This window comes from Oryza glaberrima, chromosome 6 (genome assembly GCF_000147395.1).
Source record: "Oryza glaberrima chromosome 6, OglaRS2, whole genome shotgun sequence".
Classification (NCBI taxonomy): Eukaryota; Viridiplantae; Streptophyta; class Magnoliopsida; order Poales; family Poaceae; genus Oryza; species Oryza glaberrima.
Window position 1 is genome coordinate 20390355 of NC_068331.1, and position 71585 is coordinate 20461939.

Genomic DNA, 71585 nt, shown 5'->3' on the forward strand with positions numbered 1-71585 from the left:
GAGCCCTCCGCTGCCTCCCCTCCTTGAGCCCGCGCTGTCGCCGGATCCGGCCACCCCGCCCGCCGCCGACAATGGATCTGGCCACCCCGCCCACCGCCGACCCCACCCGCCGCTGACGCCTCCTCTCCTGCCGCCGCCGCCTCACCTCCCACCGGATCTAGTAGAGAGGAGGGCGCGGTCGCCGCTGCCGCCTCTACCGGCCAGCCGCCGGCAGCAGGAGAGAAGGGAGGGAGAGAGAGAAGAGAACGAGAGAGAAGGGAGGGAGAGAGGAGAGCGAGAGAGACAGAGAGGAGAGAGCGAGAAGGGAACCTTATCTCCTCACGTCGCCTCATCAAGGTGGGGCCCGCTGGCTCCGCTCCAGCTCAGCTTGATTTCTATGGTTGTCGGCCTATAATATTTTATAGGTGTCGGTTTTTAATTAACCAACACATAATATATTATAAGTGCCAGTTTTTTAAAAAAACCGACATAAAATATAATAGGCGCCGGTTTTTATTTAGAATCGACACCTATAATTACTTAAAGGTGCCGGTTTTTTGCGATTTTAACCTGCGGAGGTGGGAAAAGGCCTATAGGTGCCGATTTTAGCACTACCGGCACCTATAGTGACGACACCTATTTGATGTTTTGTAGTAGTATTTGTCAGTGCAGTGGTTCGTTTGCGAGGTAGTAATGACACTACTAAAAAATCATTTTCCCATGCTATCAAAATGTATTTTCACGAGCGGGTGGGCGAACTGCTTCTGATTTAGGGCTTGTAAAAATCTATGATTTGACCTTTCGTGAAAGTCAGTTTTTTTAATTTTGTAGTTGAAAAAGAAAAAAAGTTTCGTATTTTAGGAGGTATCTTTATACTCGAAATATGCGTACGTTTGGTATCATCTCACATATTAAGCAGTTTGTGACTATAGAATTGACGCTATTCTGACTTCAATTAAAATTAAAAATATAATTCTAATTTACTTAGTCTAGTTCATATTGTGAAGAACTAGAATTAATTTACTTGGATTAACGTGGTCAACACATGTGCGTCAAGCCCATCCCTATAGATCAACATCAATAAAGATAATGATTTCCTTTCAAAAAAGATGATTTCAACTGGAAACAAAAGTGAGAGGCCCTAATAATGATGTAATAAATTCCTTATTTTTCCAATCACTAGACAATATTTAGACATGATAACCGGGGAGAAACAAAAGTACATGCATGCATGATACATATATGGTAGAGGGGTCTGATCATATATATATATGCAGCATTCTATGGAAAGTTCTTGCTATGAATTATTATTTTTTTGACCTTGATCTTGCTATGAATTATTAGGAATTATAAATGCAAAAAAAAAAATGGACATTCTTGTTCTGATGTGTTGCTTAGCTAGCTGACCATAGTAGAGCAGTCAAGTAGCAGCTACAGGGCACATCATTGTTCATAAACATATGTATGATCAGAGTCTGATTCAAAAAAAAAAAACAGAGAAGAAAATCTAGCTTAATTATATCACTTTCAGATGTAGCTAGCCAACACAATATTGAGCATATTTTTAGACATTTAAATCCATGCTTTGATGAAGGAGCTACGACAGTCAATATAGTAATTGTTAAAAAATCTGCTCATGATGAGCAGGCACCAACAAGTCTATAATAGCACACAAAACATTAGGAAGCGATGCACACTAGAAATGTCTAGACCCTACAATTATTGAAGCCTAATTATGAATCTTCATTCGTAGTTGGTGAACATCCGCATAAACGTTGTTTCCAGGTTACGGCGTACAGTCTACATAAGTTTGTTGTCCTCGTCGCACCTTTGTTGTTGTGCTCAAATATTAAGCGTAAAGCTAGGTGTATTGGGTTATCATGCAAATTAATTGCCACTGAAACCAATACTGTAACAGCATGTGGACATGATACTGCACTTAATTTGTGCTTGGCTTAAAACTTAAATTAATTATCTCAGCAGTACCCTAGCAGCTTAACTAATTTACTCAATCACTTGCTAATAATCACACTGCGTGTTAGGGAGGGAAACGGTTGAGACTGAGATATCTCAAGTTACAGATCAATAGGAGGAGCATCGATCATGTACGTATATCTGAACAATTAATCTTCTTTTCGGGTGCATGCGCGTGATCTATTTGTGCAGGAATATACCAAGAATTAATCGATCCACCCATAGATTCAGTCCGGGTCGAATCAGGGGAGATCTAGAGAGAGAGAGATGAGAGAAAAAGAAGGAATCCAGATCATGAGATGTGCAGGTTCCATCGAACAGAAAAGAGTGAGCTTTCACTAAATGATTTATAAGATTCTGTGATGTTTGACAACGTACTCGTACCACCAGATCGACCAAAAGGTTGTAATATATAGATCAACGATGTTCTAGCACAATACGTAGATCGAATTAAAGCCAAAGCAGATCAGGCCCCTTAAAATTGTGGCCAAGGCAAGAAGAAACCAATTTACTAGCACACAGCAGAAAAAAATCTTTGATGACAACGAAATGCTACGTGGAATGGACCTGATCTTGCATGAAACGTATTGTACAGTATGATTATAAGGTTAATTAAATCATGGCAGATATATATGTCTAGCTACTTAATTACTCTGTGAACAAAATCATATATATCAGCCAAATATTCCAATCAAATCATTGAGCCTCCCATGTATAGACGTACATATATACATAGCTTCTTTTTTTCATGACTTGAATTCTATTAATTCATCAATCATATTTGCACACAAGCTTGATCAATCAACATAAACAAGCTAGGCAAGATTGCACAGTACTAGCAGCTACTACCTAGGCTAATACAGTACTAGTATATAATAAGTACTATTAATTCTAGATTTATTAATATAGTGCATATACATATATGCATGGATTCTAAGCATGCAAAATCTCTCAGCTCTTAAGAGGAAAACTATTGCAGTGCAGTGGACACTTCTCTACAAAACATGCTTCATCCATGTACATATACAAACACATATGTACTAGTACGTACTACGTGGCTACATGCACACTTCACACTAAGGCACAAAAAGTTGTGCAAATTGACACGCATGCATCGCCGGTGACCGGCCGGCTAGTAGGCGACGCCGGTGACCGGCCGAGAGTAGCCGGCGTAGTAGTCCGGCGTGGCGGTGGCGAGGCTCTGCTGCTGCGTGCGCAGCTGCTCGTAGAACTTGTTGATGAACTCCTCCGCCTCCAGGTCCACCAGCCCGGCCCCGGCGTCCTCGCCGCCGTCGTCCCTGATCGGGAACGGCGAGTCGGTGATCCGGAGCTGCCTCACCGGCGCCGGGCTGCGGCCGCCGAAGCTGGTGCGCCACAGCGCCGGCGACGGCGTCGCGGCCACGGCGGCGCCGCCGTCGCCCAGGAGCTGGTCGCTGCTGTTGAGGATCTCGAAGACGCGGGCGATGTCCGCCGCGTCGTAGTTGTACCACCCGGGCTCGCCGCCGTTCGCGCCGCGCCCGCCGCCGCCGCGGCGGCGGCCGTTGCTGCCGTTGTTGTTGCGGCGGCGGCGCTTGGTGGGGATGAGATGGAACGACGACGGGTAGGAGGGGGTGTTGCTGCAGCTGAACTCCACCTCTAGGCCGGCGCCGCGCGGGTCGTAGACGGCGAGCGCCGGGTCGAGCGCGCGGCCGCACGAGAACGGCGCCGCCGCCGCCGCCTCCCCCGCCGCCGTGGAGGCGGCGTCAGCGGCGTGGCCGTGGCCGTGGGAGGCGGTGGCGGTGGTGGTGTTCATGATCTTGCCGAGGGCCTTGTTGCCGGCGATCTTGCCGCGGTGGAGGAGGAGGTGGAGGTCCATGGCGAGCTTCCGCTTGGACATGCCCTTGCGCAGCATGAACAGCACGGCGCGCACCACGTGCCACAGCCGCCGCGCCATCGTCGTCGACTCCTCCATTGGATGATCGCCGTCTCTTTGATGGATCATTCTTGCAATTAATTGATCTTGTCTCGAATAATAATTGAGAGAGGGATCGATGAGCTTGTGGTGTTTGTGTGGAATGATTTGGTGGTTGGTTTGGTTGGGGTTTTGGCACGAGGAAGAGAAGGGAGGGAGGGGAGGGGTATTTAAAGGGAGGTAATAATGGTGGGGGATGCATGGACATGGTTGCCTAAGGGAAAAGAAAAGGGCTAAGGGAGCTTTTCTTGTTAAGGGTTTTCTATTCAGTGGTGGGAGCTTCTGGTTTGGAGTTGCTGTTTGGTTGGATGTGCAGTTGTTTGTGGAGGATTGTGGATCTGCAGTTGTTTGTGGAGGATTGTGATCAAGTATACATGATAGTATTTTGATGAACAGGTGTAGAAACTGGATCAGAGCCATTGGATCCGAGCTTGATGGCCGAGATATAATATAGGGAGCCATGTCGTTCCTTGTTTGCACTTATAATGGCCATGCATTTTGGATTTTATTTGCGCGCACCAGGAAGCTTTCTAGAAAGTATTGTATTATCAGTCGCCTGGTTTTTATTTTCAAAATCTTAGGGTTTTTTTTTACAATTGGGAATATTCGAGATTTATGCGCTAGTTTGTAGTCCTAACCTAGCCCCCTCCTCTTTTCATCTCTTTTGACTTACTGCAACCATGACATGGCCCACTCTAGCTACTTGTCACCACAGTTGTCGCAACCCGGACGATCTACCCCCACCTCGCCTCATCTCTCTATTGCCCTAGCACACGACCTATCTTACTAGCGAAAACAATATGTTCAAGAAAACAATATATTCAAGAGAGAATATATTATATGCCCCTAAGTTTACTCTAGCTCAACGATTTGTCATTGATTTTATCTATTTCTATAACTAGAAAGGTGGCCCACGCGATGCGTGGGCATCCGTATTACTCCCTCCATCTATTTTTGATAGTCATATTTCATCTTGGCACACAGACCAAGGATAAGTAATTGTACTTATCATCCATTTAAATATGCTACTAGTCATTCCTTGTAAACAAGCGATTCATTAATAATTACATTTCTCAATGCCCATGTAGCCAATCATGTGTAGAAGAATGAAGAGTCATGCATTAAATCCGAGAAAATCATTAAGATGATAGGTTGTTGGATTGAAATATGCCTATCAAAAATAAATAATAAATTTTGCAGATTTGGAAATATGACTATCAAAAGTAGATGGAGGGAGTATTAAAACATGATATTTAATTTTTTTTCTTCAGAAATTGCATCTCATAAGGGTAAACTATAGGGTGGGCATATCCAAATATCATTCATGTTAGATGATAAATCAAGGCCATATGAGTTCGACTTTTGGATCAAGTAAGTAAATATTATGTACAATATTGCTATAAGCACAAACTGTGATAGTAAGAAATTCGAAGTTATTGTGACTGAATCGCCTTATGAAGATGCATGATTTAGTAACAACCAAATTAAGGATAGATTAACGGTTGGATTGTTCCTCCATTCGTAGAAGTTCAAAATGTTCATATTTTTCCACACTTATAAAGAATTGAAGACTTTTTTATGTTAGGACACAAATCATCTACACAATTGCTTGGTTTAGTAGTGCAAAAATATCAGCAATTGTTTAAAGCCTTTTTTTTTTGTTTTTCACATGTTCAATTGTATTCTTCAAAATAATATTTGTTTGAAATAAGAGAGAAATTATATAAATTTAATTAGTATGTGTAGTGTTTATTGACAGTCATGATCACTTTGGTAATCACTTTTAGTTGCCTCAGGTATGATGCTTTTTGTCATATGTGCAAAAGGCAAATATGACCACGTGTTGTGCAGAGGACTGAAGAGAGGTCTTTAGAAGCTTTTTTTTCATTTTTTTATGAAAGATATATATGATTGCCTAATTAATTAATTAATTAATAGGTCCGTCAGTTTAAGTGAAAATCGATGGCAAAATATTTTTATTAAAAATAGTATACTTTTTAGCACATGTTTGACCGTTCGTCTTCTTTAAAAAACTTTTGTGAAATATGTAAAACTATATGTATACATATAAGTATATTTAACAATGAATCAAATGATAGGAAAATAATTAATAATTACTTAAATATTTTGTATAAGACTAACGGTCAAACATATTTAAAAAAGTCAACGGCGTCAAATATTTAGAAACGGATGGAGTATAAATTAGTTAATATAGATTATAAATTGATAATTAATGGTATAAAATATAGTTGTGTAACCTTTATTTTAAACCGCATGTTTTTTAAAATAATGGTTCTAAATAAAATTATATTATATTGTTAATATAATGGGTAAAATAATAGAATCCTAAAAATTTTATTTCCAAATATTATGGATCTAATTTATTTACGTATATCTTGTGATATATATAATCTATGTTTATAAAGTTATAGTTCTTTAAAATTTAATATCACTAATTATAGTTACGATCTCATCTATACATGCATAGAGAAAAGAGGGGAGGAGATGGAAGCGGATGTAATTTTTAATGATATATGTAATATATATTTATTTGTTTTTAATCGTACGTTGTGTTACAGTTGTATATGTATTTTTTATTGGTTTTTTATGAGCAGTATGTAAGTATCCTTCTCGCGTCGGTGCGCTGAGAGAGATTAGGTGTGAGGTTATTAATAGATTTAATTTAATAATCTGAGATAATAGATCTACTAATTTAAATGAAAATCGATGACTAAATGTTTTACTTTTTTCCTTAGATTTTCTTGAATTTTTTTCTAATCTATTAAAGTGCATTTTAGAACTTAAAATATTAACAGTTAATATGTGTATTAAATTATTAATTTAGTTTTCTATCTCATCTAACCAAGAAGAAGGGAAAAAAAGGAAAAAAAAGAGAGTACGTATGTATGCACGTGCACGTATGTGGAACAGTGGAACTTTTTTTTTTACGTGCAAAACTTTCACAGGTAAACATAGTTAGAAAATCTGAAGATAGATATAGGTGTTAGCTAAAAAATAGGAGTAGTCACCGAGAAAAGAGGAGAGAAAGAGAGAGGCCGGAGGGAGGGAGGTATAGCACGTACCTGCACATGCCGCATATATGCACGATGGGGATGAGGGCTACCGGATTTTTAATGGTTAAAATATATGGGTCCACCGATTTAACAGAAAATCAATGGCTAGATGTTTATTAGATTTTTTATGATATTCTATATTTTATTAGAGTGCCACGTGGTAACTCGAGAGCGTTTATAGGATGACACATGGCGGTTTAGGAGCGTTTGTAGAGAGTTTAATAGACTTTTAGTATATAATAGATATATCGCCGACTTTGTCATTTTTTTCTACAATATGTCATTAGGGTGCATACTTTTTTAAAAATGCCTAAAACGCCCTTCAAGATATAGAGGGTTGACAATTAATTTACCTACTAGAAGTATAAAAAATATATAAAATTTTTACATAGTCTCCATACATCACATGAAGTGTGTGTGGATTTTTCAATTTGCATGTATTAATTTTTTAAAAAATATATAATTTATGTTTCATAGGCTAATTATAGAAAACTCTAGCGTTGAGTTCTTTTATGTAAATCATCTTTCATATGCTACACAAAATTATTTTTCTAATGTATCTACATTTTGTGTATGTGATCCATCTTTAATTCATAGGAGTACCACATAAAAATAATTTTTCAAAAAAAAATTGAAGAAAATCTTAAAAATATATACACAAACTTTTATGTCGTATATGAAGGCTACACTACATATTACGAATAAATCAACTCAACTACATAAATCTAGTAGTACATGTACACAAGTTCATATTAAAATGGTATAGACGATTATATTGTACATACTGATATATATATGCTATAGTACCTAGGCCAGTATAAATTAATATATGACATTGTGGTGAATACATTGCAAGTTATATGATGTGTATACAAACTCATTTTATGGTTTTATATTTGGTGTTTTGATCTAAATAGTCAGTTTCTGATTCAGTTACTCACTACAATATAGTGTAGTTATCCTCTAAGAAAAAAAGTATTATAGTGTTTTTCTCGGTCAATATCCATCATGTTTTATCAAGCACAATCCTAGACTTCTACAGCAAGGCCAATAAACACAAGATGCTCTCTGTTTTGCTGAACAAATTAAGTATTTGAACTCTTCTAGTTAGATCTTTCGATCATATAATGTTCAGTTACAATTGATATGTAACACGGTAACCATTTTTTTAAAAAAGTAAACATATGCGTCAAATATATGTGTTAAACATACGTATCATCTATATGTGTTAAATGTAGTTACTGTTGTCAACCTGACAACAAACCAAATTATTAGGATCAAAAGCAAATAAAAAAAAAGTGTTTCCACCATGTTTTTAACCTTTTCCACGTTTGTCAGCTACGTGGGCTCAAACAACCCAATAACCTGCTAAAGCATGCAAACCCTACACAGGAATGCAATTATTGAACATTAACATTTACTTAGGGGAGGACGCTTGTTGCACATAATGCTGAAAAGTTTTCATGGTGTACGCCATAGAGCACTTAGAAGAAAACACTTTCAGATTAAAGGTACAATTTCTAATTTATCCATACACTTTCATTAGTTGATTATATATTAACGTTTGGGTGCATTAGCACTACCCAATCACCAAATTAATTTTAATGAGAAAAAAATCCCTGTAAATTAGTGAAAAAGGGTGTTTATTTGTAAATAGTTATTAATATTTACGCACCACATGGGTTTACACACCACATGGCACATGGGTGCAAAAGAATTTCCTTCAAGTTTATTCGAAAGTTTTGCCTAGTTACATCCCTTCTCTAACAAACTAGTAATCACTAATTTGGAGTTGGCATAACTTATGGACATATCAAATTGTATAGTATATTAATTAGTATTTGTATTAATTTCCATAAATTAACTGACCAAAATAGTTAGCTATATGGAGATCCCTCAAGGTTGAGAAATCAAATATCCACATGTTTACACTAAAAGAAATAACCAAGCTTATGCAACAATTAGGACATGAAAACCATGAGGTTCACGACACATATGCACATATATTCCGAGCTCTCCTTGTAATTTCCCTCTTCCTTTAGTTGATTTTACGCGTCTGTGTACTGTATATATAGTATGTGAAACACACGTTAACACGTCTTTGATTCATTGGGGAATTTTGGTTAGATTGATTCAAACCTCACATATATTAAGACCCCTTTGATAGTGTTATGGCTTTATTAGACCAAAGGTGTTTTTAGGTAAAGCTAGAGAATGCGTCATTTTCCCTTTGGTTGGCCATCCCACTCGATAAAATGGGCTAAAATGATGGCACTAGCTATTCCTTGGTCTTCCATAACTATATTTATACAGTGCTCCTTTTTTCTAAGTAACATAAAGCTTGCGAAGCTGGATTATTTTTGGGGAAAAAAAACTAGTCCATGGTCAAATGTGTTTATTATTTTGACCAGCCTTGCACCATACAACTTCGTAGTATTACTCGCTACCTTCTTGAATATTTTTCATTGTTGACTACGGCTATTTTGCTTTAATCAAAAATTAATTCTAAGTGATTATATAATAGAGCAATTTTATAGCCCTTGAGGACATACCATGAGGTACCAAAAATTTAGTGTAAAATTTGGTACCTCCTATTACTTAGGTACCATGAGATACCAATTTTATAATAGAAAAAGTGATATCTCCTCAAGAACTATAAAATTTATCTTATATTATATCAAATGAGTTGTATGGCTATATTTACGACAATACAAACTTCGGTAATATGGTTTACGTATTTATAAGCTTTTAAAAAAATTAAGCAGTTAAAGTTTAAAATTGAAAAGTGTTGGTGTCAATTATTCGAGAACTGAGGCAGTATAAGATTTCTCTCTTAATTTGATATTTGTTTGATATATAGCTTTCTATGATTTAAGGAAAGCAAGAGAAATATAAGTTGAACTGGAATTTTTTTTATTTATCAAGGCAGTAATCAGTCTTTTCTAATAAACCATACAAAAGGAGAGTTTCTTAGGGTTTAAGCAGGGAGAGGGTACTACACAAGAATGCACATTTGCATGGTTAAATCAGAAAAAAGTGATGCCATTGGGTGAAGGCACAGTCTCAAACCACACAAACCCAACAAGTGTCCATTGTTCATGAGAAAGTGACCCTCCAATTCTTGAGGCTGCAAAAAAACTCCATGGTTGTCTCAACAAATCGCTTTCCCTGCAGTGAATTAGAGAGCTAATAATAATTATAATACCATAACTCTCCTCCCTACCGGCCCCGGCTGTTGATGATGTGAGTTACGTAGACAATTGCAGCCAATCAAAAATGCTACGATATTATTTGATGCTTTGAGATCGATGGGAAAAATGCTTGATGGCTCATCGAGCTCCACATGTACAAGTTTGAAGAAAATTGAGTGGTTTAATGTTGAGATCTCGAAGTCGAAGACAGCGAGCTGGAAGGTGTAGAAGAGCTTGTTTATGGATGGAAATTAAACTAACTTGTCCTTGATTTGATTGCGAAGTTCTTGATATTTAACGCCGTTGGGGGGTCTGATTGATTTGGACTTTAATTATACAGCAAATGAATACTACCGTGCATGTTACAGGATTACAGCTAGCATTTGAACTCATGCATGATTCATCTTGAGTTTATAATTTCAATCGTGCGTACAGCATTCATATGATTCATCCAGGTTCTGATGATTTGTGCGCCGACGTGTTAATCGAAATGAAACACCTAAGTACAATTCGAAGCTCAAAATGTACAACACATTGTCCTGTTTGTTTGTCCGTTGGTGATCACTGAATTATTGCTGAAATTTTTGTTTGCTTCTGTCCAAATAATGCCGGCTCCACAATCCACACACACTGCAATTATGTTCATCGATGCAATTATTTCTTGGGGGGCAAATCCTCTTTTGCACACCACTCTTTTTTTCTGAAGAGATATGTGGCACTCTTGGTCCTTCTAGCTTAGTGTTCTTGCTTTGTTGCATCCGTGGATTGCAGAGATTAATCTGCACTCCATTAAAGGCAGAGAAACAAAGAAAAAAAGTAGCCGGCCGGCCAGCCAGGATCCTTTTGTTCTGTCGATCAGAGTGTGAGTGTGTTTGTGTTTCTTGCTTTGTTATCCTGTTATCCGTTAGATCGAGCCCTCTGCTGATCGAATGTTCTAGAAAAGATTGGTGATTGATTCAATCAAGTAATTAGGAATGAGGAAAAGATTAGGATTAACCCTCCATAAACTCTCCATGGGCAAGAGCTCTCCGTGAACTCTTGACCCGGTCGCTTCCCACTTAGGAGTCTAGCTCCTCTGGGAGTTGTTGTGCATCGCTTCGGCGAGGCTTTTTCTTCCTTTCACTCTATCGTATATACTCTTTCTTTTTCTTCCTAATGAAATAAAACACATGGCTCTTGCATTTTTGAGAAAAAAAATTAGGATTAACTGGATCAAGTAGCACAGCACCAAGAAAATTGTCCATTGATGAGCTTGTTAACATGTCACATGTGAGATGAACACATTGATGCATGCTTGATTATTTTTTCTGCATAATCTCTACTATAATTATGCGACGTCAACATGAAGGATATAATTGTTGGCAACTTTTTGTAACAAGTTGATAAGCACGATCGCAGCACCTAAACGCCTTGCGGTGATCCTAGAGTCGCCAACCACCTCGATCTAGCAAAAGCTAAACCAAGATGGGTTTTGATAACTAAACCGGCTAGTGGAGCTGATTCTAGATAACTACCCGTCTCGTGGGCAAAACGGGAGGTTTTCAGGACAAACCTACAAAGAGGTGTCGCACTCTCACAGCGGCGGCGGACGATTTACAGCGCAAATCGACAAAGATGGATAAACTAAGAGAAAACTAAAAGCAATATGAAAAACGATTCGATTGATTGATTATAGATTAATTTTTTACAATGAACCGGCCATGTCCCTTATATAGGGGTTAGTCTTACCCTCTACATGCCCTCCTCCATGTCTAACTCGAGGTAGAATCCAAAAAAAACCCGAAACATGCCTTCCCGAGCAAGAAAACTTCAAGACCCGGCGAAACGGTACCGAACTCGGACTCTGCCGGTCAGACCGGCCACACATCGCCGGTCTGACCGGCCCTCAACCGGCGGTCTGACCGGCCCACACACGGCGGTAAGACCGGCCCAATCGGAGAAAAACGGCAGACTTCCAAACTTTGGCAATTTTCCCTACTTTATCCCTAGGTGCTAAATTTAGGTTTAAACGATAATTTTGTGGGATCAGTATGGGATTTTTGCTGAATCAACACGTTGGAGGTGCTCTGAAAGTCTGAGTCCAATTTCCTGTGAGTCAATCAGTTCAATCACTGGACTTAAGCACTAACTTCTCCACTTTTAACAATCATATCACCTCAGATAAAAACAAAATTTCACCTGTCACCAGCCACTACAAGCAGAGATGATTTTTTTCTGAAGTTCCCTTAATTTTTCTACCACTTGAACAGTAGTTTCAGGTCTTCAGCAGCTAGAGACAATGTACCATGATCATGATGAATGGTCAGTCAGTTTCCAAAAGCCACATTAGGTACATGTCCCAAACATCAAGCTTTGCAAATCTCACCATCAAACAATTGATTAATTACCATCCTCCACTAGCTAAACTACACTGCACTGACCCCCAATTTCTCCTCCATTCCATTGTGCTTAATTAATTCATTTTCACAAAGGTGAAAGCGCACACAATCACTAATTAATCATGCCATTAGGCCTTGGTGATCAACACGCTTATCACAAACTGTGATCCATGAGTGGGAGATAGTCTTGTTAATTTTCTCACTAATCCCTGCCTCTCCTTTAACCAGGTGATGGGTCACACGGGTGATAGAATATGCTTAACTGCAGACATGATCCTGCCGGTTTTCGGACAGGCATCAGCTGCTGAATTCAATACTGAATAAGTTGGGGTTCTTTTTTGAGCTTTTGAATCTCTGGTGTATCTTTGCTTTAACTTTGCTTTTGAGAGCATGCATGCTTATGGCCTAATTGGTGTTACGATTTGCATTGCACTCGCAACTGGTGTCCTTGTCATTGCCTTCTCTTTCCTCTATTCTTTCTGCAAAATGAGATGCAAGTTGATGAATCAAGTGACTGAATACTGTATATATATGTAGTAGCAATTCTTGTAGGGAAGGATCTGTGCTAGCTCTGAAATAATTAAGACTTTATGCAGTGAAATATCTGTGCGCTTTCTGTAAAGTATTTACGAGGTTTGTGGTTTTGATCATTGCAAATTTGCAATGTTCAGCAAGTTGCAGTTGTTTTTGCACTGTCAGAAGTTTCGTCGCCGGTGAGGAAGTTGATGAATGGCAGACAATCTTTTTAGTGTGGGGGTGTCTGGCTTGCAACTGGCAAAGTCTTAACTTACTCTTGTAAATTTAGCAAATAGTGTAGAGGTATTTCAGTTGGACAATTTGATTGCATGTCTGATCTGACGCCAAACCATATATACTTTGAAGAAAGAATATGAGAAGGGCTCTAAAAATGGGCCAATTTTATCATGGGCCAAATCCCTGTGTTGGGCTTGTTAAGAAACCTCGTTGGGATTGGACCTGACAAGAAAAATAGAAAGGTGAAATGCAAATTAACCTAAAAAGATCAGATTAAAATATTTTAGAAAATAGAAAGGAATATTAAACATATACTCCCTCCATTTCATATTATAAGTCGTTTAACTTTTTTTTCTAGTTAATTTTGATCAAGTTTAACGACTTATAAATGAAAAGGAGGGAGTAGAAGCATAAAATATTTTTTTCTCTGACACATTTTCCCTTCACAAATTAAGCAACGTGAAGTTATGTACAGTAGTAGTATCGGTAAACTGTAATGGCCAATGGAGCTCCTTCATGGGCCAAAAACATGCAGTTTTGCAGATAGTGGAGGACTCGGGGTGTGTTTCATGCGGACAATTTGATGGCACGCATGTCTGATCTGATTCCCAGCCATATACTTTTGAGAAAAATGATAAGACTCTAAAAATGAGCCCTTTTATGTGCCAATTAGACCTCACAAAGGTTGGCCCATGAGAAGGAAATAGAAAAGTGGGGATTACTGTATTTCTCTGACACATTTTCCCTTCACAATATTAAGCAACATGATAATTAAGTCCAGTAGTATCTGTAATGGCCAATGGGCTCTGTCACGGGCCAAATACCAATGTTTGTCCTGATCAGTAGGCCTCATTTGTTTGGCCCATGTATATACGGAAAAAGGTTAAGAATAAGCCCAGTCATTCTCCATCTTCCTACAATCATGCAAGTCTGTGTCCATCTAAAGATTGCATTTTTCCCCCCTGATGTGAATTATAGCTGTGCTGATTTTCTCTACCCATCCTTTTTGAAATAGGGCGTCGATTTTGACAGGAAAGGTACATACTTTATCAATATTCCTCTTTTTGAATTAAAAAAACTTCACTGTATACATGCATGTTACATACCACAGCACTGCCAACTGCCAAGCTAACTTAACAGCAATTGGTAGCACACAGTCCATCAAACGAATTAAAGCCAGATCTGCCCATGAAATGATGCGATTTTTCAAGCTTCTAAACGGAGCAATTTTTAAAGGGACTGCCTATACATCATGTGATAGATTTTTTAACTTCCTATCATGCAGATTTCTTATCCTTTAGATCAACATCCAATGGATGACATTAATATACACAAACAAAATAAAAAAAACAAACGGGCCACGTGGACAATATAAAGATCATGTGGGTTCAAATGGGCTCAAGTAGATTTCAGACTTATCGTAAATACACTAAAATTACATATGTAATTTCTAGACTTACATCGTAAATACACTAAAATTACATATGTAATTATAGTGTAAGTACGATGTAATTAGTACGCGTGGGATCATACGATATTATGTGAGCAAACTTCACGTTAAATACGGGTAAAAAGAGTAACATAAGGGTTTTATGGTGTGAACACGTTAATGATCAGACATTGGAGTCCAATTCCATGCAGCCACAGGACATACAAAACCGAATCTTAGCGTCAAATAGAACAGTGACAGATTTTTAGGAAAAAAAACTGTCGACAAAGATATAGCAATTCTGATTTTTAAAAGAACTTTCTACATATGAATACTGATAAACCCATTCTAAATCCATTTGATTTATTTGTATCCTCCAACAATTATCACAAATTATTTAACTACGACAAAAGAACATCCATTTAACTAGTTGTAGCGGTTAACTGAACTGCTTTATGCATAACTGAACTCTGAACTTTGATGCCTGAAGTCTGAACCGTACGTGATAAACGTGCGGCGACGTCAAGCAGAGGGCGGCAGACAAAAATTAAAAAATGGAAAGGAAAATTTTGGTCGCATCCGTCACCCGTGCCGTAGCGTGAATACATACGTGATGGCCACTAATCCACGTCTCACTAAGATAATTAGAGTAGTATTAGTATTAGCTCCATCTTAATCTCCTTTCTCTTTCGCACTCTTTCCCGTTCTAATTGCTCTGAGACTATGATATGCAGAGTATTAATAATGGCCGCCACAATTGGTTCATGATCAATTTAGTTGAACTAATCATCACGATTAGACAGCTGAGAGTATTACAAAATGAATAATATTCGTCCCCGTGACGTGCCAATCGTACACTCGAGAGCCTATACAGCGATGGATCCGACCGATAATCTAATGCATATATAACTAATCTCTGGATGATATTGGGAGGATAACTGCATCTAATATTTCATTTCTGTTAACCTAAGAACATCTCCTTTTAGATAAACAAAAATGTTAATCTCTGCATCTTAGATATGTCAATCCAACCATGGGAGTACGAATCTGCAACGTATCTAACCAAGAAATTTTGTAGTACCTGTTGGTACAAGCCTGGACGTACGTGTACTACTCTGAAGAACCGGACAGTTTCAGAAAAAAAAAAAAGAAAAAAAGAGTCCGAATTCGAGCACGCTGTCCTCAGATCGGCCACACAACGATGGCGGCGAGTCGCCGTCGCCTGTGCGTCACCGCCGGCGAACTAGCGGCGGAGGCGGTTGCGGCCGGTGTCAATCTCTGTCGGTTTCAGCGCCGCCCGGCCGTACAAGCCTCTGGTGCTTTTTTTTTCGAATTTGCTAGAAAACTTTCACAAGTTTATTTTTTTCTCTCAAAACTTTCATATTTGTAACAATTTATGTACGAAAAAAAATTGATATAACAATTTTTTTCACACATGTCATGCTTAGAATTCGGTACTATCTAACTAAACCATTGTTGAATTCAATTGTAGTTAGATAGTAGTTATTAAAATGTAATTACACTTCAATTATGCTATAGTTATATTTGAAAGTTTTTTATCGAAAACTTGCGATAGTTTGTTAAGTGGCCTGCACCATCCAGGCCTCTGCTTTCGGTGGTTTTTTTTTTCAACCCCTTTGTGATTCAATCAAGTGGAGTTGGGTTTGGTTCGGATGGTGGGGGAAGTGAAAAGTTTCGTGCTGGCCATAGATAGGATAGTATGTCATTTTGTAGCAACATGTCTCATCTTTTTTAGAAAAGGTTTATTATAGCTAATAATCCTAGTTAAATGTTGCCCTCGTAAGCAAATGATGAGCACGCAATCACGAGTATTTATAACTAATAACGATCGAATTTTCTATGTTTAGGTTTATATAGTGTTTATGTTAGCAATTGGGGATATGACGAACTAGAGTGAATGCATAGCCTTATTTAGAGCGTGCACATGCTTTACCTAATTGTTTTAACCTTTCGAAAGTTTCGAGTATATGTCACCCGTTGTTCACCGGCAAACCTTTTTTTTTTTCTTCTTTTACGAAAGACAATAGGAGATCGGGTCTCCTACTGTTGTATATCACAGCTAGAGTTTTGATAGTTTATATTCATAAATTAGTCTTTTTTAAAGCTTTGTATTTACATTCTTAGTAAATTTCAGCAAACTCTATATAGTATTATAATTCAGGTTGCACAAAATCACAAAGATTTAACACATATATTATTATGGTCTTATATTTTCACAACCGATTTTTCTTTGATTTGCCAGATAGTATATGAGTTCTAAAGTACTTTTAAAATTTATGATGCGTCTAATCCATCATATAGAAAATTATAGTCATCTAAGTTAATTATTGTTTTTTGTCTACTAAAAAATATTGATTCAGGTTGGTTGAGAGGTATGGTTTTACAAAATCTTATGGTTACAATATCCAGGGTTTTCTGCACACTATGAAATCCGACCTCCACAATATACACCTTGATACTATATGTTGTATGAGGTTTACTCCAGATTTACAAGATCTAGATTAAACTTCATAGAACTATAGGATTTTAAACTATCGGATTTTCTACGAAATTTACTGAAGATTTTCTTATACCAACGCTGAAACTGCCTCCTTATTACTCCAAAAAGAATACTGTAGGAGTATATAATAGGAAAAAGAATTAAAAAAAATTCCAAAAAGACTAGTCTTGTCAAACGCCACCGATTTCAACCAACTCCCCTGCGATGCTGAAGCAGAAGCAGAGGCGTCATCACGCTCGCCCACTCGCCCACGTCTTCTCCCGCGCGCGCTCTCCTCCTCCTCGACTCGCGCTCGCGCTTAGCCTTAGCTCCTCTCCTCCTCGCCGCCGCCGCCTCCTCGGGGGTCAAACGCCTCATCACCAACTGTTCGATCGTGTCCCCCGCCTGCCTCCATCGCTCGCCATGTCCTCCGCCGCCGCCGATCGGAGGCGGGCCGAGGCGGTCGCGTGGCTGCGCGCGCTGCTGCGGGGATGCGGAGGAGGAGGAGGAGGGCAGCCGCTCCCGCCGCCGCACGCGTCGGAGGACGACCTCAGGGCGGCGCTCGCGGACGGGGCGCTGCTCTGCGCCGCGCTCCGCAGGCTCGGGTGCGACCCCGCCGCCGCCTCCGACGAGGTAGGCCTCCTCAACACCCCCTTCCCCCCATCGCGCGTCTCTCTCTCTTTCCCTCTCTCTGGGGTTGTGATCGTCGCTGGCTGTTGCTGCTGTTTCAGGGCACGGGCTCCGCCGCGGCGGCGGCGGCGGCGGGGGAGGGCGATGTCGGGAGATTCCTCGCGGCCGTGGAGCGGATGGGCCTCCCCGGCTTCTCCCCCTCCGACCTCGACACGGTAAGCCTGCCTTCCTCCGCGTTGCATCAGAGAATCAGATTGTTAGTTGTTTTGGATTATCCATTCTCGCGTAGATAGCGACGTGAAATTGATTGCTGTGCGGTAGAGCTTCCCGTCCAAGGAGATCGCAGTTTGCTTTCGGCGTAGGTGGTTGAGAGGGCTGTGAATTGTGAATTTTCGGCTTGTTGATTGGCCAAATGATGCATCAACCATTGTCTGTTTCTACTTGGACAAACAGGTAGCCCATACTGAATTTGGTTTGCGATAGCCTGCAATTTGTCAGGAAAAAAAAGAGATAGGGGGTTCACAATTCCTTTTTTTTCACAGCTTAATAATTTCTTTCATGTTGCTATTTGAAGTTGAATTTGGTCATACATTGATGATAATTAGTCTGTAAATTAAATTGCAAGTTGAATCGTTTGTTGTTCAATGATTCCGTTTATGAGAGCTGAACAACCTCTGCAATGTCTTAGTGAGTTGTCGTATTGGAGTTCCATGGATTAATGATTTTGGATGCTCTGACCATACTACAACTGTTGTCGTGTATAGAACGTTGCCATGCGACTCTGTTTGTGTTTCCAGCTCGTTCTGCAATATGATTAAGATCTATCTTCCCATTCTCGTTCGATTTTTTTATTGTCATGATTGGCAATCATCCAGGGCCCAGTATCATCCGTTGTTACCTGTCTTCTTGCACTAAGGGATCAGTTTGTATCCCATGATGTGGGAGGCTTGAGCTGTAGCCTTCCAGAAAAGGTCATGATGCAAAGCATGGAATTTCCCAGAAAGGAGAATGATCCGGGCACACAAAATTCTGAAGGAAGACGAAAGATCCCCAAAAATCCCGCTATGTCAGGTGAAATCTTATTATCTGTATGTTCAGCGCTTTGGGTAAACCTTATTTTTATGGATTATGAATAACACAACGAGGACTACATAGAAAACTTTGCAGAACCGTTCTATTCTTTTACTGCTCATTAATAATATTGAAGAACTCAAATTTCAACGGTCAAAATGTACTTCTGCTGCTAACTTGCACTGTAGATCCACACAATTAGTGGTTTGTATGATGTGAGATCTTAAGATATGATGCATTTTCTTTCTATTGTAGAACCATCTTCTCCTTTATCTCAGACCACATTATCTTCTATATCACGCCATGCGGGACACAGTTTTCATGATGTCTTCCAACTCAGACAAGGACGCTATTCTGATCTGCCCAGTTCTAAAATTTCTGAGATGATGAAATCCACCAGCTTGGATGTAAGTTTCGCATAAGATTTTTTTTTGCGAGAATTATTTGCGAAATAAAAATATTTTCTTGCAAAATCAATGATCTTTATTATCTGTTTCATGACAATAATTTTGCAGAATGCCCCTACTCAGTCACTTTTGAGTGTTGTGAATGTGATCCTTGATGAGCTTGTTGAGACGAAGATTGGAGAAATTCCTTATGTAGGCTACTCAAAAGCAATGCAGTTAGTTTGTTCCTTTCATGCTTCAAAATTTTGATATTTTTGTTGTTTATCCCCTTTCATCCTGTTGAATATAATATTCTTTGCACAGCATCTTGCTTGCCTGTTGAGAAAGGTCATACTGGAGATTGAGCGGCGTATTTCTACTCAGGCAGAGCATATAAGAAATGTAAGGGCTACTTTTTCCTGCTTATTTCTCAGATCATTCCTGTTGTAATAGTTGCCTGTATGCAGCAAAATAACCTTATGAAAGCACGTGAAGAGAAATACAAATCAAGGATAAGACTGCTAGAGGCACTTGCAAGTGGAACAAGTGACCAAACACATGTAAACTCAAATGCAACAAATGGAAAAGCACATGTAAAGTTCAATGATTGTGATCTTACTATGGATTCCAAGTTATTATTGAAACTTTGAATTTAAATGGTAAATTGCCTTGTATGTTTTGTTGATTGTTTTCAGGTTTCTCCAGATCATGCAGTGCACCAGATGAAGGTTTGTTTACTTCTCATGTAAAATAGATACCTCTTTCTATCACCATCTTTGCATATAGTTTACACAAGCTATAGCTATTATTATTTTTAGATAACGGAATAAATTCTGGCTTTTGCTTCAAAGAAGCTACAGCCACTTATTATAATACTCACAAAGAGAGCAAACACTCAGGCAACAAAAAGAACTGAAATAATAAAGCCAACACATAAGAAGAAAACAGTTAAATTCTTTCAAATAATGCACTTGCTGTCAAATTCTGCATCAGTTCTTCAATCCTCACAAAGTAGCACCTGTTTAGAAGTTGAGAAAGATTTTCTCCATCTTTGCATTAAGTAGGAAAAAGATCCATACAACAAAATTATCCATACCAGGAAAGACCCCTTACTGCATGAATCTGTAAGTATCTTTTTTCTTAAGGTCTAGCTTTATTTAACCATCCACCTGAATAGTTGTTAAAGGAGCTGGTACATGAGTTTCGGTTTGGAAGAAAATAATCGATGTACTAGCTTCTGTGGTGACCTGGTAATAGCCTGCTCTGCTAGGTCACCACTTGCATGCTATACCCAGTAGGCCAGTAACCCAAAAAGGCGTCATCAATGAGAATCCACCATTTTAAGATCCCTCTTGTCTGTGTGAAGATATGAGGTGTATTCTGAAAGAGACCGGTGCATCAACATTGAGGCATCATTGTCTATAGAGCTTCAGGTCAAAGCTACTACAGGTTTAGGTTCTCCTGTTCAGCGTACTGCTTATATTAAGCCTCTTTGTATGATGAAGCTTATATTTGAGAAGCTGCATCCTGAACTTGCAGTTGTCTCTATTGACCCATTTGCTGTGTGCTAATAATAAGTCGTTTTTTTTTCCGCAGATGGAGAAAGACAAAACTGAAGATAAAAAACGATTAGCCGAGAAAGATGTAGTATTGTTGGTGAAGGACAAGGAAGAAGATGTAACTAGATTAACAAAGGATAAAGAAGACATGGCAAAATTGTTGAAGGACAAGGAAGATATAATTAGATTGATGAAGGAGAAGGAAGAAATGGTTTGGATGATGAGGGAGAAGGAAAACATGGTTAGTTTAAATAATGGCAGGGTTGAAGATAAACATCAACTGACAGATAAAGATGTAGCTAATTCAGCTAAGTACAGGAATGAAATCATTAAGTTGATGAAGGAGAAAGAAGATAGTAATGATACAATTATGAAATTAAATATAGAACTGGAAGCTATGAAATCCTCATATGAAGGGACCCGCATTCTGTTAGATTCTAAGAAGAAAGAGGTACTTCAGCTTTTGATGGACAAGGAGAGCATTGAATATATAGTATCACAACTTAAGCAAGAGCTTGCAATAGAAAGAAGCTCACATCAGACACATATTCAAGAATTGGAGACTAGGGCTTTTCAGGCAAATAATAAATTAGAACAAAGGATAAAGGAAATGGAGCTCATGCTAGAAGACTCTAAAACAAGAGTAAGAGATCTTGAGGAATTGTTAGAATCAAGAAGCCAAACTTGGGAGCAAAAGGAAATCAGGCTGAACCAATTTATTGGTCTACAAATACAGAATATTCAGGTATTGATTGGCCATATCACTTTTTCCCACTATATTTCTTTTAAGAGTTTGTGAAGTCATCAATTTAAGCTTAAAATTGTCCCTTACCAGGATTTGAGGTTGTCTTCTGTTTCCATCAGGCATGAAATCCTACACTGCCAGAAAAGATGGTCTGAAGAAATTTGTGACCTCGGTGAGAATAAATGAAATAAGTTATTTTAGTCCACATGGAATAGACATACTGTAGTTATCATTTTATAACTTTCATATCATTTACAACTCTGCAGGACAAAGCCTTAAGGTATTGACAAATGCTGCTGAAAATTATCATGCTACTCTTGAAGAAAACAGAAAATTATTCAATGAGGTTCAGGAGCTAAAAGGTTGCAAAGCAAACAGTATTGCTCATTTATATGCTGATATCCTTAACTATCAACTTCTTATATTATATGCTTATTTATCAGGAAATATCAGAGTCCATTGCCGGATAAGGCCTTTTCTTCCTGGAGAGGATCAGACATCTACTACAATTGAATATGTTGGTGATAATGGTGAACTAATTTTAGCAAATCCTGCAAAACGAGGAAAGGAAGGACATAAGTTGTTCAAATTCAACAAAGTTCTTGGCCCCTCTGCTAGTCAAGGTAAGAATAAAAGCGACACTTAAGTGAAATTTGTTGTGCTTTAGTGTTGATTATACTAATTGTCCAGAGAAAGTACCGAAATTTTGCAGTGCTAACATACAGTTTATGTTCATTTGTATATTCATTTTCTGGCTAGATGAGGTATTCAAGGAAATTCAACCACTAATTAGATCAGTTCTTGATGGCTATAATGTTTGTATTTTTGCGTATGGTCAAACTGGATCAGGGAAAACATACACAATGGTATGATGCTCTCAGCATAAGAATATTGATCTAATTTATGTCATTGAGAAGTACTATTGACATTATTAATGTTCTTGCCATGCCATTTTTACAAATATCTTAGACTGGACCTGAAAATGCAACCGAGAAGGATTGGGGTGTTAACTACAGAGCTCTGAATGACCTATTCCATATCTCACGGAGTAGAAGAGACACGGTGATGTATAAAGTTAGTGTTCAGATGATTGAAATATACAATGAACAAATCCATGATCTCCTCGGCAACAGTGGTTCAGAGAAGAAATATCCTTTTGGATCACAGGCTTTAAAGTGATAAATATTATTATTTATTGACAATTTTGCACAAGTAGTTTGTGAATTCACTGGAAAGTTTTATGCACATGAATTTCCAGGGCAACACATTTACATTTCATGCAACTGAGTTTCATACATTGTCTGCAATACATCACTATTGTCTCGGTGACAATGAATGACGTGTTGTAGATATGGATGAAACAGAGGCAAAGTGTAGATTTATCCTTAATTTCTCTGTTGATGTAGTCAACATCAAATCACCAGGTTTTTTGATTTGGTTAACAACCCCAGCACAACTGTATCCACTGCCTAGCTATGGACTGTCAGTTGATTCAGTTCGTAGAAACGTGAAACATAGTTGGTCACCATTTTACCACAATTAAATAAAATCTAGATATATGTCCATCTTGTAATGAGACACCTTTAAACCTCCACAAGAAAGTGATTCCTTATTTTTCTTTAACTTGCGCACACTTGGGATTTTGAATGCCAGCCAACCCAATGGGCTTGCTGTTCCTGATGCAACAATGCATCCTGTCAACTCAAGTTCAGATGTTATTGAACTAATGAGAACAGGACTTGAGATCAGATCTGTAGGCGCGACAGCATTGAATGAAAGAAGCAGCAGGTCTCACAGGTAATTTTTTTTGTTTCATGTTTCTGATACCATTTCTTTTCTGCTTCTAATCAAATATAAATATATAAGCTTATTTTGAGTAATCTTTCAGTGTAGTTACTATGCACATTCAAGGTGTAGATCTAAAAACCGGAGTTACTTTGCGTGGTGCGCTACATCTTGTTGATCTTGCTGGAAGTGAGAGGGTTGATCGCTCTGCTGCTACAGGAGATAGACTAAAGGAAGCACAACACATCAACAAATCTTTGTCTGCTCTCGGAGATGTCATATTTTCTTTGTCACAAAAGAATGCTCATGTACCGTACCGGAACAGCAAGCTTACACAAGTCCTGCAAAATTCTTTGGGTGCTTACCTTTGCTAATCGATTGTATAACATTGTTTTACATATTTAAGCTTACACGAGTACTGCACAATTCATGGCGTACTTACCTTTGCCAATCAATTGTATAACATTGTTTTACATATTTTGTTTAACCTAAACGTTTTCATGTGTAGGTGGCCATGCAAAGACGCTGATGTTCGTGCAGGTCAATCCAGATGTCTCATCTTATGCAGAGACTTTAAGTACTTTGAAGTTTGCTGAAAGAGTGTCTGGAGTGGAACTAGGTGCTGCAAAGGCGAATAAAGAGGGAAAAGATATCAAAGAATTCAAGGAGCAGGTGACAATTTGCATTTGCCTTTTGCTGACAGTGTTATTACTCTCGTTTGAGGATGGCACTAAATAAGGATTTACCTGCCTCTGATATTTATATATGTTTTATACTTGTTCTCATACCTGAGGTGCAGTTTACCCTTATTTTGTGCAAAGAGATATGGTTTACGCAAAATTTTACATCAGCATGAGATGAAATAACAGTTATTCTCATCAGATGCTATTCTGAGTGTTAATAAAAGGAAAGGCAATTGCTTACTCTAATAAATTTTCAACCTGCAGCTCTCACTGCTGAAAGATAAAATTGCAAAGAAGGATGAAGAAATCAGCCGACTACAACTACAGAGTCATAATACTCCAAGGGCGACAGCTAAACGTGCTGATTCATTGTTAAAACATTCGTCATCCTCCCCAGGCATATCATCACTAGGAAGCAAAATCCAGCACCGAAGAACAGCATCTGGTGGAAGGATAAAGATCGTTGGCAGTAGAGCAGGGTCGGATGTTGACAACTTCTCTGACATCAGTGACAGACATTCTGAAGCTGGTTCCATGCAATCTGTCGATGATATCCAGCAGTCAAGGGAGATTATGGGTCTCTCTAAGCTCTCCATGAGTGAGATGGGACATAATTCTGTTGACCCTGAGCTTCCTTGCTTTGGCTATGATGATTCAGAGGGGAGGCTAAGCGACATATCGGACAGCGGTCTTTCCATGGGTGCAGAAACTGATTGTTCTATGAGCAGTGTGGTTGAGCTTACCTCCTTGCCAGATCAGGATAGAATCTCTGGCACTCAGAAAGAGCAACACATGGCACCAAGCACTCCAAAAGATCGGTTGTAAGTACCTTTTGTTCTGCAGTAAATTGATAACAACTAACTGATGAGAAGTAATCTACCAATCAAACTATGTCGGGTCAAGGGGATGAAAGTATGTGAGAAATCTGTATGATCCTAAAAGAATTAATGGGAGTTAGATATGTTACTTATATGACACTTAATCTTGCCTATTTCTTGTACACTTTTATGTTTCTGGCACTGTAGCATCGATATTAACATATGTAAGCACATGTTCTTTTCCAAACAGGCATAAGGTGGCCACTCGAGCATCGAGGACAACTACACCAAAAACACCACAATCGCCTACCTTGTGGCCTAAACTAAGAGATCCACCTCCTCCTAGATCTCCAAGTAAGTTCACTTAGCAAGCCTTACTTTCTTTCTAACTGTGAATTTCTTGAAAAGCATGTGCCCTCCAGGGAAAAAAAAGCTGCACACATAACTTAAAGCATGTTATACTGATATACTCAAGAAGAGAAATGTAATTTTAACGGATCCCACTGACAAGTAAATTTGCTGCGAAGAATAATCATAAGCAGGGTTTACATTATCGATAGAAAGAATTTGAAGTACTTATCCTAACTTCTAATATTCCTACCATCAATTATTTCTCAAATGCTTAGTTTTGAATCAACAAAAATGGTAGTTGTAGATTAAACTTATTAGGTTTTATAGACATTATAATGTAAAATTGATGGTCGCAATTTAAAAAGTTTAATCAAATTGTGTCCTAAGTTTCAAATATTTATGACTGGAGGAAGTATCTAAGAAAGTCTCTTAATGGGCCAAAAGCCCTGTGAAGCTAGGGCTCAACAAGCCCAATTATGTAATGCATGTGAAAGATTCCTCCGTGGTTAATCCCCAACTCCACAGCATGCACTTACCTCCTGAGCTCGACCAAGCACTTTTCCTCACCTCTTCATTTTTTTTCTCAATTTTCTAATAATTTTTGCTATATTTTCCCCCATTTATAGAACCAAAATTAAGTCCAACACTAATACCTGTAGCTTTTCGCTAAATCCGACGATTTTTGTTTTCTAACATGTGGTTATCGCAGCCTCGAAATTTCAACCATTTCACTCGGTTTTTGGTGGATGTTTAACGGAACCCCAGAATTCAAATTCAAATTTTGGTTTCAAATTTTGTCCAAAATTTATCGGTTTCCCAGAGTGTCCTCAGAAATGTAAACTCTGATCATAAGCATTCTAATGATTTATTAGCTATACAGATGACCAAAGTAGCCAGGGCCCAAAAACTAGCTGCTATTTTGTGAGAGAAAATGTATGGACTAGCAGTACTTCAAGTGTTAATTTTGCTTGATAAAATGATCAATGTCTGATAGTACTTCAAGTTCAACTAGTACAGTAAGGGATAATAAGTTCAAAAAGTTCCAAGGGAATTACCACAAATGTAAGTGCTATTGCAAACTGTTCACTAATTTTCTTTTTGCAGTGTCTACAAGCACAGGAAAGGTCAGAGTAACACAGGCAACATCTTCATCAAGAAATTCCAGTACTCAGAAAAGGTGGACGTAAAAGCTGTGTATCCTTGACGAACATCTTGCAACATTGGTATAACCTTTTTGTACATTACATCTAGAAAAGCATTTGTTTTGTTATTTAATAGATACTACTCATTGATTCTGCACTCTGGTTTTCTTTCACAATTGAAGAACTGCAAAACCAGTTGGAATAGATTGTTCCCTGTAAATGCTCTTGTACATATGGTATGTTCACAATACGATAAACATTTGATGTGTTTATTATAAGCAATGAAAAGACGGTGAGCTTAAGACATGAGGAACTTAGTATACGAAATACTCAAATTTTTTCTTGCATAAAACTTCATGTTGATTTTCCCAAAGATTAGTGACATGCCCATGCATTGCAGCGGGTCAGACCCAAATGATTGGGGATGGGCTGGGAGGGTGGATAAGTCAACTACTGTAGTAGAAGAATCACTCCAAATGAAAAAAACAAAGAAAAATGACCAACTATGTAATTTACGGCAAAACAGATCTTGTGAACCCCTAACATTAGAATTTGCAAGCAAGGAACATACATATTAGGCCTAATTTAGAATGTGGGAAGTTTTTCCCATCTTTGTGGTATTGAGTTCATTCCTGTGAAGAACATGCAAAGTTTCTATGAAATTCTTGCATTCGAAAGGAGAACAGGAACTTGCAGCATTGTCACATGGAAAATTCCTGCATTTGAAACAGGACCTTATAATCATTTATAAGACCCTGTGGTCACTACACTTGATTTCTATTGAGAATTTGTTGTGACAAAAGTAATCCAATGGAAGAATAGGTCACGAACAAAATTTCTGACAACAATGCTCTTATAAAGTTTACATTTCCAAAGCTAAAAGGTCATATGAAACCTTGCCACATTTGGCGATGTATGGAATACAGAAAACCTACCAGCATATTTACATGGCATATATAGACCACAAAAATGTGAGGATGAAAGAAGATATTATCTGTGGGGAAGGACAAAAGAAGATTTGGTTCAAAACCAAAAAAAAGTTTCCAACCAGATTTTGCCTGTTGTTTCAATGCCCCTATCGATGTTGGAAGTTCAACTTCTTGATGCAAATGGCATACATGAACGCGAAAAACACAGCGAAGAGCACGAGCACCGGCGCAACAACTGGCATAAATTTCCTGTGATATCCAAAATGATGAGTAACATAGTAGCTGATTGTCTGGTTGGATTGGCCAGGGACTGAGATGATTTGTTCTAGGTCTCCATACTGTGTCACTATGAGCCCATACACTGTCCATGCCAATGGGCAAAGCCAGTAGTACCAGATCCACCATTTGGGAATCCTCTGAAATAAAACATGAATAACACCATTACTTTGATCTTCCAAGAAGAATAAAAAGTTCAAAGAAACGGTTTGATCCAAGAAAACTCACTGGTCTCGGAATGAAGAATCCTGAGAATAGGTTGAACAAGGAATAGAACGCCGCGGCAAAGATGGCTGCAACCTCATGGTTTGGTGAGATTGCCACCGTCATCATACCATAGTAGGTGAAGTAGAGAAATGAGAAGTAGGAGACGAAGAAGAACCAGAAGAACTTGGCTGCTGTCCACTGGAAGCTCATCATGGCATAAACAATGAGGGTATAATATGCAGTTTGGACGAACACATAGGGTATCTCCATGACAACCTACAACAAATTATCAAGAGTTGAGCAACTCCTGGAAACAAATTATACCTTAACTGCCTTAGCTACCACCATAAGTTACCTGAGCAATGGCATAGGGCATAGCAGAGTACATCCCAGCAGCCCTCTCTCGGTAGAAAACTGTTCTCTCAATCGACACGATTGGCTGCACAGTCGCACAATTGTTGATACCGATAAACATCACTGCTGTATACATTGCTCCAATGACCATTCTAAGAGAATTGGCATTTCCCCTGATCATAAGACACCAAAAACGTCAGATACTGGAACATTAAGATTAAGGAGTCAAAGATGAAAAAGAGAGGAAGTATTTACATCTTGGTGCCGATCTTCCAAAAGATGGTGCCGAGTAGCAAGGCTGTGAACAGAGTGAAGGAAAATCTAACAAGATTGTAATCTGGGCTGCGCCAATAGGTCAGCCATTGCTTCCAGAGGCAGGCCCTAAATTGCCCTATGGTGGATTGAGAGTATTTTGTAGGAAAATGCAGATCTGATGTTCCTGGCTCTGGTTGACTTAGCTGATTCACCAATACCTTGTTTTGCCTGAAAACACGGCCCATCTATTCCATGAGAATTGACATACAACAACTAAAAACTTTAAGAAGAAAGATAAGAGTTTAAAAGTAGAAGAAAAAAAAATGTTTCGCTTACTTGTACAGGTCTGATGTCTTATAGTACTCAGCAAAGTCCATATTTAAGCGTACTTCCGCAGCAACTGAACTGACCTCAAGCATCCATGTAGCTGGATTGTACTTATCTTTGATTTTAGGCACTCCAGGAATTGCCTGGTAATATTAAGTAGCAGATTGGTTAGAAAAGTAAATTTATTCTAGTTATTCATAACACACCTTCCACTTAGCAAAAGTTAACCACCATCTGAAACTATCTGTACCTCGAAATATTCAATCATTTTCTGGGAATTACGACCCAATTGCCCAGAGTATATCACCTGCCCTCCTCTTTTCAGTAGTAGCAGCTGCACGAGAGTTCAAGCTCGAGTTACTATTTAGTTACTAAAAGGTGGAATTACTATGTAAGTAAACTATTCATAGTCACCTCATCAAAAGCCTCAAATATGTCAATGCTTGGCTGGTGAATTGTGCAAACCACTGTCCGTCCAGTGTCAACTGTGTTCCTCACTGTTCTCATAACAATGGCTGCTGCTCTTGCATCAAGACCTGAAGTCGGTTCATCCATGAAGATGATCGAGGGATTTGCAACAAGCTCCACTGCTATTGTCAATCTCTTCCTTTGCTCTGTTGAAAGCCCTGTGATTCCAGGCAGGCCAACTAACGCATCCTTCAGATTGTCGAGCTCCACTAGTTCCATAACTTCATCAACAAATTGCTGGAAACAATTGAACATGTGAGTTTGACAAATTGTGATGAAAAATCCTAGTAATCAGAAATTAACCACCCAATATTCACAAAAAATTAAAACACCTGATTGACAATAATGTTTTGTGTTAGCAACAAACAAAAGTAAATGACTTATAATACACCCTGATGATGAAAAAAGATGCAGTGTTTTGACAAGGAAAAAGACATGACTTACAATCTTGATATCATCAGTGATTTCTTGATCTCCTATTTTTTCTGGAAGGCGCAGGAAAGCAGAGTATATCAAAGACTCCCTAACTGTGACCTGAGGTGAATGGATATCGTTTTGCTCACAGTAGCCAGAAATTCTTGCAAATGTTGCTTGGTTCTTAGGATAACCAGAAATTCTCATATCTCCTTCAATGTAACCACCAGTCTTTCTTCCTGCCAAAACATCCATAAGAGTTGTCTTTCCGGCTCCACTGACTCCCATGAGTGCTGTCAGCACTGCAGGCCTAAATGATCCAGTAACGTCACGTAACAATTGGAGCCTATCATCCACCACTCCTTGCTGCTTCATTTCCTATGTATAAAACATTAATCTCAATCAAATATTACAAATTTTCGATTGAGGATACGACAGGCAACAGGACAAGATGCCAAGAGAAGTTAAGCATAGGTAAACTCACTGCAGGCATGTCGACATAGTAGTTCACATCATCAAAAGACATGGATAGAGGAGTAAATGGAAGAACCATTCCTCTTCTTGGACCAGCTTCATTGCTACCAATGGACATCAGTCGTGAAACTCCATTCGATGAACTATTGCTCAGACGAGCACTCAATCTCATCTCCCTCATTTCTTCTGAAATAATTGCCTTATTATTCCTCAGTTTTAAAAACTTCCAATTTTTTCAGATTTAATTATGACTTGAAGAGTTTCTTACTGTGATTTCCACCATTTGATTTTGTGCTGCCATTTCTTACAGTATGTCTTGCATCCCCATTGCCTTCCGCTTCCTTCGCAGTTTCTTCAGATATGACAGCTTGTGGTTTGCCCAGAGCTAACAATCAAAGAACCAGCAAATCACGTATTGGTCCAATAACTATAATCACATAAGCATTTAGATTTTAATTCAGATACTTACGATTCAGATAAACGAGTGACAGAGTGAAAAGCACATTGAAAAAGATGGTGAAACCCAGGAGCCCTGCTGCTCCAATCCAGAACCAATTTTTGTCAGTGAAGATGTTGGCACCTTCCATCAGAGCTATTCCTAGTCTTTTAGGAACGCCATTGTTATCCTGTCAAGATGCATGCAAACCTTGTCAGAAAACATATTTGCAAGGGATTTTAAGGTTCTTGAGGCGGTACTACAAGGTAAGCCTTTTCTGTTGTACCTTGTGATACTTCCTCAAGGACTGTAAAGAACCTCTATACGCAAACAAGTGAAAAGGCAGTGCTATAATGAGCTTACCAGTACAAACTTGTTCATCCACCGAGGAGAGTAGAATTCATTGACTGCTAGAGCATTATACCCGTACATCAGTGGTGAAACCCAGTAACCCCAGATCCACCATTTTGGGATGAATGCTGTTAACAGTCAAGGGCAAAGTAATATTCAATAGAGCTGCAACATTTATGTGCAGAAAAAACGTGGAGTGAAAATAATTAGATAAGTAAAAAAAACCTTTTGGCAGAAGAAATCCTCCAAGAACGAAAAATATGAGAAGGGCCAGGGCTCCTCCAGTTTGAGCAATGATCATGGATCTGCACAGACCAGCAGTTGCTCTGAAAAGGCCACCTGCCATCTGCTGGATCAAGAACACTAGCAGCAACTGCTTGAAAAATCTGTGCAGAAAGATGATAGGTAAGTGGACAGAAACCTTGCTTTCCTGAATTCATGTTTAATTCTTTTTCTGCTTTTTGTGTACCTGTCAGCCTCTGGGGCAAATCCTATAGTGTAGTATGTAACAATCACCCAGACTATAGATTCGATGATGGAAAATGGGATTCTCAGAATAACATTCGGTAGAGTGAAGATCCAAGCAGGGTAGAAGAGGAGGTCCCGGTGCTTGAAGAACACTGGCAACCTTGTGATGGTCAAAGAGAGCTCAGCGAAACCATTGAACATGTTCACAATCAGACTGAAAAGTAGTGCTCCAATGTACACAAAGCCATCATCTAAATTCCTTGTGTGCATCTGGGTCCTAAGAAACACTGTCGACGCGACAAGGGCTACAATGATGAGCTTCAAAGTTCACCGGCAGAAGGTGTCAGTCGATTGCATTGTGTATTTTGAGAAGTGGCAAGACTGAACAGGAAACTTTGCTCACCTGTATGGTCTTGAAGATGTACACAAATGAGTTGCGCTTAATGAGGAGCCACTCCTTGGCAAAGGATGCCTTGAGGAGCTCTGTTGTTGACACCGATTGCTTCGAGAAGACAAGAGCAGCCTGATGGCTACGAGTTTTATCAAATGGGACTGAGAGATGATTCTCAAGTTGGAGCCCAACATGGAACCTTTTAAATCTCTGTGCAAATTCTGAGACTGAAATGTATCTGTATGGCCTATGCTTGTCGGCCCAATACTGCTCCTGATCCTTCTTTGATGTCACCTGAAAAATTGGCAAAATAAAGCTGTTCAGGTAAATTCACATATTGAAGCTTTCAGAAACATAGATTCTAATAATTAGACAACTGCATGATGTTACCTCCTGAAGAAAGTCTGCAGTACCCTTACGCTCTGGGCAGCGGAATCCGCATGACTCAAAGAACTCAAGGACGTATTCGCGGGGTCCCTGATAAACAATCTGGCCTTCTGACAGTAGGATAATGTCATCGAATAGCTCAAAAGTCTCAGGGGCTGGTTGTAGGAGTGACATGAGGATGGTTGCCTCGCCCAAGTGCACGATTTGCTGAAGGCATTTGACAATCTGGAATGTGGTGGAGCTGTCCAATCCAGTTGATATCTCATCCATGAATAGAACCTTTGTTGGACCGACAATCATCTCACCTGCATTCCAAATGAGCAAATTTGTTCATTGTTAGCATCCTTACAATTTTCGGGGAAAAAAAGGGTCAATACCTTCAATACTTTATAGTTCATACTGATCATTTGTTGAATTGCTAGTTTTTGTGCTTTTCACTTCTTAACATATTTTTACAAGAAAAATAATTGCATTCTAGATTTTAGCCATATAATGTAATTATGCAAAAGAAATTGTACACCTTTTCTTCCAGAATATATGACATTTTGGATATGGGTTTGGTCTCTAAAATCCATCTTTGACCGATATCTTTTGTGTGAAACACTTATGAGAAATAGAAAATAATAATATAGTATGAAAATATTTTTATGTATAGTCATGTTAAAAGAAGGCAATGGTGGGGATGGGGGTGAATCTGCCTAGGGGAATATCGGGAGTGGAAACGTGCCACTGATAATTTAGATTGCAAGCACCAAACATAACACAATATCTTCATGCATTAGACTTGTTACACGTCTAGAAGCTAATACTATAATTGGAACCATGTAAAGAATTTCAAGTGTTTCTTGTTGCAAAAATGTTCTTTTTTAGGGCAGCAACAGAACTGTTCTTAAGTGAATGTATTTAATGGAAAAGAAAAGCACAGTAATCTGTTTTGAACATGTATGATTCATTTTTATCCGTAGTATTTAGCACTTAGCAATAGCTTTTCCAACCAAAATCGGTATGACAACAGGATCCAGCAAAACTTGAACCCTCCTATAATGCAATAGTCCCAAAAGTAAGTACTACTCGGTCATATCTCTCTGCCCCCATGCACTTTTGGTTCATTCTAATAGCTATCAGTATCACACTGAACCAAATAACCTACAATGCGGTACTGTCTACAGTATAGGATGCGGAATGAACAAGCTACAGCTCTTCCTCACACTCTCAGAGGATAAGAGTGGTCACTGGACAAGTGACCATCCAACAACTATGCAGTGCATTAACCATAAGATGCCTGTACAATACAGCATGCACCCCAATCAAGTGGTCATGCACTTCTTCATGTGTGGACCTCAGAGGCACACATATATCTCATGATCACCACACCTTTTTCCAGTAGGAACCACAAGATGTAGACACCGGAATTGCATTGTCTCCTACACATCATAGTCTTCTAGAAAGACTTAAAAAAAAAAATTTGCAAGTTCCTTTCAGGCCCTTCTAAGTTTAAATTTAGTTTAATTCGTACATCTGTGCCTTCTACCCCCTAAACCAGAAAGGAACAAAGGCACAGAGCAGCAGCTCCTTTCATGGGCTGAAATGAGCATGACACAATGCTGACGGAAGCAGCTTACCGGTGGTGACGCGTTTCTTCTGACCACCGGAGATCCCCCTCTGCATCTGGTCGCCGACGATCGTGTCCGCGCATATATCCAATCCCAGTATCTGCTCCCAAAAAAATTCAGTCAAAAAGAAATAATTTTCACCAGCTCCAGTTGCTACTTGCAACCGTCGGGATCAAGACAGTTTAAATTAACATGACTAATTCCTGCTAACCCCATGTCAAGCATGGGCTTAATGCCCCTGAAAGCTACTGTCACCTGCCCCCCCCCCCCCCCCCCAAAAAAAAAAAAAAAAAAAACACACACACACACATTTCAAACTTTACCTACCATCCATCCTGCCCAATGTAATTATGTTACTACGTGGCCAGTGCTCGGAAACTCGCAGTAAAGCTGATAAGAAGCAGAAGCTTTGGCTGGGCATATCAACAAACATGTGGTGGGCATCATCACCACGGGTGCGCGCCATTTCCACCAGGCCAAGTGGGTGCACCAACCCCCCAATCCCCCCCCCCAAAGCTACAAGGATGCCCCACCAAGAACTCAATTCGAGCTCCATCTCCCAATTAGCAGTAGGTGAGGAGGAGGGAGGAAGAAGAAGAGGGAAGAAAGAACCATCCTTTGTGGTCAAGACACAAGAGAGTCAGCAAACAAACCCACTCCCTCCTGCCTGCTGCTGCTGCTGCTGCTACTAATCAGTAGGAGAAGTATGTGCCCAAGAATCATAGTAGTGGACTTGGTGGTTGATTGGATCCTTGAAAAAAAAAAGAAAAAAAATTCCCCTTTTCCCATTTGGTGTGCAGTGTTCACCAACCTGGGTCATGGTTAGTACTAGTTGTTTGCTTGTGGACAAATGTGCAACCAAGTCCTATATGATTTGCCCATGATTGATTGGAATTGAGATGGTTTGTCCCTTGTGTTTTCCAATGTCAAGACTGAATCTTTCTTTCTTTTTTTTTGCCGGTTTGATGACATAATGGTGAGGAAATCTTGCGCTAATCGCTTGTTAATCCATGTGTGAATGATGTTGCTGTCAGCTTAATTTTGTAGTGTTTCTCCCTTGTGCTTTCTCTATCAAGGCTGAACCATTTTTTTTTATTGGAGAACATAATGATGAGGAAATCTTGTGCTAAATTGTTTGTTGTTAAATCATATTATGTCAATGATGTTACTATCAGCTTAATTTGGAGTATTATGGAAGCGAAAAATAATAATAGCAAATTCAACAAAGTCGTGAAAAGCTCATTACTCTGAGGGTGTAATCTGTCTGAAGGCTGCTCTCGACTCCTTCCATCGAAGTAGCCTGCAAGGAGGAATTAATCATTCGTCACGTAAACAAATCAAAATTAATTATCTTCGAAACAAAGCATAGTTTTTCCTCTCTTTTTTTCGATTGAAACAAAGAATAATCAGCAACTACTATCACCACTATTAACACCCCATGTGGTACACGTACGTCTAACCGATTGTGAGATGTCGTTTTCGCAAAGATCGTGTTTGTCATTAACCCTGCTCGAATCTCATTTTCATAATTTCATGTCCTTTACGAAGGTACAAATTGCACGGAAAATATATAGTTAGATTCCTGTGGAAATTTCCAGTGACCATTGTATATAATAATACAAGGACCATCTGATTTAGACCCTGCAAACTAAAGTGAGTGTACTTGTACCATGTGCGGCTTTAATTAAGCTGCTAATCGAAATAGTAGTAATTAATCACTCATTATCAACAAAAAAATTAATCACTCCAGTTAATTAATTAATTACCTTCATGAAGAGGTCGACCTCGGGCTCCGGCCGGATGCCGGCCTCCTTCTCCCTCCTCGCCAGCTCTGTCAGAAGATCTGCACGGGTCCATTTCCCATCCAACGGTCAGGATTGATCGATCGAATTAATCTTGAAAAATTAATTAATTATGGGACAATTGTTAGGTATAAATATAGTATTAATTGTAATTTGGTTACATTATAGCTACAGTACAATTTATATATAACTTTCAATAAAAATCCCGCGGTGACACGCTATTTTCATGAAACGGAGGTCGTGAGACTGAATCTCCTCACCCATGTGCGCGTTATTTTTTTTCCCCTTTCTAACTTGCATGAATCTTAAGATAAATCCAACGGTTTAAAATTATTTAAAAATTAAATTATTGTTAAATGTAAGTTATAATATAATTACACTCAACAATAAAAAAATTATCGATAAACGTACAACAAAATTATTAATAGATCGTTCATCATCATCATCATCATGAGGGTGCGAGTAATTGCACGTACCGTACTTGGTGCCGACGCCCTGGCACCTGGCCGAGAAGTCGAGCGTCTCCTTGACGGTCATCTCGCCGACGTGCACGTCCGTCTGGCTGATGTACGCCGCCGTCTTCTGCGCCACGAACTCCTCCAGCTCGAACCCGTTGTACGTCACCTCGCCGCCGCGCCGGAGCGACGGGTCCAGCTTCCCCGCGAGGGCCAGGAGGAGGGTCGTCTTCCCCGACGACGGCGGGCCCAACAGCAGCGTCATCCGGGAGGGCCGGACGGCGCCGGAGACCCCCCTGAGGATGGTCAGCGTCGCCTGCCGCCCCGGCCGGACGCCGACGAGCCCCAGCGCCGCCTCCGCGATGTTGCGCGCCGTGTTCAGCAGCGTCGGCAGCGCGCGGCTGCCCACGTGGCACCTCGCCTGCACCATCAGCTCCTCGAACCGCACCTCCACCGTCGGCAGCTCGATGCCCACCCTGCACGCACCAATTTTTTTCTCACATTTTTCTTAACAATAAGGGAATGTTTTTTTTTAAAAAAAACACTCATGAGTTACTTGAAGTTTGGCATTTCACCCTATAAAGTCAATTTGTTGTAAATGCTTACTCCTACTTAATTTTCGTTAAAAAAATCACCTTAACATGCACGTGCTTAATTGAGTTACCATGTTTTTATAAATTATGAACCATCAATATAGTCTTTACCAAAACTAAATACTTTAAGATCATTATAGTCACTTTTTTTTCAAAATGAAAAAAAATAACTAGAGCTGAAATATTGCCGTGTTAGGTTCCTCCGTATCCATGAAAAATTTAATGAAATATAAAGTCAATTTGTTGTAAATGCTTACTCTACTTAATTTCTGTTAAAAAATCACCATAATATGCACGTGCTTAATTGAGTTAACATGTTTTTATAAATTATGAGTCGTTAATATGTTTTTTTTTTACCAAAACTAAGAGTATAGCTAGTCACTTTCCTCACCATCGTACTTCTATACGTTAAAAAAAAAACCACACTAGCCAAAGACAAGTGTTTTTAGTAAAAAAATGGACCCACTAAAAAATGGGATATATAGAAAAACTCAACCCTATAAATCTCCAAATCCTATTACAGCACATAGGCATGATAAATCTCTAACGTTGCTATAGTCTCTGGAAGGGTATCCACGTATATATGTATTAAATAACTGTTTTTCATATTTTAGTATATTTACCACCGAAGTTTAGTCCAAATCATTGTCCTCTACCTAAAAAGTAGTTTAGGTCAATAAAATAATATTTTTATCTGATTGGTCAACGGAGATATGTCACTGGCTAAACGGAAATGGTTGGTGTGTGTTACGGTTAATGCTACCATGATTGGCATTGACTCATTCCATTTGGAGCACGTAAGGGGATCAGTTGCAATGTTAGTTTGGGTGTCAACTTTAGTTTCAGCAAACCTACTGCCAGGGACCAGCGACAGGAAGATTGTGTTCATTTGGAAGTGCATAAAAAGGAGGATCATACACATATGTGAAAGCTAGTTGCTCTCCTACCCCACATAAAATGGCACTTTTGGTCAAGAAATTAAAATTATATTACTCAATCTAACTGCTTGTACAGTGCCATCGTATCTGTAACTGATAAACTAAGAATGTGTGCTAAAACTGAAATTAATACATACTTTCTTCGTTGCACAATTTAAGACTTTTAGCATTGTCCACATTTATATAGATGCTAATGAATCTATATATCTATATGAATATAAATATGTGTAATGCTAGAAAGTTTTACATTGTAAAACGGAAGAAGTATGTGTAACCAGTAAATATTAAAAGGCATGTAATAACTAATTAACTACCAGTGATACTAATATGCACACACATCACCGGGCTATCTATTTGTCAACTGACTGATTTTTTTCTCTCCTCATGATCTATTGAATTCCTTTTTCAACTACTGAATTAATATCCAACAACTAACATGAATATGCCTTTTTTTTTCTTTCCTCGTGGAAGTAAAAGTGTAAAGCAAGCAATTTCAAACTTCAACCTAAAAATTTGTACTTTGATATGCACGGTTGCCAATATGAAAGTCAAAAGTATACTAAAGTTAGCCACAAATTGTATATAGGTTCATTAATTTGGGAAATAATAATCAAATCAAAGTTACAATGAGTTCATATTAAGTTTGCAGCTTTCTTATTTGTGCAAGAAAAATCAGGCGAATAATAATAGCAAAAGTAAAATAAAAAAATCAATTTGATTTAAGTGAACCTACTAGTGTTCCAAAAGGAGCTATGCACCCATCATGTTGGAGGCCGAAAACAGAGTCACAAAAAAGGGAATTGGGAAAGGAAAAAGAGGGCACACACTGGTGCTGATATCATGCACACGTCAGCTGACTTCATTAACCATAATATCCAGCACATGCTGTTTTTCTTCTTCATCATATAATTTCTCATCTTTTCATGATTTTGTTTTGCAGGCAGAAACAGAAACCAAACATGTTGATTATTAAGAAAGACATGAAAATTAATAATTGAAAAAGGTAGTAGGATCATCATCTGCTGCTGCCCAGCTGCTCCTGCGCCCTTACATTCCATCAAATCAATCAATCGCTCTCTGCTTCTTGGTGTATTGCCTCCTAAATTAGCTTACTCCTACTCCTAGTAGCTACTCTCTCAAGTCCCAACCACAATTATGTATGCATTTATTCCTAATACGATGTAATTAGACCGTTTAATGGAGCTATCCCAACTAACCCTCTCAGCATCTGTGAGTCGCAAAGTGCAAGAAAAAGCAGTAGTCTGAATTGAAGATTATATTCGTCTTGCTGCATCAGAAAAATTAAAGATAAAACAAAAGGAGGCGCCGGCCGGCCGGCTAGTTGTCTGGCTGAAATTGAATATGTTCTTTTTCTTCGAGATTTTGGGTGTTCAAATGTATCTTTCCAAACGCATGCCTATATATCTTGGCTTGCAATATGGTGAAGATATGGTTGGCTCAATTTCGGCCATAGAAAAAGGGTGCAAAGCTTTTGTGTGGAAGAAAAGCCAACTACCTGTATAAATCATGCAACAACCCATGTGTACTTGTATAGCTACGTATCATAACTTTATACCTACATGCGTATTTGTCCTAAAAATATACGTTTAATTGGTACTTCCTCTTATGTAGATTGTAGAAGATGGATTAATTAATTTTTCTATTATTAAAAAGTAAACCCTTTTTGTCCCCTCGAGCTGAGCTGCCTTGGACTCGGACCATCATTGTTTGACTAGTAGTCAAGAAAAATTCACTTCAAAGCTGCACAAGCTGTACTCCTATGTAATAGAGTATTACCTCTGTTTTTTAATATAGACGTTGTTGATTACATATATTTTTTAAATAAAACGAACTGCTAAACGTATTTTAAAAGATAAACGACGTCATATATTAAAAAAAGAGTAATTTCTTTTTCATATTTCAAAGATTTTTCTTTTTGCAAAATCAATTAAGTAGCTAGCTTAATTAGGTTTGAGATTGTACCCCTCCGTACTATAAAAAGCTAACATAATATACTGCATGTGATATATTTTAATACGTTATATTAAAATGTATTATATCTAGTTATAGATTCGTTTTTCGTGAAACGGGAGAGTACCTTAGAGCAGCATGCATGATGCATGTATGGATGATATGAGATTATCAGATTAATTAATCCGTTGGAGATGATTAATTAATTACTACATATGCGTTAATAATAATTAGCGTACCTGTCGATCCGGTTGCGTAGCTTCTGGAGGAATCGCTGGTTGTCCTCCTCGGCGACGCGGAAGACGCGCTCGATGAACTCCTGCCTCTCGCCGACGCCGAGCCGCCGGACGTCCACCTCCTTGTACTGCTGCTTGCCTGCTCCGGCGGCGGCGGCGGCGGCCTCTTCTTCGGCGGAGGAGAGGATGGCGGTGCGCATGCGGCTGTAGGTGGGGAGGCGCTCGATGGCGGCCCACCGGAGCGCCTCCTCGTCGTCGTCGGCGGTGCCGCCGCGGCCGCTCCTCCTCCTCCCCCTGCTGCCCCCGCCGCCGCCGGAGTTCTGCGGCATGAAGGCCTCGTCGACGCCCCACGCCTCCATCCCCATCCCCCTCCCGATGCTCCGGCTCATCCGCCTCCCCGACTCCCACACCTTCTCCATCGCGCTCTCCATATCTCTCTCTCTCTCAGTTTCGCCGCCGCGCCGCGCCGCGCCGGCGAGCTGATGACGAGAAGCTGTAGCTAGGTGAGAGTGAGACGAAGCGCGCGTGTCATGTGGTAGTGATGGCGCCGGCGAGCGGCGGCGGCGGCGGCGGCCGGGGCGGCGCGGGGGTGGGAGTGGTGGAGAGAGTGGAAGAGGCGAGGCGAGGCGCGCGCTTTTTATCAACTCGCGCGCGGGCGCGGGTGGTTTTCTCTACGTGGGGTTTTTTTTTTCTTTTTCTTTTTTGGGGTTTATGAAATGAGAAAGAGAGGCGGGGTGAGGTGGATATATGGCGTGGGTTGGTGGTGTGGTGGCGGGCGCGTGCGGGGTGGGTGGGTGGGGGACTAGGAAGAGGTGAAAAAACGTCGGAATCGATAGGGAACGGTTTGTTTGAATTTGTGCGAAAAATGTCCGAAATCATAGGAAATCGCGTTTGACTCTGCACGAGGGATGTGGGAATTTAAATTAGATGCACGAATTTTCTTCTTAAAAGTTTGACGTATGTGATTATAATATAATCGTGATATAATTACACTATAACTATAACTAACATGTAATTATAATATAACATGTATAAACTTTCAAAATTGCTCTGTATCATACTATTTTCGTGAAATATAGGTCGTGGGATCGAATCCTCTCGATTACATATGCGTGCACTGTGATTTTTTTCCTTCCCACTTATACGAATCTTGAAACAAATATAACATTTCAAAATTATATAAAATTTATATATAAGTTACATTATAGTTATATGCAGGTTACAATATAATTATATTATAATTACATTTGTCAAATTTTAGAAGAAAGATTGTCTATAAATATATAGCAAAATTGCAGATTAAATTGTCTCACTTGCTTCGTAAACTATTACTTTTTTTCCTTGAAACAGGGCAGACAGAAACGGTATACCTCAAAACAAATATGATATCGGAATGTTGCAAAAAGACATATTATTAAGAGGGGAAACACGGCAATTTCGAATGTTGAAAAAATAAATAAGAAACATAGCAATATTGACTAGAAGTAGTAAATCATGTCATGTGTGAAAACTTGAAACACGGCAAAGTGTTAGAAGTTGATAAAATATAATTATGATATGAAAATGATGATAGAAACGATATTTTATCCTGAGCCCCGAAACACAAATATCCCGGCTAGATTAAGAACTGATACTTAAAAATACTTTAATACATGTTCTAAAAGTCCAAGTCTTTATAAATATCTTCAATCCCGGTTGATATTAGTAACCGGTACTTAAAAATTGGTAACATCAATCAAAACTCATGATCTTTACTCCTAGTTGGAGATGCATTTTTAGTACCGGTTGGTAACACCGACGACCCATACTAAAGATATTTTTAAGTACCGGTTGATGTTATCAACCATTATTAAAGATGCCTTTAGGATTAGTTAAAAAGAAAGCATTTCTATTCAAGTCAGATGTGTTTAGTATGTGAGATGGACAGATGGTAAAGCACGTGAGAGCTGAGATGAGAGATCTTAAGTATGAATCTCATATCCCACATATTTTTTAGACTTAGTATACATCTTTTGACTTTAGTACCAGTTAAGATTGAGATCTTTAGTCTTGATTTACTAAAGGGAGGTTTTGACCGGTATTCGTTTCTTCCCCAGTGGACTTAGGTCGAGCCTTCAGATACTTCGCTGCTTATAGCCCCTACCATCAAACCGCTCGTCACATAGCGACTCTATTTTTTGTTTCATACTAGTAATCGTGCACGTGCAATGCACGTTATGTTAAAATTATTGGTCCAATTCTATTAATAATTGAAAAACAATAAATTTATTCTAAACCACTGATGTTAACACGAAACTTAAGTGACAAATAAGCAAGAGCCATATGTGGTCCCTTTTGTTATCCACTGCCATTTCAAACAAAATAAATAAAAATACTAAAGCTTCACTTCTCACTACATTTATAACAAAGTTTTACATGTGCCATCACAAGTTAAACTTTTGCAACTAATTTGGTCTAAAATAAGCAACTATAGGACCATACTCTCACCGTAATAATATGCAACCTGGAGATTAAAAACAATAATCCAATTAAGCTGATCAACATGTCAGACTGTCACTTCTGTCCAGGGATGAATGCCTCAATACTATACAATCAATCACCCCCCGTTTTGCATCTGATATAAGGATAAGCAAAACATTATGGCCTTGATCGGCAGCGATGGCTGCTGCCACAGCTGCCCTATAAGGTGTAAATACCATGTGAAAGAAGACATGCGTAGCACTCTCATGTCACTTGGCCATATAAAGTTTTCAACTCCACAATTATATACCCTCCTCTCCTCAACATACCTGAGCACTGCAGAGGTGCACATGAATCCATTTAGATTATATATAGAGAAACAAACCCTCTTCTAATCAAGCGAATTTGAAGAGAAAATGTATAATATATGCATACATTCCTTCAATGTCCAAACTGAAAATTAAGAATCAACGGTATCAGCCATAGTGTCAGCCATGGAAAAGAACTGAGTTAGATCACAATATCTTACTGATGAAACTAAATATATTGAAGCCAATTTTCTATCAACCACTAAGTGCATGCACAATTGAGTTGTTTATATATTCATATAATACAAAATTGTAAAGTGCTAGCCCGAAGAAGTACATCTCGACGTGTCAGACACCTATGTTTAACTGCATGTCCATGCATGAAAGTCAAGACACTGCAGTAGAAAGTGATGTTTCTACCCTCACGGAGTGACAGTAAAATCAAATGCAAATGTTACAAGTATAATACCAAAATAAATACTGATCTGTTCATTTTGAAAGCAACAAACTATTAGACTGAAGCACATGTATTCACGGTAAGAAAAAAACTAATGACTAAGAGGTCAACTTGGTTCACAGGAGAAAAAAATATGCTTAGAGCTCCGACTGAGACACGAAGGAGTACCTAAAAAATATGCATCATGAGCTTAGGACTTAGAGCCTCTTTGCTTCTTTGGTTCGTCCTAACTACTGAAGCCAAGCCAACACATGGATGTCAGTCATGTCACTGCATTCACATTGCCATCTACCAACTCCCAAGAAACTTGCTTCATTCTCATCCACCAAGGAATCAACCTATAGGAGCAGAACCTCTTATGTCACCTGAAAAGAAAAATGGAACGTTCAAGAGTCAATTATTCAAGCTACTACTGATCAAGGGATCACAACCGGCGAGCATGTATATCCATCTGAACCATGTTGCAGTGTTTTTGTTATACATAATGTAACTGCAGAACACATGCAAGAATATGACCCCAATGATCCATAATTGTATCTTCTTGGCTGTTCCACTGAACAATACTGAATTCATCCATAATTATATCTTCTTGGCTGTTCCACTGAACAATACTGAATTCATTATATGGAAGTCCTGAAAAAAAGAAGGAAACATGATGATTGGATCTCTTGAGAAAATGACAGTATGATTTATGCTCATAACAGGCATCATCTATGAAAAATATATAATTTAGCATAGTCGTGACACAACGCAGCATGAATTCTAATTGCGCTGGACCTCATTCTTAGTAACATATAAATTAAGCAGAAAATCACTAGACAATGGGCCATACCTTATCACCAGAAGTCATACCTCGGTAAAACAAATATCATTATGTTGAGACTTGAGACGATCATCACCCAAGGAATTAACATTTATCATTTTGCACAGCTGTAAACTAAATCCTAGCAATATCTTAGCAGGCATTCTGATATAGGAGGCTCAACAGGACTTGGGCCAAACCTCTGTCGCTGATGTTGTTGTCCATGCAGCCATCCCCACCCTCTCCCCTCCTCAACTGCTCCCCTCTCCGGTGTCATTATCGAGGCCAAGATTGGCGGTGGTGCTGGTGGCTAGATCTGGACCCTCCGCCTTTGCATGGCTTGGTCCGGTGCCTCAGATTCAGTGCTGCCGTGGCCGGTTAGGGAGGAAGAAGAGAGCTCACATCAAAGGCACATAAGGGAGGAGGAGGAGAGGATATATCAGCACCGGCAGCAGCAGGAGGATGTGATGGATCTGCGATGCGGGTGAGGAGGCCTCGATGTGAGATGCGGGTGAGGAGACCTCGATGTGCGATGCGGGCGAGGAAGCGATTGAGGGGAGCGATCTAGCCCCCGCCCCTCGATGTGCGATGCGGGTGAGGAGGCGATTGAGGGATGGCTCCCGTTGATGTGAGCTGCACATCGATTGCAGGGAGAGAAACAGGCGTGGATAGCGCAGCGGATATCGTAGGATGCAGATGGCGCACGACGGCGGAGGCGATGAAGGCGCGTGTTAGGTTGGTGGGGATGGGGATTGGAAGGGACACAGCTGCCCACTTTTATCTTTAGCCGTTGGATGAATCTTAGATTTAACCTATGGATTTCACCCGTTGGATTTGATTTGGCCTGTTGGATTGTAAGGAGTGAACTCCTCCTTTTTATATTAGTATAAATGTTGGATTTTCTTTCACTCTGCGTATCTCTTTCCTAACCAACGTCCAGACCAATTCCAATGGATCTCTTCCCATGTTCTGTCTTCTAGCACCCCATGCCTCCAATAGTACAATGCCACCTCTCTGCACCACCACAAACTGAGCAGTAATAGCACACTAAACATTGAGATGTTGTGTGTTACTCCTTAGCAGCATATAGCTAAAAATTCATCCGACCATCTATTAACATCCTGACATCTGTTAACATCCTGACCAAGAGGGTCCCTACTTAAATCGTGCAACTTTTTTAAGCAACTTTCGTATAGAAACTTTTTGCAAAAAATGCATCGTTTAGTAGTTTAAAAAGCGTGCGCGTGGAAAACGAGCGAGTGAGGTTGGGAACAGGATGTTATGCCTTGTCTAATGTGGTGCACCAACTGTTGCGTTTGTCCATCGCATTTATTATATATTCTCGTTGCATTAACGTGACAAAATAGCCTATAACTAAAGGTCTTGTTTTTTTCATTATCATGGTGAAAACATTGAGTCCCTATAGGTGGGCCCAGTGTGTAGTCCCATAAAAAGGCTATATCGGCAAACAAACCGGCTTGGAGCTCAAAGGGCAGACGATGAACTAATGATTGTAAACAGTACTTTATATCTCCTGGTCAGTAAACCCTAAAGAAAAAAATGATTTATCGGGAAAGAATTTTCAAATCAAGACAAACATCAGTAAACCCTAAAGAAAAAACTTTGATATCATTCCAAATCCCTTGAATCCAGTATTCAAATTTTGTAGTAACATTTAAAACATGTCTCCATCATTGATGAATTTTCATAAATTTTAGAAAACTAGCTAATTAATGAAAATTGAGTTTGCAACAGTTGTGTCCTCTGCACATGATATGCCTCCTAACAAATAGTAAAACAAATATTATGAGCATTCAAATCTCTAAATGGGAAAATGAGTCAGCTTAGCTCCTTTTGTGAATAACAAGCCTCTACCATATGCCCAGCCATGATGTGGTCCGTACACTTGCATTCGGCAGTGCGCAAAGAGAGAAAAAACTAACTCGTTTTAGTGTTTTACATACGCACGTTTCCCAAAATATTAAACGGAGATTTTTTTATTCAAAAGTTCTATAGAAAAGTTATTTTAAAAATCATGTTACTATATTTTTCAAGTTTAAAAGAATTAATACTTAATTAATCATACACTAATGGTTCATCTTGTTTTTCGTATCTTCTCAATATTTTCATTCCTCTCCTCTCAAATTAATATACTTTAATTAATTCTTGTATCAGGAGGATGAGTTCAAATGCCCACCATAGTTTAAAGCTTTATGTGTGCATCTTTTTCTTCTTATTCCACTTCTTCTCTGACCTTGGTATCTCAAATGTAGACTTTAGAGTGATACTCCTACCTATTACCAAGTGAATTTAATATTGTGATACCCACTGAAAGTTTCATCAAAGAAGTGGTGGGTGAGCGAAAGGGACCTGGACACGGACTCCATCAATTCACTGAAACGCAACAAAAATCAGGACATGCTTCCTAATTCCAAGCCATTGTCCATTTGTCCACAGTGATCCAACTAAACCTGGAGACTTTGGAGTAAAAACCTGCAAGAATGTGTGCTACCACACTACAGTACAACTACTGCTTGCATTGCACCCAGCAGGTTCAAACATAGTCCATGACCTATGTTTTGCTTTTCTTTTATTTTGTTGGGAAAAATGTACTTTTCATCCGTTAACTCTTGATTTGGTATAATTTTGCCTCTTAACTACAAAACCAAAACCAATATAGTCATCTACTCTCAAAATCAGCAAAACATGACCCTTGATTGCATTTGGCAATGGTTTTTGAACCATGTATGTAGGTGTTGAGGTCTTCTTATATCAAAGAGGAATGAGCACTAGAGAATAAAAAGTAGGCCCACATGATCATAAAAGATGACTTAGGACTCATTTGAAACACATGATTGAGAGCACAAGAATATTAGAAATACATGCATGATTTTGAAAGAGGTGAAAGTGTAAAACAGATGATTGTATAAATAAATGGCCAACCGTTTGGTTAGCCACATGAAATATTTCATGATGTTATTTGATCTCATTGAAATTTCCTCCAAAATTTGTATGGATTGAAATATCCAATAGGGTTCTATGTTGTTCAATCCTATGTTCAAAGTGTGTCATTTAGGGGAGGGGGGATTCCTATAGGATCGAAATCCTATAAACTACTTTGTTTTTACTTCAGATCAAAGTAGGTCTTAGATAATTGTGGGCTCTTGATGAGGCACAGCTATTTGGCCTTAGAGAATTGTGGGCCATTGATGAGGCACTGCTACCCTCTATGACAAGAAGGGTCTCACCTATTTTAGTTAAAACTACTCTCAAATATATCAAAGTGGTTGTTTTACCTAGTTTAGGTAGATGAGGAACGAATTTTACCAAACTACAATTAAAAGAAAAAGACTAAATCAATCAAGAATTTAGGGAAGAGAAAAAAGACTTTTACTTCCTTTTTCAGATAGTGTTATAGGATAAATGAATTCATACATGCACTTGTCCACATTCCAGTCACATATACTAACAGGCAACTCATGTTTTCCAACGGTTATTATTGTTGTTATTTATATAAATATTAAAATTTGGAAAGCATGATAACATGTTGGTTATTAATTTTTGAATCATCCCTACTTAAGTTATTAATTTCAAAATTTTCAATTAAATTAGTAAAAATACTAAATTGAGAGTTTAATTAAGATGGTTATAACTTCGTATTTATTAATTTTGAATGTTGGAACTATTAGCTTTTGAAAAACTAAAACTAAGGGAAAAATAATTTCTTAAATTCCATGTTTCTTTAGCATGAACTCCCAACACAATCTATGGTCGTAATAATAATATGATCCTATGATGGTGCATATCTACTTCATAACTTTGTATTTATTAATTTTGAATGTTGGAATTAATAATTTTGGAAAACTAAAACTAAAAAGAGAAAAATATATATATTTGACATGGACTTCCAACACGTTCTACTGTCATATTAATATTACTATGATCCATATGATTAACATGGGAGCTCCTTCAAAGTGCCACAACACGATAGATCCATAAGGTGTAGATAAGATACATTTAGCTTAAAATTAAATAAGCATATATATACACACATCCATTGCAACTTACTTGAGTATCAATCCGTTCAGCAAAAAATTACCACAACATGCACGAACAGGGGAGACAAAACCACACCACACGCAATGGTTCCTACGGTCCAGAACAGTTTGCAGCTTCAGCAAGTTACTGTCTGTGTAAACACTTATCCCCAGCTTCACTCTGCTTCAGCAACAGACAGACAAATGGCTCCGGTCCAACACACAGTTGGAGCCATCAGTTTGTTGCATTGTGTATGCGGTTAATAAGTTAATCCTGGTTGAGTGCAAGCTTATGTGTAACTAAAGTTGAAAATCATGGATTCATCTTTATATGAGCTTGTAATTATCAGTGGATGGCACCAGATTCTCAAGTGTACTTGTCACTAGACTTTTGGAGCTTTCATGCTAGCAGCACGAAACCGTCTCCCATTAGCAGCCTTTTTCCCAGGAGGATTTAGCACAGAGCCACTGACCACTTTGAGAACTTTTAAGATAGTAGAAGTAACTTTCGGTCTTAAACTTTTGGAGTATCATGCATACTTCCTATATATCATCTTTGTTGTGTCAGCTTTGATCACAATTCTTTTTCTAAATAATTTGGTGATGACAAGTAAAATTTGCAATGTTAGATTTGCCATGCAAAACACTTCAAAACTTAATTAAATATTGAGCTGTGGGTTCATTAATTACTAAGTACTAACCAAAATGTCAGTAAAATAAGGTTGTATGTTTTTCCCTGGACCGTCGTGGGACTGTCCCAAGAGAAATTCCCTTGGAGCAAGTTTAATAGTATAGCCAACTAATAGCTGTCATTCTCTATTTTGCGGAGAATCTTTGCAGTGAAAACTCTATTAGGGTTTATCTAGATTTGATAATATCATCATTTATTTGTCAATTTTTTTGTTGAAAGTGTTGTCTTAGAGTTGTCTCGGTTGAAAGTGGTGAAAATCCGCCACTGATTGTGATTGATTTGGTTGGATCGGTTTATATCGGCGAACACAAACGTCATCTTGAACATTGTGTTTGATCATGAGAGCAAATTGCTGCATGTTGCATTAGTTTTTTTTTTATGTGTGCATCCTTGGTTGAGTGATCATAGACTTACTCCTATGTATTTCATTAATTAATGAAATGTCCTATCCTTGATTTTTTTTTCTTCTTCTTGCAATTATAGGATGCATGGATCAGTTTCTGAAGAGTGCATACTTGTCAATGGACTTCTCCATCATGCATGCGGCACAAAACCAACTTGCATTAGCAGACTTTTATCTCTGACCGATATGATTAGCTGAGTATCATCAGACGAAGGAGCAAAACGTTGTACTTTTCCTCGATGCTCTCTTTCTACTTGAACCTGCAGTTTGTTGTACTTGTCTGTACTGATTCACTGAAGGACAGTGAAGTTCAGAAGCATCAGCAAGCTAGTAGCAAGCAGGCAAAAATTGACTCGAGACGATATGATGCTGAGGTGGCGGCTAACTAAAGCTGAAAATTCTACTACATATGACCGTACGTATTGGTGACAGTGACTTGCGAAATCAAGGCTAAAATTGGAAGTTTGGTTGAGATTGGAACGATGTGATGAAAAAATTGAAAGTTTATGTGTGTAGGAAAGTTTTGATGTGATGGAAAAGTTAAAAGTTTGAAAAAAAAAGTTTAAAACTAAACTCGGCCCAAGTTGAACTCCAATCCATCGGTTAATCTTCTACGGGAGCAGATGAACTGCTCCTGCCAAAACACAAGAAATTGACAGCGCTGACGATGTAATGGTCTGATGCATGATGTATACTAGCTAAAATGATGATAAGAAATCATCGCAACTGGTAAATAGAAAACGATGATGATGATGATAAAAACAGAGCAATCACAATTCACAAACAGTAGCTCTTAAACAGAGGAGGTTGGTCAGCTCAATTTGGGGTAAAAAACAAACACATGGTCAAATATTGCTTGATTGATTGCATGGCTGCGATGGTTTTTCAATAAACACACAATAAAATTTATTCTGATTTTTGTTTCAATAAAGTTATAGTCACTTATTACATAATTCGCTCAACAGAGAGCATATACAATCTAGAACTCACGATGCAATGACTAATGCTTTCCAGCACTAAAGGAGACACGTTATTCAAGTCTGTTTGTGTCTATTCTAATCATGGAAAACTCAAAACACTAACTGTAATTGTTTCAAAAAACACTCATTATAAAAATCTACAACTAAAGCAAAATCATGTCGACCAATCGTTCATGTTGTACATAAAAATATGTGGACAAGATTTAGCCAACTAAAAATATCTCTTAAAAGAAATTTCCATCCACTACGTCTATTACTCACATGATGCACGCAGAACAACACACCACAAAAAGCATCGATCACCATTCTCCTCCTTAATTACTTTTTTAATTAGGAGCAGAATGAGAAATTAGATTAAATCATGACGACTCATGGGGGGTCATGGCTGCCAAAAATAAAACTAAAAACAAAACAGCCGCTACTAGCTAAGCTAACTAAGCAAGCAAAAGAACACAACACGGCCGGTCAAGGTTTATACTGAAGACGATTACGCGCACGCGAGATTGGGGGGGGGGGGGGGGGGGGGGGGTTTGGTGGCTTAATCAGCTCGCTCGCGCCATCCGCGATCTGACGATTAATTCTCTCTTAATCTGCGAATTAAAAGTCGCCTTCAGGTCGCAGCTTAACAACCATTGAACTGAACCACTCGTCTTCGCTCCACTGTATACTGAACTACTTGTTTTTGCAGCGATGATGCATGATGAGCTTTCAAGTTTCAACACCAATGTCGCCATCGATCGACGATCGACTGGCCACGACGCGACCTAAATGCGATGCAATTTGATGAATGCATTCCATGTCGTGTGAGTTCGACCTCGACTTGGCGCCCGGCAAATTAAGCATCCTAGTAAAAAAAATAAAAGTACCGGCCGTACCTAGTCAAGATTAAATTAAATGATGATGGCAGAAAGAGGTAAGGTAATGATCAGTACGGAAAATGAAACCTTCGGCGACGTATTCGCTGCGTTTTGGGCTGTAGTAGATCGGTGAAGACTATTCTGCATGCAGAGACTTGGTACTGTTTGGTTCAACGGGAAAATTTATTATTTTGTTACCATGTACTCAAATGTTACTTTCTCGGATTTTCATTTTCATTTATCACCCGATCATCAACAATGCTTTCTTGTGTGCCACTATTTGTATTTTTTTTCCACGTGATACCACTCTTGTGTTTTACACCTTGCCGACATGGAAGATAAGGTAAAAAGATCCAAATGCCCTTGGGTCGGCTTGGGAATCTCTACATTAAAGTACAAAAGGCATAGGTGTTACAGTAAATTGAATTAGGAGAAATCTGCACCATCCATTCACAATCCTAGGGCTACGATCAACCTCTACAGTATAAATGTGATAGTACAAACAAAAAATTAAAATATTGATGCTAGAGTACTTGACTGATCTGAGCCGTTTGTTTTTAATCTGAGTGCTCAAATGCTACTGCAAAACACTGTAGCACCATGCATTTGCAGTTCAACTATAGGGGATCCGGATCCCCTCGGGTCCACTTGTAAGACCATTCCCAACCCAATGACTAGAATAGTGTCCATAGCATTAAATAAACTACCACCTAGGATAAAAAGTGATGTGGCAAGTAAATAAATGAGAAAGACAAGGAAACAATGTCTTGCATGAGACGTGGTTTCTACACAATATCCAAGGCATCATGTGAGATAAGTAGCATTAAATTTAAGTGTGGAATAGTAGTGTTTGCATTGAAATAATAGTGTCTAGTACTAGTTTTTGATGATGTGGAGTTTATGGAAACTATGTCTAGTGTCTTGGGTTGGGAATGGCCTAAGTCTTCACCTGTCACCACCGAGAAAATTGCAATATTGAGACTGTAAACATGTGGGCTTCGCTGTTTTGACACTTCGAGTGAATGACAAATGGACCCATCTGTGTCTATGAAATGTGGGTCTAGTGTCATTATAGCAAAAGTTAATGTTTGCAGTGTTATAATTGCAAATCCCCCGTCACCACCCGAGACGACATGCGAGATGGAGGCCTAATGCTAACGCGTCCTTTCCGGTGGCGACCACCGTTGGCCACGCTAGACTAGAGCTATGCGTAGAGGCGGAAGAGGCGGGAAGAGACGGAGGGCGAGGGCCATGCAGAGGCAAGGGAGAGCTCTCCACATCGCGCTACCATCCTATGACGCTGGTGGCCGCCTTCCTTCATATAGCAGAGAGGAGGTGGATGAGAACGAGGGAGATGCGCATGGGTGCTAGTCTCGTTGACCTTGTCTCAATGGCTATACCGCGCCGTAAAGTGGGAGACTCGCTTCTAGATCTAACGCGCAGCTCCACCTACGTCACTCGTTGGGACCCTTAGAGAGGAAGGAGTGGGACGGAACAGCTCGAGGTCATATACCCTGTGGACTAGGCTAACACTCAAGTCTGACATGAAGACGATGATGTCGGAGCTAGACGAGGAGGTCATTGGTGCCACAGGGAGGGTGGCATGCTCCGAATGTAGATGACATGACCTAGGTGGCGGCGATGGCCTCCTCAACTTCCTCCATCATCGCCATCGCTCGGCCCCGTTGAGGGGAGATAGCATCGAGCGGGCATGTGCCGAGATCTTGTACCCATTTGTGTGAGGTTTGAGCTTGGTTGGCGAAAGAAAGAGGGGAAATTAAGAGTAGGCGTTGATATGTGGACCTCATATTTTTATTTTTAATTTTTTTCATTGTCAGTTACATGTGGGCAATTTGCCCTACATCTATTTTTCTTAGGCGTTGTTTGGTTTATCCCCATGAGGCCTTGTTATTTTAATCCCTGTGAGGGAGAGATTGGAGGGGATTTATTCCACACCTATTGTGGTGTGGAATTATCCCCCCTCAATCCCCTCCAATTCTCTTCAATCCCCTCTAAACCGAACAAGTCCTGAGGGAGGGATTGGAGGTACCTATTGTGGTATGGAATTATTCCCCCTCAATCCCCTCCAAAACGAACAATGCCTTAATGACTGGACGCTATGTAAGTCAAATCACCTTCAAAAAATGCCTCGAAGAGTTGTTTTGTACAGGTTTTATTGTTCGAGAAGGTGGTATATTCGGTTTTGCGGTTGAGGTGTACAATGGTATCCGGCCAATAATGGACCTTTTTAGTAATTAAATTGATTAACCGGGCCTATGCAATCTAAAACCGGAATAAGTTCATCCGAGGTCCCTTAACTTGTGAACGAATCCGATTTTCGTCCTTCAACCATAAAACCAGATACAACGCGTCCCTCAACTGTCAAAACTAGTGCAGATGAGGTCCCCCAGCGGTTTTGGCTGACGTGGCCGAGCAGGAGCATGGTGCAGAGGAGAGGGGAGAGAGGAGGAGGACGAAGAGGAGGGGTGAGAATGACACGTGGGGTTCACGTAGGTCCCACCATTTTTAATTAATTTGGGTGTGAAACTGACATGTGGGTCCCACAAGGTTTATAGTTTTTCTTAGATCGAATTGCCACATAAGCGCCACATCAGTACTACATCAGATAGAGACCGAGTCAAATTAGCCACGTAGGCGCCACGTCAGCCAAAACCGCCGTACAAACTGTTGAGGGACCTCATCTGCACTGGTTTTGACAGTTGAGGGATCCGTTGTATCTAGTTTTTCGGTTGGAGGACGAAAATCAGATTCGTTGACAAGTTAAGTTAAGGGACCTCAGATGAACTTATTCCATGTAAAGCCGTAAAACTCATGAGGACCCATGAAGAGCAGAACTGGGCCTCCTCCATTCCATCTCGGCCCAAATCTCGACACGACTAGCTCCCCCCTAGCTAGGGTTTCACTACATAAACACGCTCACGACGCCTCTCCCCTCTCTCTCTCCTGCCTCCGCTTCTCTCCCCCGCGCCGCCGCCGCTTCCGCCGCCGCCGCCGCAAGCAGCAGCCGCCGGCGAGCCAGCCAGCCAGTCACACCATGTCGGAATCGAAGGCCGCCGCGGCGGTGACCCTCCGCACCCGCAAGTTCATGACGAACCGCCTCCTCTCCCGCAAGCAGTTCGTGCTCGAGGTGCTCCACCCGGGCCGCGCCAACGTCTCCAAGGTGCGTTTCGTTTAGGGTTTCGCCCGCATGACGGGAGGGGGAGAGAGCGAGGCTGATCCGCTGTATTGTGTGCGTTGTGCAGGCGGATCTGAAGGAGAAGCTGGCGAAGCTGTACGAGGTGAAGGACTCCAACTGCATCTTCGTGTTCAAGTTCCGCACCCACTTCGGAGGCGGCAAGTCCACCGGATTCGGCCTCATCTACGACAACCTCGACGCCGCCAAGAAGTACGAGCCCAAGTACAGGCTCATCAGGGTACGCACTCATCGCTCAGAACTTTGTGCCATCACTCTGCATTCTGAATTTGGGATTGAGCTAGCGGAATGGTGGTTGGTCGCCTCAGTGCTCGGTTGTGTGTCCTATCCTGATGCGCGAATTGACGCGCGCACACTGTACCAGTAAAGCCTTGTTCGGTTAGGCTTGGATTCAATCCGGGCTAATCCAATCCAGGCCGGGAATAACAAGTATAGTAAGAAATTTATGATAGATACAATGAGAGACCGGGATTTATTCCGGGCCGGGAACTAATTTACTCGTGATAGAGACAATAAGAGACCGGGAATCAATCCACTAGACAAGAGGTGTGGAACTAATCCCAGTCTCTTATTGCCCCTATCATGAGTAAATTGGTTCCCGGCCCGGAATAAATCACGGTCTCTCATTGTATCGATCATAAATTTCTTACTATACTTGGCATTCCCGGCTCGGATTGAATCCAAACGTAACCGAACAAGGCCTAAGCTGGTTTGCTAGCATTTAGGATTATTTTACTTTGGATTTTGTGAGAAGCAGTTAGGAAGTTGTCTCGTGTGATGTTTAGATTAGTTTTCTGATGTGGTTAATAGGTGCAGCTACTGTTGGAAACGGTTGGTTTGTTTCGAGAGGTGTTCTGGGCATTCCGTGTGAAGTTAGGTTTGGGAATTCGGTGTGATTAGTCAAATCGTGTCTCGTTTAGCAGTTGCACAGGTAGTTTAGCCAAGGTTACATGCCAGTTATTACTCCCTCCGTATTTTAATGTATGACGCTGTTGACTTTTTTATCAACGTTTGACTATTCGTCTTATTCGAAAAATTTATGTAGTTATCATTTATTTTATTATGACTTTATTTATCATCAAATATTCTATAAGCATGACATAAATATTTTTATAATTGCACAAAAAAATTGAATAAGACGAATAGTCAAACGTTATTAGAAAAGTCAACGGCGTCATATATTAAAATACGGAGAGAGTACATTTTAGTGCAAGTGAAGTGATAGCTGAGTGAGAATCTTAGTGTCAAAGTAATGGAGGAATTCTCCATTCCTCAAATCATCCATTACTTTTGACACTTAAAAGTATATCAATGTGTAACTGAGGGCCGTTTTGGTTTGTTCCTTGCTAAAATTTTGGAATGCCAAATTTTGGTGCGGCATATTTGGTTGCAACCACACTCTTCAGACAACCTTGCCAGAATTATGGGAATGCCCATGATCCTATGTTGCATACCAAAATTTTGGTAGCAAACCAATAAGACCTATCCCATCTCTACCCTACCAAAATTTGGTAGTGCCATTACCTGACATTAGCAAATTTTGGTATGGTAGAGAACCAAGCCGGCCCTAAATCAGCTACAACATTCCGTGGATTTCATTTGGGATAATTGGTGATATCATCCATGATTAGATTGGCACTGTGGAATTTGCCCCATTCTAGAACTACTCCCTTCGTTTCATATTATAAGACGTTTTGACTTTTTTCTAAGTCAAACTTCTTTAAGTTGTAAACTTAAGGAAGTTTGACTTAGAAAAAAGTCAAAACGGCTTATAATTTGAAACAGAGGGAGTAATTGATAATTAGGTCTAGAAGGTGGCAAATCCTTTTGACTACCCAATGGGTGGCATAGAAAATGGACGCGACTCCCTGAAAGTTGTGTAGATGGCCCAAGTAGATTCTTAGGGCGAGTTCTAAACAGCAAGGGGAAACGGCTACTTCCTCGTCCTCTGTGAGCATTGCTTCCCAAACTGCTAAATAATGTGTTTCATGCAAAAGTTCTCTATATAGAGGTTTCTTCAAAAATCAAATAAATCCTTCTTTTCTAGTTTTTAACAATTAATATTCAACTAATCATGTGCCAATGGCTTGTCTCGTTTTGTGTGCCATCAAAAACACTAGGCTCAGTTTGGAATGAGTGTTGGCTTGAAATTTTGATGGCACGCAAAACGAGGCAAGTCATTATCACATGATTAGCTGAACAAGCTGTAGAAGAGATACTTCTGATTAGCTTATCTAGTGATATGTAGTTTCTACATGCTGAATATACTTATAATTTGAGTAAGTAGGTGATTTGTTGTAGGTGATTAAACAATAAGCCACACTATCCCAAGGGCTTGTTGAAGCCCTTGGGATAGTGTGGCTTATTGTTTTGGACGTTAATGCTATCTCGAATTCACACTGGTGATACAAACTTTTTATCTCAAAACAAAAGAAAATTAGCACTCATGGTGATTATCTATTGATTTAAGATAATAATATACTATGGTAAAAACGCAAAATATTTTAGTATGGAAAACCAGTTTTAGTGACAGTCATTATCAGCATATGCACTTCTCCTGCTTGGTACTGAAGTGTTGCTTTGGTTACTTGCTTGAACTGTATTTACATTATGGTACACAAAATACACATTATTACCTTTGGTTACTTGTTTCATATTATTGATTGATTCATGTGAAATAGGAACTGCACATGCACCGATGTATGTGGAGTCATAAATATGTTTGAATCACTAATGTTTTTGTTATTCTCGACAGAATGGTCTTGCCACTAAGGTAGAGAAGTCACGTAAGCAGATGAAGGAAAGGAAGAACAGGGCAAAGAAGATCCGTGGTGTGAAGAAGGTCAGTACCAAGTATCAACCCAGCATTTTGAATATTTATGTTAACAATAGTGCAATAGTACTTAGCTAGCTTCAACTTCAGTGCGTGACCTAACTTCGTATTATCTGCTAATTTTTGTAGACAAAGGCTGGAGATGCTGGGAAGAAGAAGTGAGAGATGATACTCATCTTGCAGTCTTGATGTGTTCATTATCAAAACCTTGCTTTGTTTAGAGCTGTCTCCTTGTGGCAATATTGCTGAATGCTTAATTATAACTAGAAAATTTTTGCCACTTATGTTCTTGCAATGTTGAGGCATCCGTAGTGTTCTTGGATTTTGAGGAAATTTGTCGGACTCTAGCATATATAGTACTTCAATCACGGCGCATGTTCTCTGTGTCTTCTAATTCAGATTTGGGTTATCCTGTTTCAACAATGCAATGCGTGGCTGGGGTACGAGGCACTGCAATTAAGTCGTATCTTGCAACCAATTAAGTTACCGTGATTAGTTTATAATAATTAAATCGACTTCCGTTCGGTAAAACAAACGAATATGAAATACTTCATCTCAAAATATGTGCAGTTTTGTACTATTCATATTCAATGTTTGATCATTTGTTTTATTTGAAAATATTTTATGATTAGTACTTTTATTGCTATTAGATGATAAAACATGAATAGTACTTTATGTGTGACTAAATATTTTTAAATTTTTCACAAATTTTTTAAATAAGTTAGACGGTCAAATATTAGGCATGGATATCCACGGCTACACTTATTTTTGGAGGTAGTACTTGTTTAGTGTCGGCACCAGATAACAGTACGTTGTCTCTAGTTACACGAGAGCAAGTGTGTTGCTTGAACATTAGGAACGGTACTGTCCTAATAATACTGCAAGTTCTCATCCACTGTTGCAAATCGTCTCACTGGGATGATTTTACAGAAACCACCGTCGTATCATTAACAGGTTAATAAGCAGTGCCAGTTTGTCGATTAACCTGGTATGAGATCAACTCCAGGTTGTTTGTCAGTGAAATCCCAAGGGCAATTTGCGACTATTGGTTCCCCATATACACTAGCAGTTCATCAGTTGACATGAAAAACTCAGAAACCAGAGCTTCCCTAACTGATCGGAACTCATAGATGCATCTTGCAGGGGATAGGAAAGGAAACAACTGATCAGGATCCACAAGACTAGACGTAAATAAACTACGTCAAACAAGAAACTGTTCCTTCTCGCTGCAAAGGAAACCATAGACCTGCTTCAAGTTTCCTCTAGATGGTCTTGCATTAACAGCATATTTGCAAACAAAAACCAGCCTCTTCCTCATCTCCAACTTCGTGACGTCTCCTTTCAGAAATGAATTGCCATGATCAAAGAATCCTTGGAACAAAGAGCAATTAATTAAAGATACGTAAACTTGATGTCGTGAAATTATTAAATTGTTGGAACATACCTAATCTTCTATAAAAATAATTTGATATCGAGAGCATTATTATGTTTTGACATGATTTAAGATGAGTAGAAAACTGATAAAAATGGCACAACACCACAAAATTACCTTTTTAATTCATGAGAAGCAAAATTGATAGAAAGATAAGTCATCTTCTAAAATAAAGAAGTTGTATAAATATGCTTACCATCGCAATCAAATAATCGTGTAATTATCGCCAAGGCCACACAGATGCTTATATCCTCTCCTGTAAGGGAAATAAAACAACAATGAAGGGCTCACTTGTACAAAGAACTGCCAGGCAAACTTATGGTTTTACTTATTACAGCATGATGAAGAAAGCATGTGTAAGCTTTTTCAGATAGTGAAATGTGCTAGCTTTACCATTTTGACAGCATATTAGTAGCTTCTTCCCTGCTATCAAATTCCTGTTTGCAAAGCTAACTGCTTTTGGAAGGTTTTTCATCAACGAAAACCGGTCGTCCTTTGATCCCTAATAGCATAAAAGTACAAAATGATGACAATGTTTACATACTGGGAAAACTAAAATGGTCAGAAAAATTTCACTTACCACCATAGGTAGTTCAAGGTAAGAATTCTCTGATGAAGTCAAAGGTAAATTTGATGTGCTGTCACAGTTCAGTATACAATCCACTTCAGCTAAGGAATCTCCAACTGCATAGATCATGCATACAGAAAAAAAAAACTATCATCAACAGTACGCCTGCATCATATGAAACTTTGTATGTATCTTGAAACAACAAATTTGATTAAAGGAAGGTTCTAACTAGTTGATATCTATGATTCTATCCACATCTACATAATACAAAAACTTGTAGACAGGCTAGCACACTTTTTTGCAGTATACAGAGATATGCATAAAAGAATGATAAACAGACCCGCTAAAGAACAAAAAAAAAAAATCAACAGATCAACGCAGTACATGACAAGATATTGACAAGAAAGCACAAACAATAATAAAACAAATATGCAACTGTATAAATAATCATGTTTTGTACCTTGGAGAGTTGATGCCACTGCAAGGTTTGATGTCCCAATCCAGAAGAGTATATGGCCATCACTGGAATTTTGTTTGTCCATAGCAGTAACGGTAGGAGGATCCGAGTCCATTGGTTGCACAATACTTGTATGATCACCATTACTGAAAGGACCATCATGGCTTGAACACTTCAAAGGCTTAGCTGTAATTTGGGGAGAATATTCGCCTCTCTGTGCACGATAGACCCTATCTTTTTCAACAATATCTGCAACTAACTGATTACAAAGGTCTGGTCCACCATCAAGCAGATCATATGAGTGCTTCCAGAATAATGTAGGAGTGAGACCACGTGCCCAACTCTCTTCATCATCTCCAGCTCCAGGAATATAGTGCCAGCTGAACTCTGAAGTCATCCTTTGTGGAGCTACTGCACCAGATGCAGATGCTGAAACTAATATGATAGGGGTGAAATCCCATGATTCAAGCTCTGGAACTTCATTTAACCATATCCGTGTCCTTTGTGATATCCACAATGGACGTAGTGGTTTCTTCAAACTTAACGCAAGAGAACGAATGTCTGCACCACATGATTCAAATTGGGTTGTCCATTCCTCGATACGCCCCTCTATAGCATTTTTCTCAGTCTCTAGAACCCATACAGGAAGATGCACTGAGTTATCCCAGTTTGATGATTCAGAGATCTTTTCAGTGTCTTTGTTGGCTACAGCAGCTGACTAACATGCAAAATTACAAAATATCATGAGGATGGGTGAACATGGAAAGTTTGAAATTCAAACAAAGGGACAAAAGAGAAGAACAGGAAGAAAGGATCATATAACAGGAAGAACAGGAGACATAAATCACATTGTGAATTTCAACAGCCTTATTTCTGTTGTTTGCCTTTGGTTCTCTATAGTGATCACTTGGGCCCAGATTTTGGCATACTCTAAGGATAGTAGTTACTAGTTACCAAAACAGGCATCTTATGCATTTTTACTGTACAAATTTAACTATATCAATGGAAAGCCGTGAAATGAGGTACATGTGCACAAGGGTTATTTACTGTATAAATTTAAGTATTAAACTATAGCAATAAAAAGCCTTGAAATGAGGTAAATGTGCACAAAGGGAAAGGGTAGAGTGACATAATGCCGTTCCAGTAGAACTATAGGAAGCCGATATACCAACCACATCCAAATCCACTCCACTTACCTTGTTGTTAGTCTGCAGCCGATACCTCTCAATTGCTCGGTTGAGGACACAGCACCAAATGGGTATGGTCTTTGACATGCTGTCAGGGAAACGTTTCCCTCTCCTTGTTGAATCAACAATTATGCACCCTCCTCTCTCCCCTGCCCAGAGAAAAAATAGACAAAAACAAATTACTTGTGTTAAAGGCATTTTGCACTCATCAAGCATCATATTTAGCAAGTGAAAATTCTTGAAAAAAATCACAGTAACATGAATTATTAAGCTGTATATTACACAACCTTCTGAGAATTCGAATTATCCGCACAGCCACACTGATATTATATTACTCCCTCCGTTTCAAAATGTTTGACACCGTTGACTTTTTAGTACGTGTTTGACCATTTGTCTTACTCAAAAAATTTAAGTAATTATTTATTCTTTTCATATCATTTGATTCGTTGTTAAATATACTTTCATGTACACATATAGTTTTACATATTTCACAAATTTTTTTAATAAGACGAATGGTCAAACATATGCTAAAAAGTCAACGGTGTCAAACATTTTGAAATGGAGGGAGTATTATATACTGAAATGTTCGAACTATGTGACCATGGTTATTCGAAATAACTGAATTAGCAAACAATTTAATTATACCACCTGCTTCGACAGGTAAAACGGATTGCAGTGCTAAACTCTAGTTCTAGACGCCTGGATTAAACATATAGCATAGTTTAGACCAAATACTTCAACAATGAGTAAGGGGGGGAACCAGGAGCAGACCAGCGAGGAGGGCGAGGTGGAGGTTGAGGCGGGCGGTGGAGAAGGCCCAGTTGCCCGCGTGCCCATCGGTGGACTTGAAGTAGCAGGTGGCGGCGACGGCGCGGGGCGGCAAGTACCAGAGCCCGCAGCGGAGGTTGGCGACCAGCGGCAGCGCCGGCCACAGCGCCGCGATCTCCGCCACGAACGCCGCGTCGTCCGCCACGCTCCGCAGCGCGTTGTACAGCGTGCTCTCCCGCCGCTTGATGCGCCGCGCCGCCTTGTAGATGCTCAGCGTCGACGGCCCAGCGGCGGCGGCATCCGCTGACTCCGACGACGCCGCCGCCGCCGCCATTGGAGAGACGAGAGAGAGAGAGACGCTGGCTTGTCCTAATTTGGGCTCTCTAAACTGGAAATAGAGTGGGCCAAAACCCATTAATAATTAGCAAGGTTATGGGCCTAATTTCGTTCTATATGGTGGGCCTCTTTAAAGTCATGGTCCAAATACGGCCCATTTTCTGCTGATGGTGATCGTTAATTAGGTCCATTCTGGATGATCAGCCTAACTTCGGCTCGTCAGTTGGAAGACGAAAGTTTTTGGGGAATAAGTTCACTTTATATCCCTCGAGATAGGGTCGAGTTTAATTTGTATCCCTCAACCACTAAACTGGGTATTGAACGTCCCCCAACATTTAAAGCCAGTGCAAATCCAGTGAGAAAATAATAAAACAAATATGTGAAGGACACATTTATGTGGGTATATGGCTAAAAAAATGGATCCCCATCTCATAAAATATATGGTTCAAAAAATGGCTTGAGAAATTCACGCAACGGTTCGCTGAGGTGATTGATGCAGCCCCCATCTCGTTCTCTGGCGAGTGCAAGGTGCAGAAGGCGGACCCTCTCCGGCTGGTCACCGTTGTCCAACTCCTCTCTTGCTGCCCACCGCCCACATCTATGGAGGGAGAAGGCGATGCATGGAGGCACGCTGGCCGGAGGTGAAGGAGGTGGGATCTCCCACTGACATGTGGGTTTTTTATCTTTTTATTTGACTGATGATATATGGCCCCACATATTTTGCTTAAACTTTTATAATTTTGCTTTTAATGTCATGTCAATATCCAGTGGGATGAGGACCAAGTTAAACCAGACATGTTGACGTCACGTCAATTAAAATCGCCTAGGGACCGTGTTTGCACTGGTGGACATGATTCAAACTCGACGTCAAGATGAGGGAGCTGAAATGAACTTATTCGTAGTTATTGCCCATGTAAAATTAGCGGTGGGCTTAATCTCAGCCTGTTGTTTGCCCAATTTTGTTTTTTTTAAGAGCATCCTCAGCAGCTCATCCATATTCGATCCTCCATATGCCTATTTAGATGGTCATTAAAAAAGATTCCTCCTTTATATTTCTCTCAACTCCAACAGATCATCCATATTACATCCTCTATATCTTATTCTCTTATATTTTAATAGTATACTTCAACTACCATCCATTTATATTAATTTTTCTTTTTTCACCTTTCCCTTATCTTCTTATTCACCATTCACTCGAACTCTCGAGAAGCAGCGCAGGAGAAGCGGGGAGGAAGTGAGGAGAAGCGGGCGAGGGGCAAGCGGCGGAGGAGGAAGGCGGCGGGCACCGGGCGACGGCGGCAAGTGAGGGGTGATAGCGGCTGGCGAGGGGCGGCGGCGGCTAGCGGGCATAGGGCGACGACGGCAAGCGGCGGCCACGCGCGGGGCGACGGCGGCGGACGAGGGACCACGCGCACGCCGGCGGCAAGCGGCGGCCACGCGCGGGGCAACGCGGCGGATGATTGTCCAAATTTGGTACGCCTCTCTCCACGATTCGCTGAAAAAAAAAAGCAAAAAGGGGCAAGGGAGCTCTCCTTCGCTAGCTGGGGATGACGACGATGGAGGTGAGGTCGCGCCAGAGGGAGATGGTCACTGAAGTCCGGATTAGGGCAGGAGAGGCGGCTGTTGCAAAATAGCGTGAGGAGAGAGACACTCCATTTTTGTCTCTTCTCTCTTCTAATTTGGCGCATCCGCCATTTTTGGAGTGCCTGGTAGCGCATCTGCTGGAGCCGGTTTTTCCCCTTCTATACACCAAATGAAAGATGGAGGATCGGTTAGAGTAGCTGTTGGGGATGCTCTAACATAGCCGACGGTCATCAGCCCAGCGCCCCAGCTCATTAACATCAAGTTACGGGTCCAATTTGTGGCCTCATTCGGGCCCATGCTAAATTGTTTGTAGGGCCTCATTCAACGAAGAAGTTGGCTCAAATTTCTCCTGTCAACAATCTCGATGGGCCTAACTATTTCCTCATATTGTCAGGCAGTTTGCAACAGTTTAGTATGTTATTTTGATCGATTTTGATCAGTTTGCAAGAGTGGCATCTTGATTCACCTTGGATGCTTTAAGCAGGACGGTTAGCCATTTCATATTGTCTGTGCCCATGGTATGGACCAAGAAATGTGTTTGTCATGCTTTGAAACATTGCAGAGGGTCTATGCTATAGCATATTTTTCAAAAGTTGAAACTGACTCTAAAGTCTAAACATTGACAGCCTGAGACAAGATGAAAAAAAAAAAGCCTCAAGAAGTCATTAGACCACTCCATGTGTTTCAGGATGTTTGTTTCTGTCCACTACCTCAGCTACTCTAAAAAAACATCCTGCTCACATATTCTAAACCAATTACACTGAGTTATTAACATCTAGCTAGTTAATTACTTCCAGCAGAAATTAAGCACTCGGTAGGTTATCAATGTTCGCTCACTGTCACCGAATTGTCAGCTTGTCGGCTCACTCCCTGAAGTTGCTAGGCAGTCCACCTCACGAATTTCCTGTGGTTTTCAGAATGTGATTTCCTGTGGTTTTATCTGACTGATTTTGAATTGTTTGTTTATAGCATTTGTCCTGATTAAAGGATACTGCTGGGGAAAAGGACACATTGGAGCAAATTGGTTCAACCATATGCAATTCAGTCAAATGAGGTTATATATCTGCTCCCTATATCAGTTACAGCTTGTTGCAGAGAACTACTGGCTCACTCCTTATCTAAAAAAAAAGAATTACTGGTTCACTTGTTAGACTTAAGTAGCAGTTGATTGATATCTATTTTCAGATCATGCCAACTACAAATTAGTTTAAAACAATTCAAACATGGTCCTCGTTTTAATTGATTTTCAAGTTATGCTGCGCTTTCTTGCAATTTATATACATATATTGACCAGTGTGTTGGATGTCACTATCCAAAGGATCTTATTAAATAAAGTGCATGCAAAATGATGGCCAATATTAATGATAACAGCATGTTTATAAGTTTAGTAGCTAGTCTAAACCACCGTGTAAACTGCACTGATTTTATTTTAAAGTTGTCTTAAATTAAACAAGGGAGTTATTGTTCAACTTACTCCATATCTTGGCCAAATTTGGTTACCTGAATATTTATAAATCTAGCTAAGTTTAAAATATCCATTTATTCATCTGCTTAATTTTTTTTCTTGATCCATAGATTTTTATTAGATAATATAGATCAAGCATCTTCTGACTCAGAATCAATAATCAATTTGCAATGAAAACTGCACCAGATCTGCTTGATGGCCAGTCCATACGTCCATTTCCCGGTTGCCATTTTTTGGCGCCATCCAAGCTCGTCAAAATAAAGCTAATAACAAATACATACGTAGATGCGTGCCATCAAAATTAAGTCACATTATACAACGAGGAATCATTTGTATTTGTCTAAGAAAAAGAATCTTTTGTATTCCTTCATACAGTACTATACTTTATAACAGAGAGCTGATCTGTTTAGAATTGTGTTCCATGTTTCTTTATGCCACTCTTCTCTGAACCGCTATTTATTCTAGATCTGATTTTCTTCAGGGATTTTAGGGAATTTTTGTACAGGACAAGACAGCAGGGATGGCACGAGATGCAACTAGGGACAAATGCAGTGAAAACCTATAAATTACCGTTAGATTTAGAAATGGATGTATAAAATTTAGCCACGTCACCCAGAGTGAAAAAATTTACTCCAAGATTTAAGTATGAATAATTTTTTTAATGGCTTTTGATAACATGGACAAATCGTAGGCATTCATTTTTTTTATTCAACGATAGTTTCTAGGTTTTCAATACATATATGATTTTTCACTACATACTTTCCCATAAAACTTTATTATACTATGATATCGGAAGTTTTCTCAGTATACGGTTCTATCTTCCTTGATATAACTAGCTTGCTTGAATAAATTTTCATTATATTTTAAAAATCCGTGTAGTATGGCCAAACTACGCACGCGACGGTGTGAACTTGACCGTCCGTCTACCACAGAAATTCAGAGAGAGAGAGAGAGAGAGAGAGAATAAAAAAGAGAAGAAGTAACATGCATGTTGCATAGATGGCTACGTACCTTGTTCTATCCGGTGTCCTGTGCTAAGCTTTTGCAGTCCAGATTCTCTTCTTGTTGTTCTAAATTCTAATCAATCCGTTTGCCACATGCATATGCTTCACAGGCTGCGACTCTCTCAATTGGTCCAATTATTTGGTCGATCGATCGACACCGGCGCTGGCAAACGGATTATAAAGAATAATCGAATTGTGTTCTGTACTGCTAGCTAGCTGTTGTGTATAGCCTTTGTATAGGCTTGTAGCGCGGGGTTCCTCCACGATACGTTTTGAGATGTATCGCACTAGGCAAAAGTCTCTTCATTATCTGCCTCTCAATAATCTACGTACCTTGACTCGGATAATCCCATGTTTCATGGTCCGCAATGTAATGGAAGTGGCAATCTTTGAACAGACAAATCATCACAAAAAGAAATTGAGTATATTGGGCTTTATAATTTTTAACACCACACATATATCTTGACAACATGGTTTGTCCCCCTTTACATTAGTGACTTAATTTTCACCGGATGGGAAAGGGACACTACTAAAAACCTTTTTCCCATACAGACAAAACCTGTTTTTCCATGCGGTTGAGCTAGCCGTCTGCGTCAAAAGTTCTACGAAAATAGCGATTTTTCCATGCATATGGCACATCCACGTGTGAAAATCATATTTTCACATGTGGGTGCTTATGTCGTTCGCATGCGTGCAAAAACAAAATACTGTGAAATTTTTTTTTCCAAAAATTGAAACCCCAAACCCTAGCCCGCCGCCCCCTGCTTCTTCGTCGATGCCGCCGTCGGAGGCTGAGCCTGCCGTCACCGAGGTCACCACAGCCACCGCCAGATCCGCGCGCATGGGGAGCAAAGCGATGGCTGGATCCACACGGTAGGGAGAGGGGGTGCCGGATCCGCTGTCGTCGCACCCGCAGCCGCCCTCGCTAGATCAGTTGCGCTACAACCAGACCGCACACGTGGGGGGGGGGGTGAGCGGAGGCCGGATCCACGCGGGAGGGAGGCGGTGGAGGAGGAGGTGGAGCCGCCCAGCAGTGGAGGAGGTGGAGTCGTGCCTCCCGCCCGCCGGCTCCCAGTCACCTCCTCGTTGGCAGTGGTGCCACTCGAGATCACCGAGCCAACTGCCGCCACTGCTCACCCGCCCATCCGCCTGCCCGGAGGAAGAGAGAGAGAGAGAAAGGAGAGGAGTGGTAAAAAAGTTTGAAGTGCCTTAGAGGAAAAAAGAGAGGAGGGGAGAAAAAACTTTGTGGATGAGGGGGTATTTTCGCATGCAGATCACTCAAGAGGTCCGCGTGCAAAAATCTATTTTTTTCATGTGATACCTTAAGAGGACTGCATGTGAAAATAACTCATTTTAACACGTAGCCCATTAACAGATCCGTCTGCGAAAATAGATTTTTGCTTGCGGACCTCTTAAGGAGCCGTATGTGAAAATAAAGGTCGATTTTTACATATGTGACCAATTTACGGTCCACCTGCAACCTATAGGGGTTCTCGTACAGAAAGAACGTCATTAGCTCTGTCATGTTGGATCATGTTGTTAGGGTTACAGATAAGGCATACCTCCTATCCTACGACTTATCAAATATACCGGATTGGTATACCTCATATCCTACGATATGTTTCCGTATGCAATAAGGAAATACACAAGATATTATGAAACATATCCTCACGGGCTAGAGACTATCAAAATCTTACTCGGAAAGGATAAGGACTATTCTATATCGTGCAGGGTTCGTTGTCTCCGAGTTCTACTTAGAGACTAAGGCAACTCATAGTATAAAAGGCACACCCCCGGAAGGGTTCGGATCATCAAATCATAGCGCCGACACACCCAGCATAGTTTACGAAGCCGAAGGACTCAAACCAAAGCCACCGGGAGATCTCGTCGAACAATCTCAATAAGGATCTCGCCGGTATCAACGAGTTCATTTATCCCTTTGTACTCTATGGTTTTCCATATCAATTCCATATTAAACTGGATTAGGGCTGTTAACTTACGAGGGGTCTGAACTAGTATAATCCTTGTCTCTTGGCTGCTTTGATATCGTATTATGTAGATCCTCATACCAACGTACCCCAGTACCCTATTTATCCGGTCTACGAATATTCCCGTCGACACACGTCGTCGATGATATTGGCGTCACAAAAATATCCATTCATAGAATACTTTTAAGGATCTATTTGTAAAATACAATTTTTAAAACGACCAACAGGTGAAAAATCCAGCAGCACCGCCGCGTCTGAGGCTTTACTATTTATTTATTTTTGTTTTTTCCGGGGTTGTACTACTTTGTAGCGCGTGTCTGGGCGATGGCGTACGGGCTCGTCCATACACGGAAAAATCAAAACGATCCAATTTCGGAAGCGTGCCGGTTTGATGCAGGCGTAGCTTTTTGTCCTGATGTAATTTGTCGCGTTAGTTATTAGTCGTCGCTCTACGTACGTACCTGACCCGAACGGTCACGTACTCACGTATGTATGCGCGGGTGCCTTAGGTACTTCCTCCGTCTCACAATATGAGTTATTTTAGCATTTTTTATATTCATATTGATGTTAATAAATATATATATATATATATATATATTTTCTCAGTAACATCAATATGAATATAGAAAATGTTAGAATGACTTACTGTGGGAGGAAGTAGTACTCAACGTGACGAAAGCAACACGGTGTGACCTGCGGTTTCGTTTAATTTGCGTCGTGTAACATGTTTATTAATTTGTCACAACAGTACTACAGAAAGACGTATAAAAATGATACTATAGATACCGAAATAAATAAAACCGATATGTATAGTGCTGTTCTCTTCCACATGAATATCCGTGACAAATACATGTATCTTTCGGTATAAATAGGTGTTGGTTTTTATAAAACCGACATCTATCTTCTTTTAGCGGGAACAAGATACACATGTCCACAATTCCACATGTAGTTTAATTAGGTTGAGTTCGAGAGGTGAGGTCGGGAACTCACCTTTCGCGCACGTAAAATGGAGTGACATATTTTCTCATGATTAATTAAGATTTACTAATTTTTAATAATGGATTAATATGATTTTTAAGCAATTTTCATATAGAAAATTTTTACAAGAAACGTACCATTTAACAGTTTGAAAAGTTTGAAGAGCGTGCGCGTGGAATAGGAGGGAGGTGAGTTGGGAACTCACTAGAAAGAACATAGCCTTAGGTAGGGCAAGTGCTATAAGCATCTAAGTACAATCCTATAGATGTCACCTAAGCTTAAATAATGAGGTGGAGGAGAGAAGAGGGGAGAGAGAGGATGAGTCACCCCTCATGCAAGGAACAATTTCTTAACAAATTTTAAGGAACAATTTCTTAACAAATTTTAAGGATGAAAGAGAAAAGAGTGAGACTGATTGGATGAGAGTGGATAAAATAAATAGTTATGTGCATTAAGGCTAGTATATTAGAGGCAATGTGGTATATGAGATGTCCACTAATATTATATGTGACAATCACATCTAAACACTACTACACAAAAGGGATTCAGTGCCGGTTGGGAATCCCCTTTGGAAAACCGGCACCAGAGAGGCGGTACTAATTTGAAAATCAAAAAGGTGCTGGTTCCTTTTAGGTTCGACGAATTAAGAAAATGCCGGCTCGATACGTTGGCTCGATCGAGCCGATCAGCCCTCCTTCCACATCCGCAAGAACAGAATGAACAAGAAAAAAATTGGCAACATTCATCCCACAACATTCAAAGATGAATTCATCCACATATCAAATTTTGGCAACATTCATCCCACAACACAAATTTTAGCACTCAAATTTATGCAATAAAAAAAATCACACCTCTTCAGTCGTCGTTGCACGGTCGGTCGTCTTTGAGACGTCGCGCCACCTCCCGTCGGTGAGCCCGCCGCTGCATCTCCTCCACGATCCCGTCGCCCATGCTGCCGCCTCCCCTCTCACTAGATGTAGCGGAGGGGAGGGCTCCTCCCCGCAGGCAAGCCCTCTGTCGCCTCCCCTCCTCGAGCCCGCCACCTGCCGCCACCTTCTCGAGCCCGCCACCTGCCGCCACCTCCTCGAGCCCTCTGCCGCCTCCCCTCCTCGAGACACCCCGCCCTCCACTGAGCCGGATCCAGCCACCCCGCCCTCCGCCGACCCACCGGCCCCGCCTACAGCCGACCCCGCCCGCCGTTGACGCCTCCCCTCCCGCCGCATCTGGCGGAGGGGAGGGCACAGTCGCCGCTGCCGCCTCTGTCGGCCAGCCGCCAACAACGGGAGAGAAGGGAGGGGGAGAGAGAGAAGAGAGCGAGAGAGAAGGGAGGGAGACAGAGAGAAGAAACCTTATCTCCTCGCGTCGCCTCGTCGTGGTGGGGCCCGCCGGCTCGGCTTGATTTATGTGGGTGTGTCAGTTTTTAATTAACTGACATCTATAATATATTTTAGGTGCCGTTTTTTTTAAAAAAGACACAAAATATAATAGGTGTCAGTTTTTATTTAGAACCGACACCTATAATTACTTAAAAGTGCCTTTTTTGTGATTTCAACCCGTGGAGGTGGAAAAAGGTCTATAGGTGCTGGTTTTAGCACTACCGATATCTATAGTGGGGACATCTATTTGATGTTTTGTAGTAGTGAAACTTGCCTTAGCCCACTCCCATCCACAGTTACTTCTTTCCTTTTCTTTTTTGCATGAAATAGTTTCAATCCTGTATCCAACATTGTCCTTCAATATTGCTGTAGAGCTTTAGGCCGGATTGAGAGGATACGGTGAATTGGAAGATGTTGGAGATCAATATGCTGGTGCGGTGCAGCAGAGTAGTAGCCAGCCTAACATACTAAGAGCAAGTTTAATATTACAGCCCACTACTAGCTCCAATTCATTTATAGTCAATCCAATACCCAATTCATACAATAGTTGCTTACTATACTATTAATATATGGTCCCACATGTCATATACACATTGCGTCCTAGAGTCCGTGCTGCAGCTGGCTACAGATCTGTAGCCCGCTGCTCTTCTCTCTCATCCTTATCTCATTAAAATATATTTACAGCTGGCTAATAGCCTGCTATTGTACCTGCTCTAATGCACGTAGCGCGTGTGCTTTTTGCATAGTTGCATCGGTAATACGCGGCACTGTAACGAATGCGGCTGGTGATGATAGATCAACCGTACGTGTAAGTCCTCTCAAAAAAAAAAAAAACGTACGTGTAAGTGTAACTTGTATACTCAAAATCTCTATCTCACATGTACGTTACATATACCCTATAAAAATTCAATATAATACAATACTCCCTCCTTTTTTATAATTTTATATTATAAGTTGTTTGACTTTTTTCTTGTTAAGTTTGACTAAATTTATATAAAAATTTAACAACAACTAAAATAAATCTAATATTGAATATATTTTAACAATATATATGTTTCTTTTTGGTTGAAAATACCACTATATTTTCCACACAACTGGCCTGGATCGGATAGATACGATCAGATCCGGACGGGCCGGCCTCTCAACGTGTAAAAAATCACTGGTTCGACCTACCCAAAATTGGGTTTTGCAGGGAGCCATCCAGCTGCACATACCGGACGACCCACGTATGGCTCTGGTCCCCTCCCCCAGGCGATGGACGACGGTGACTGCACAGTGATCTCATCTGATCCCATCTTCTGTGCAGGGATAGATGGAGGATGATAGCTGGTAGCTGTAGTACGTGGCCAAGTTGCACTTGTTTGTACTGCCCATTGTACATTTGTACCCACACACATACAGTATATAGTGCCATTGTTGATCTCGATTTCTCGAATAGTGGTAGCAACATATATACGCATTAACGTGGCACGAACTATTTGGCCAATCTTTGATGGAGAGGCGAACTTTGGATCCTTCATTCCTTGGATGGAAAAAGCTCTCGCGATCGCGACGCTGACATTCTCTCCGGTAGTGGTAGCAGTACTAGTACTGTGATGCGCAGTCTGGCAGTGATAGATCAAGGGGTGCTGCCAAACAGCTCACCCCGCAATTTTC

General features: G+C 40.0%; 5 protein-coding genes across 6 annotated transcripts; 2 read left to right on the top strand and 3 right to left on the bottom strand.

Annotated features, from left to right (window-relative positions):
- Positions 1–2824: 2824 nt before the first annotated feature.
- Positions 2825–4058, bottom strand: LOC127777249 (uncharacterized). The gene has a single exon (XM_052303815.1). It carries the CDS (start codon positions 3932–3934, stop codon positions 3086–3088), a length of 849 nt encoding a protein of 282 aa, XP_052159775.1. The 5' UTR covers positions 3935–4058; the 3' UTR covers positions 2825–3085.
- Positions 4059–17425: 13367 nt separating this feature from the next.
- Positions 17426–26817, top strand: LOC127777178 (kinesin-like protein KIN-14M). The gene is made up of 20 exons (XM_052303718.1): positions 17426–17862; positions 17961–18074; positions 18735–18930; positions 19186–19337; positions 19446–19529; positions 19641–19718; positions 19784–19909; positions 20012–20044; positions 20913–21620; positions 21711–21792; positions 21887–21982; positions 22064–22243; positions 22380–22486; positions 22590–22768; positions 23253–23417; positions 23509–23762; positions 23914–24077; positions 24353–24909; positions 25157–25260; positions 26362–26817. Exons 1-20 carry the CDS (start codon positions 17455–17457, stop codon positions 26442–26444), a joined length of 3870 nt encoding a protein of 1289 aa, XP_052159678.1. The 5' UTR covers positions 17426–17454; the 3' UTR covers positions 26445–26817.
- A 512-nt stretch (positions 26818–27329) lies between these two features.
- Positions 27330–40448, bottom strand: LOC127777177 (ABC transporter G family member 42). The gene is made up of 21 exons (XM_052303717.1): positions 39748–40448; positions 36028–36482; positions 35516–35592; positions 34996–35049; positions 33759–33849; positions 32140–32441; positions 31762–32043; positions 31360–31676; positions 31116–31276; positions 30903–31018; positions 30573–30729; positions 30372–30488; positions 30114–30289; positions 29660–30007; positions 29162–29452; positions 28998–29081; positions 28757–28890; positions 28421–28648; positions 28167–28338; positions 27833–28087; positions 27330–27744 (listed from the first exon to the last, which is right to left on the bottom strand). Exons 1-21 carry the CDS (start codon positions 40173–40175, stop codon positions 27475–27477), a joined length of 4515 nt encoding a protein of 1504 aa, XP_052159677.1. The 5' UTR covers positions 40176–40448; the 3' UTR covers positions 27330–27474.
- Positions 40449–53690: 13242 nt separating this feature from the next.
- On the top strand, positions 53691–57209 carry LOC127776526 (40S ribosomal protein S24-1). The gene is made up of 4 exons (XM_052302933.1): positions 53691–53920; positions 54003–54173; positions 56709–56795; positions 56916–57209. The coding sequence occupies exons 1-4, from the start codon at positions 53795–53797 to the stop codon at positions 56946–56948; spliced, it is 417 nt and encodes a 138-aa protein (XP_052158893.1). The 5' UTR covers positions 53691–53794; the 3' UTR covers positions 56949–57209.
- Positions 57210–57708: 499 nt separating this feature from the next.
- On the bottom strand, positions 57709–61569 carry LOC127776525 (tRNA A64-2'-O-ribosylphosphate transferase). Of its 2 annotated transcripts, none has more exons than XM_052302932.1 (7): positions 61202–61569; positions 60440–60579; positions 59247–59961; positions 58799–58902; positions 58612–58720; positions 58415–58474; positions 57709–58121 (listed from the first exon to the last, which is right to left on the bottom strand). In XM_052302932.1, the coding sequence occupies exons 1-7, from the start codon at positions 61530–61532 to the stop codon at positions 57988–57990; spliced, it is 1593 nt and encodes a 530-aa protein (XP_052158892.1). In that variant the 5' UTR covers positions 61533–61569; the 3' UTR covers positions 57709–57987. The 2 variants fall into 2 exon arrangements, with proteins under 2 accessions (XP_052158892.1, XP_052158891.1); XM_052302931.1 differs by having other exon boundaries at positions 57709–58157.
- Positions 61570–71585: the final 10016 nt, after the last annotated feature.

Bases quoted from the DNA above. Each gene is read 5' to 3' on its own strand.
- LOC127776526 (XM_052302933.1), top strand. From the start codon at position 53,795: ATGTCGGAATCGAAGGCCGCCGCGGCGGTGACCCTCCGCACCCGCAAG. The intron at 54,174-56,708 runs GTACGCACTCAT...TATTCTCGACAG, and splicing joins CCAAGTACAGGCTCATCAGG to AATGGTCTTGCCACTAAGGT. The intron at 56,796-56,915 runs GTCAGTACCAAG...TAATTTTTGTAG, and splicing joins AGATCCGTGGTGTGAAGAAG to ACAAAGGCTGGAGATGCTGG.
- LOC127777249 (XM_052303815.1), bottom strand. From the start codon at position 3,934: ATGATCCATCAAAGAGACGGCGATCATCCAATGGAGGAGTCGACGACG.
- LOC127777178 (XM_052303718.1), top strand. From the start codon at position 17,455: ATGCTGAAGCAGAAGCAGAGGCGTCATCACGCTCGCCCACTCGCCCAC. The intron at 18,931-19,185 runs GTGAAATCTTAT...TTTCTATTGTAG, and splicing joins CAAAAATCCCGCTATGTCAG to AACCATCTTCTCCTTTATCT. The intron at 19,530-19,640 runs GTAGGCTACTCA...TTCTTTGCACAG, and splicing joins AGATTGGAGAAATTCCTTAT to CATCTTGCTTGCCTGTTGAG.
- LOC127777177 (XM_052303717.1), bottom strand. From the start codon at position 40,175: ATGGAGAGCGCGATGGAGAAGGTGTGGGAGTCGGGGAGGCGGATGAGC. The intron at 35,050-35,515 runs GTAATTAATTAA...TCCTCCTTGCAG, and splicing joins AGGTCGACCTCTTCATGAAG to GCTACTTCGATGGAAGGAGT. The intron at 29,082-29,161 runs GTGACTATGAAT...ACTCTCGTGCAG, and splicing joins TATTTGAGGCTTTTGATGAG to CTGCTACTACTGAAAAGAGG.
- LOC127776525 (XM_052302931.1), bottom strand. From the start codon at position 61,532: ATGGCGGCGGCGGCGGCGTCGTCGGAGTCAGCGGATGCCGCCGCCGCT. The intron at 59,962-60,439 runs GTAAGTGGAGTG...TTTGCATGTTAG, and splicing joins GGCTGCAGACTAACAACAAG to TCAGCTGCTGTAGCCAACAA. The intron at 58,475-58,611 runs GTAAAGCTAGCA...TTTCCCTTACAG, and splicing joins ACTAATATGCTGTCAAAATG to GAGAGGATATAAGCATCTGT.